Source organism: Macaca fascicularis, chromosome 6, assembly GCF_037993035.2.
Source record: "Macaca fascicularis isolate 582-1 chromosome 6, T2T-MFA8v1.1".
NCBI classification, from domain to species: Eukaryota; Metazoa; Chordata; class Mammalia; order Primates; family Cercopithecidae; genus Macaca; species Macaca fascicularis.
The window spans coordinates 8,799,211-8,871,299 of NC_088380.1; the positions used below are offsets into that span (position 1 = coordinate 8,799,211).

The 72,089-nt window shown below is 38.2% G+C and overlaps 1 long non-coding RNA gene across 1 annotated transcript; it reads left to right on the top strand.

Annotated features, from left to right (window-relative positions):
* Window positions 1-13,818: 13,818 nt before the first annotated feature.
* On the top strand, window positions 13,819-45,944 carry LOC107129908 (uncharacterized). Its single transcript, XR_006698644.3, has 3 exons — window positions 13,819-13,873; window positions 38,099-38,172; window positions 45,107-45,944. It is a non-coding gene; the product is annotated as an uncharacterized lncRNA (long non-coding RNA).
* The last annotated feature ends 26,145 nt before the right edge of the window (window positions 45,945-72,089 follow it).

The following is a 72,089-nucleotide window of genomic DNA, read 5'->3' on the forward strand; positions in this document are numbered from 1 at the left end:
CTATGATTTCTATAGTTTGAACACAAACTACACAGCAGTATAGTTTGTATTCTTTATATGAAAAAGCCATGTGGTACCCTGCCAGACATAATTTCTCAGGATTAAGTATGTATAATTTTGACTTGGGACCTCATGTGACCTCATATGATAAGTTAGAGTTAAAATGCAGATGCACAAAACAGTTTATTCAGCATCTCCAAGGGAAAAAAAGACACTTCCAGTCCCCTTCAGCTGCAATATATCTTTTCTGAAAATGCCCATATCTCTCCACTTAAGCATGCCCACCAAAGGTAATTAAATGGCAAGTGTGCAGGACAGAGGCACCATCAGCAGCTCCCCATGATATCCTACACGGAACCAAGGTCTACACACATATCCCCCTGGGTATTTTTACTTATTTTCTGATCTGTGGTGTAAAGGTATTGTTAGAAATGTCAAAACAGCCTGCCAATAACCCTATGGGTAACAGTGATATGAAAAAGAGGAGGCATTTGTATTTGTCTGTACCATAGAATGTTAAGCTGTTGAAGAAACTGGGCAGCAGTGTAAATGTGAAACATCTTATGGAAGAGTTCCGTGTTAGAATGACCATTATATATGTTATATATGACCCTAAGAAACAGAAAGATAAACTGTGGAAGTTCTCTGCTGAAAATACTCAACAGAAGTTAATTTAAAAAATAGGGAAACGCTGCATAGATCTAAAAATGAAGAAGATCTTAATCGTGTATTGAAAAGAAAGAGTGGATCTATCAGTGTTACAGTAAACATGTAACACTCAGTGGTATGTTGATCACAAAACAAGTGAATATTTATCATGATGAACTGAAAATTGAAGAAAATGTAAGTGTTCAATAGGCTGGTTACAGAAATTTAAGAAAAGATACAGCATTAAATTTTTAAATATTTATGGTGATAAAGCATCTGCTAATCACAAAGCAGTGGAGAAATTCATGGATGACGTTCCCAAGGTCATCAGTGATGAAAATCTGATGCCAGAATAAGTCAATAATGCTGATGAAACATCATTGTTCTGGTTTTAATGCCCCAGAAAGACACTGGCTACAGCTGATGAGAGAGCCCCTACAGGAATGATGGATGCCAAGGACAGAACAGCTATTCTGGGATGAGCTTACGCTGCAGGCGTGCATACATGTAAACTTGTTGTGATAGGCAAAACTTGTATCCTTGCTGTTTTCAGGAGTGACTTTCTTACCAGTCCATTATTATGCTAATAAAAGGCATGGATCACCAGCATCATCTTTTCTTACTTTTACAAACATTTTGTACCAGTGGCTCATGCTCACTGCAGGGAACCTGGACTGGATGGCAACTGCAATATTTTGTTGTTCCTTGACAATTGTACTCCTCTTTTTCCAGCTGAAATTCTGATGAAAAATATTTATGCCATGTACTTTCTCCCAAATGTGACTTCATTAATTCAACCATGGGACCGGGGTATCCTTTGTAAACCAAAACTATCTGAGACAGGTCTCAATGAATTTAGAATGTTTATTTTGCCAAGGTTAAATATGTGCACCGAGCAAGCATGTCTGTGCCTTTCTCCAAAGATTATTTTGAGGGCTTCAATATTTAAAGAGAAAGGCTGGATATTGGGGAAAAAGGAATAAATTTTTTAAAGTTGTGGGTAGATAAGACACAAATTGTTGCATTCTTTTTTGTGTTTGATCAGCCTTTCACTGAATAGATAGTTTACATGATGGCAGGGACAGGGGGTCAGGGGGGTGGTGGGTAGAGGAATGATAGTCACTCATGCCTTCATGTAGCTCAGTGAATCACATTTTTACATCAGAGGAAGCAATCAGATATGCATTTGTCTCAAGTGAGCAGAGGGATGACTTACAGTTGTGTCCTTTGTCCTGCAACTGTTTAGATAAGCTATCAATTTACTTTGTAAGGATAAAATTCAACAGAACCATTTTAGGGTAAAGATCTTGAGCCCATAAGGAATTTCCAAGTGGGCAAATTGTGAGAGAGGTATGTAGCTTGCTTTCTTCTTTCTTTCTTTCTTTCTTTCTTTCTTTCTTTCTTTCTTTCTTTCTTTCTTTCTTTCTTTCTTTCTTTCTTTCTTTCTTTCTTTCTTCTTTCTCTTTGTAGCTATCTTATTTAGGAATAAAATGTGAGGCAAATTATCTGATGCAATTCCCACCTTGACTTTTTCATTTGACTTACTGATTTGGGGGTCCTGAGATTTATTTTCCTTTCGCACCTTATATAGAAGAAGAATAAATATAAAAACACTTTCTTGAACAGCATGCTAGTAGCAGCATACAGGGGCATGGGTGTGGAAAGTTTTCAAAAAGAGTTTGGCAAGAAAGATGCCATATATACTGTTCCAACACTTGGAACACAATGACTAGAGACACAATTGTGCCTGCCTGATGCAATATCTGGCTTGCAAGTATGCTCCGTGATCATGATGAACAAGGTGGTGACCTTGAAGGATTCTGTATGTCAGTTGAAAAAAAAAAGTCTGACCTCCCACCATATGTGATATATATACACCTTCCTAGTCTGTCAGTAGCCTGAAAGAAGTGGATATGGGAGAACCTTTTACTACCCATGATGACACTTCAGTTGTTCATTCATTGACTGATAGTGAGTGGGTCAAAATGATTCTGAATCAAGGTGAACATTGTAAGAGTGATGATGAAGATGATGTTTACACTGGAGAAAAAGCACCTATAGATGACATGGTGAAAATGTGTAATGGACTTATTGAAGGACTGGAGCATTGTGTATGCGTAACAGACCAAGAAGTCACATCAGTTTATAAAATAAAAGACAGACTTCTTCCACAAAAACCGTTGTTAATGAGGCAGACGACTCTGGAAGAAACTTTAAGAACCACCCGGCAGAATGACTTTCACCTCTGGAGTTCCCACTTCCTGGTCCCTGAACTGCTTCTGATGTTCTCACCTAAAAATAAAGAAAATGCAGTGTACAGTGACATTTTAAACAAAATGCCACATCATAACTGGAAATCGAATGCCTGCTGCTTGTTGCTGCTGTTAACAGCTGATACAAGTGTTCTGGGGACGCTACTGTGCTGCTTACTTACCCTGAACACATTTATCTTTCACTGTACTAACAGTATGTCATGTTTTTTACTGTTAATTGCTTATGTGTGAATAAGTGTAAAGAAATGATTGCTTACTGACGGCACGTAAATTCAAAGTCAGGAATGATGGGGATGACAAACAACCACAGATTGTCCATGTGGATGGCTGAGATTGTGACACCATTGCTTTCTGATGGTTCAGTGTGCACACATTTTATTTCATGCACAAAATTATTTAAAATATTTAAAATTACCTTCAGGCTAGGTATATAACATACCTACAAAACACAAATAGATTTTACCTGTAGACTTTGGTCCTATCCCTAATATACCTCAACATGCCTATGAAAATATTTCAGTATCTGCCCCCCAAAATATACAAAATCCTGGACACTTCTGTGTCCTAAGCATTTCAAATAAGGGATACTCAATCTAGAATGCTGAGATTAGTTGAGTAATCAGGAAATTAACAAGTACATTTCTTCATTATATTTATTAAAGAAAAATCGACTGGTACTATTAAGTTACTTTGGTAGGGCTGTTACAACAAAGTACCACAAACTGGGTGGCTTAAATCACAGAAATGTATTGTGTCATAGCTACGAATCCAAGTTTATGGTACCTTCAGAGTTGAAGTAGAATCTGGCCCAAGATTCTCCCTGGCTCCTGGTGGTTTGTTGGCAATGTTTTGTATTCCTTGGCTTTCTTGAAGAATCTTATCTCTGCTTTCATCTTTACATGGCATTCTCCCTACACTGGGATTTGTCTCCAAATTTCTCATTTTATAAAGAAATAATCTCCAAATAAAGTTAAATTCTGAGGTACTAGGGTTTAGGACTTGATCATGTGAATTTTTAGGGGACACTATTCAACTTATAAACGTAAATTTGTGCATTTATATTTTTTGCTATGATAACAATACTGCCTTATTTTTCCAATATGTATATTCCATGTTAAATTTTATTTGTTTGTCTTCAAATTGATTTATGTACAGATGGGGTCTCACCATGTTGCCCAGGCTGGTCCTGAATTCCATGCCTCAAGCAACTCTCCCACCTCAGCCTCCCAAAGCGTTGAGATTACAGATGTGAACCAATGCATCGGTTATTTTGTTTAATTTTAGATCTCTTATCCAGTGCTTATCATCAACTTGGAGATGATATTTTCTTCCCTTTTATTTCAATATTTTTGCCATTTCAATAGTTATTTGTAGCCCTATAATAATATCAAATAGGGAAAAAAATCTATTCATTTTAGAGTCAATTGATTCATTGGTAAATGGTTTGAAAATTGCTGGTAAAAATTGAATCTGGAGATCATGTTTAAACTCAATTATGCATGCCAATATTGTTCCCAACACTATAAATAACCCAGTCTTGATTATAAGTTATCAGTGATTTATTCCAATTCACAATTCTTTTAAAAAATTAAACAGCAACTTCTTTGTGCACAAAAAATGCTTTTAAACTTGATGTTTTAAAACAATGTTTGGTTTATTTTTGTACTAGTCAGTTATCTCCAGAGAAACAGACATGTGTATATAGAGAGATAAATTTTATTTTAAAGAATTGGCTTACACAATTTTGGAAGCTGACAAGCATAAAATCTGCAGGTTAAACTGGCAGGCTGAAGACCCAGGAAAGAATTGATGTTACATCCTCAAGCCTGAAGGCAGTCTGGACACAGAATTCTTTCTTCCTTGGGGAACCTGAGTCATATATCTTAATGCCTTCAACCGGCAGGATGAGGCCTACTCACATTATGGTTTGTAATCTGCTTTACTCAAGGTCGACTGATTGAAATGTTAATATCACCTAAAAAAAAACCAGTCTTCATAGCAACAATTTGAGCGGTGTTTGATCCACAACTGGCCAAACTGGGTACTATGTCCTACCTATGATGACATATAACACAACACATCACAATCCTGTGTTATTAAATCCTGTTAGGCCTCAAGGTGAAGGCCTACTCTGTGGTTCACATAGACAGAAGTGAAAGCATTTCACATGTTAATAACTGATCACCATTCACACAGACACACACACAAATCCATATCTAGTTTTAATATTCTTCCTGAAAAAAAAAAAAGAAAAAATATCTAATCAGAAAAATAAAAGAAAAAGAAAGTTGTTCAAATAGTTAAAACACTATTTGACCAGTTATATTATGGTTTGGGAAAAGGTAACTGAATTAAAGTAAACTGCTGCAATGTGTCCTATGAACTTAATCAATGCAAAATAGGGAATCAATGTTCAATTAAACTCTCAATGTGTGTGTCCTATTTTGATGAGTGTAGGTAAATTTTAACCAGCCTAAATTATCTTTATAAAATGCATGCATAATTGCTGGGCTAGAGATTGTTTTTCAAACCATGCCAGAAAAAGTCAGATCTAGCCTCAGCTCAAGTATCTACCCTGCGTGCAATGCATCGCATATTCCAGGTATGGTAATCTATCCATCATTGGCCAATGTTGTATCTGGAATGCTGCCGGAAATGCTCTTCCATCACTCCCGTCACCTACATTCCTTCAAAATTCAGCCCACAAATCACTCCATGTATCATTTTCTGACTTTCTTTAAATCCTAAATTCTAGTATAATACCATAGTGTTTTGTTGAATTTCAATGTGAGTGTGCACATCATATTAAACTGTGATCAACCATGCACCTATTTTTTGCTGGACTGTGCTGCATCAACTTGGCTAAAGTTATAAACTATATTTCCCAGTTCCTTGAGAAGCTCAAATATTTTTATTTTATTTATTTTTTAGAGATGGGTTCTCACTCTTTTGCACAGGCTGGAAGGCAGTACATATTTATAGCTCACTGCAGCCTCAAACTCCTCGGTTCAAGCAATCCTCCTGCTTCAGCCTCTCAAGCTGGGACCAGAGGCACACACCATCGCAGTTGGCTAAAAATCAAGTTTACAGTTCAAAGAAAGAATCTGAGAAAGATTTGGAAAATGGAAACCTTTTAAATTATTTATTTGTATAATCAAACAGAAAGGTTTCATGTCTAGTGAACAAATGGATGTCTCACTTGAATCACCACAATAGAGTTTATAGCCCTATTCACAGGCCAAGAGCCTTTTGAATGAAATGGAAGCCTGATCTCTTTAGGGAAGGAACAATACTACACCGTCAGAAATTAAGAATTTAAATCTTCCTCTTATTCATTTCCAAAGTACCTGAAACTCTTTACTAGGTCACTGTGCTTTGTGGAAGAAAAACAAATGCTCTTCATAGGCTCTAAAGTGATACTTATTCTTAGGAACCCAAAGTGTTGTTATGGTTCATTAGTCAAAGTAGGAGTTTACAGAATTGATTAACGTAGTTTTAGCACAGTTCTATCTCACATGGGGCCAGAAGGTCCCCAAATCTATTCTGTGGTATTTTTTTTTTCCTCCAATTTCAAAATGCAAAGTTGGAATCAAAATACTCAGCCCTGGAAATATTTCTATATGGGTTTCTTGATTTGTGGACTGAGGACTATTACAGAAGAAATATGAAGTTGAACTGTCTCTACTACCGAAGTAATAAAAGCAATACCACACTCACGGAAGAGATGTGGAGATTAGAGCCTCCATCAGGAACGTACAGGATGCAGGGGCTGTGCAGGAGACTTGGATCTTGGAAAACAGCAATAGAATATCATAAACTTAATCATATGGCGACTCCAAAGGTAACTGTTGTTCAGTTGTGTGTGTGTGTTTATTTCATTGAAAAAAATGAAGACAGTCAATTACCAGGTATGGGGCTATAAATCTGGTGAATGCTTTTATGGCTATATTTTTTAATAAAGGGTACTGAAATAGTTTGCTTTCAGCTGGCAAAATGGTCTAACTTCTAGACTATATCAACTCTCTAGTCCTATGTAATAATATAATCCATGAGAATCTTGGTGACCTCTGCATTGCACAGGCCCTCTACAGTGCTGAGCAGACCCGGTGAGCACAAAGTCGCAAATATCCCAGACACCCTGACCAGAGACATACATGTATACCACGGACAGGAATAAATACCTAAAAATGCAAGACGCTGCCACCTTCTTCGATGTCTTGGTGAGAGGTCCAGTGTTCAGAAGGCACATTGAGATATAAGGAGAAGGCCTCTTTGGATCTGTAGTGTGCTACTTCTTGAATGAGAAATCTTAGAAGCTATCAGTATTGAATGGTGACCAGAGGAAAATACGGCTGTACATATAGGCCTGGGCTGTCGTACAAACTGATCTGCTACTGGGGCCTCATGACCTAGCAGATCGAAAAGTATTCGACGTATTTGTGGCAGATGCAAATGCTGTTTAGAACCTTTGGGAGGTCACTGTAGAAGCATAATGCAAAACTTCAGGATTTTGGAGCAAAGCTTTGTCATCATTTGCATACACAGTGTTCTCTTTTGATAGCTCCTGGTGTGCTACAGGAGCTATCAAAAGAAGAAGAAGTAGAGACAGAATGTGTGACTCTGAGCCACTAAGTAAACATTCAACCTCTTCTGCCCTTCAAGAACTGGGAAATGTCTGAAAAAACAAGCAATGAATTATGTAGATAGCAGCACTCCATTACAAGTTGTAGTTTCATATATGAGACTGGTCTCAAGCAAGACCTAAAGGTAAAAGTAAGAGGCTCAGATTTGCATGGCTCCTCCTCTTGCTGAATTAACCATTGTTTCTCAATGCAAGCATATTGTAACATTTTGATGGAAGAGGAAAATACTGAGTCTTGCTTATGGATAATTCTATGTAACATGCTGGCATCACCTAAAAGTGGAGAACTGCAAGATTACTGCCCCATCCAAAAAAAACCCTTCAGCAGCCCCATTCTTCAGGAACCGTGAAGGACTATGACAAGGTAAACACTTTCTGTGGGTAGAACTCCAAAAAATGCCCCCAAGTGTTCTTTTTCCTGGAAGGAAATTATCAGGGTTGTATATCTATGTACATAAGCTAATAGATTGTGCAGATAATCCAAATTCTCAAAGGACCAGAACTGGAAAATGGGTAACAAAGAGGTATGGGGAAGAGATGTGTCACAGTATAAAGATATTTTTGTCCTACTGTAAGTGCTATGAAAGAAATTCTGGGGTATAGAATGGGGTATGTAGAAGGGATTAAATCAGTAATTATTAGGATTTAGAAGTGAAGTCACCATACTTTTAAAAACAATGTAATGTAGAGCTTATCTCCAGAAAAAATACAAGTATATGGTACATACTTTACATTTTCTGAAGGTTTATGAACCTTCTAACCAAAACGATGTCTACAAATATCTTAGACTAAAGGTTCAAAACATCATTTTCAATAGCACAGATCTGATAAGAATTGGAAATCCTTTTCAAATCTGATTTCAAAGTGAACAAAACATGCTTTAAAGCCTAGCCTCCAAGTAGACAGACTACTTAACTGGGTCCTTTAACATATTAGAATCTATCCAGTCTCTTTCCCATTCAGTCTGTTTTATTCTCTTTGCCTTCATCACTCTCTAAAACACAAGAACCAGAACATTTTATGAATAATCTTAGAGATCAACTAACCTAACCCCCCTCTCCCTGAGTTTTACTGATGAATAAACAGACCCCAAAGGTAAAGTGAGGCACCAGCATAGTGTGACAAAATCAGACATAATCATTATAATTAATAGTTACAGTATACTTTCTTTGTGCTACCATGTTTGTTTTACACGTACTAAATAACATGTGCTACCATGTTTGTGTTTTACATGTATTGAATAACTTAATTCTCACACAATTCTACTAGTATCATCTCCAAGGAAACTATGACTTGAGAATTAACTTGTCCCAAGTCACATGGTTGGCATGTAATGAAAGTACCTGGTACGTGGCCTGACATGGGTGGGCATTAAGGGAGAAAATAATAGCAGTTTCTTTCCTTCTTCTTGTTCCTTCTTGATGGAACCATCTGACAATGAAAGGACCCAGACTCAATTTTCTCAACTTCAGAGCCTTTTCTACCTCTGATCCCTCATTCCTGCCTTTCTTGCCATTCCTGTTCTGTGTCTCAACCTGACAATGAAAGATTTATGTCAGATCAAATGAAACTCACATACTTTCTATGATTTAAAGTCAGAAGTTTCCCTTGTCAATTTCCCTTGCCACCTCAAAGAAAAGCTTATCTACATTAAGTTCCTTTTTACTGATTTGTATTTTTATGTTCCCCCCAAATTTTACATTGATATACAAGAATCTTCTGTTGCTCATTTAAATAATTTTCTGCTTGACTCAATGATTATAAATATTTATCTCCAAAATAATATCTATTTTTCTTTATTTATCCTCACTGTATATTTCCTTTAACTGAGATCCAGCCATCTGACATATCTAGGTAGACTTGATTTGATATAAAATTATAAACTAACCCTCTTAAGAAAATGTCCAAAGTGACTAACATTGGTTAGGTCGGTAAATATCCTGCTTTTCTGGAAACTGCCTGCTTCTCTTTCCATAAAATGGTTACATTTCTTTAACTATTTTCTTCTGGTTCAAATGCTTTACCACATGACTTCTGTTTTAGATGATTATGGAAAAGAAAGTCAAAACATTGCTGAGTATAAAGCATTCCTGGACTCTGAAACATCAAAATTTCAAATATTAATTATTCTAGTCTAAGTTATAACCAGTTTATCTTGAAACTAATGAAAAAAAAATGAGAGCTAAATGTGTTTAGCATAAGTCAGATAGATTATATTTAATCAGTGAACATGAATTAAGAGTTTAACAATATTATGCATGAAAAGAATAAAAATGAGTGAATAGCATATTTTCTAGTTTTCTAAACAAAATGCAGCTTTTCATGGCAAGTAATTGACTTTCCCAAGTGGTTTTATTAATTGAAAAGCTGAGGGACTAAAAGTTTATTCAGTCATACTTATTTTATTGTACACTTTGCTTTATTGTGCTTCACAGATACTGTCTTTTATATACATATATATACATAAATTGAATGGCTGTGGCAGCCTTGCATTGAGCAAGTCTATCAGCGCCATTTTTCCAACAGCATGTGCTTAGTTCATGTATCTGTGTCAAATTTTGGTAATCCTCACAATATTTCAAACTTTTTGTTATTATATCTGTTATGATGATATGTGGTGAGTGATCTTTGATGTTACTATTATAATTGTTTGGGGGTGCCAAAAGCCACACCCATATAAGACTTTAAACTGAATTGGTAAATATGTGTGTTCTGACAGCACCACCAATCATCTGTTCCCCATCTCTCTCCCTCCCATTAAGTCTCCCTGTTCCCTGAGACACAATGTTAAAACTAGGCCAATGAATAACCCTACAGTGGCCTCTAGGCACTCAAGTGAAAGGGAGACTTGCAAGTCTCTCACTTTAAATCAAAAGCTTGCAATGATTAAGCTTCGCAAGGAAGGCATGTCAAAAGCTGGATAGGTTGAAAGCTAGGCCTCTTGTTCCAAAGGGTTAGCCAAGTTTTGAATGCAAAGGAAACGTTCTTGAAAAAAAATTAAAAGTGCAACCTCAGTGAATATAGGGATAAGAAGAAAGTGAAACAGTCTTTTTGCTCATCTGGGGAAAGTTTTAGCGGTCTGGATAGGTCAAATCAGACATATCATTCCCTTAAGCCAATGTTTAATCCAGAACAAAGCCCCAGTTCTCTTCTTTTCTATGATGACTGAGAGACATAAGAAAGCTGCAGAAAAGTTTAAAGCTGGCAGACACTGGCTGATGAGGATTAAGGAAAGAAGCTGTCTCCATACATAAAAGTGCAACGTGAAGCAGCAAGTGCCAATGTAGACACTGCCACAAGTTATCCAGAAGATCATTGATAAAGGTGGCTACACTGAACAACAGTTTTTCAGTGTAGACAAAATAGCCTTATGTGGAATGAGATGCTGTCTAGGACTTCATCTGACATGCTTTATTGTGATAATCACTTTATTGAGGTGGTCTGGAACTGAATCCCCAATATCTCTGACATATGCCTGTAATTTGCAAGGGGGGAAAACAACTTTCTGCTATTACATTCAAAATGGATTTTGAAGGGGTCAGTTTTCCTTTTTCTTCCTTTTTTTTTTTTTTGAGACGCAGTCTTGCTCTATCACTCAGGCTGGAGTATAATGGCACAATCTCTGCTCACTGCAACCTCCACCTCCTGGGCTCAAGCAATTCTGCTACCTCAGCCTCCCAAGTAGCTGGGACTATAGGCACATGTCACCGTGCCTGGCTAATTTTTGTATTTTAATAGAGATGGATTTCACCATATTTGGTCAGGTTGGTCTTGAACTCCTGATGTCGTGATCTGCCCATCTTGGCCTCCCAAAGTGCTGGGATTACAGGTGTGAGCCACTGCCTCTGGCTCAGGAATCAGTTTTCTATATCACTTGACTTTCTTTGCTCAGAAAGTTCAGCAACATGTTGCTCTAGGTCTTTGTTTAAAAAAATGCTATTGTGCCCAAATTATTAGAAACTTTCTAAGACTTAGTATCTGTTTCTTTATTAGAACTAAGAAAAAGATCACAGGTAGTGTCTGATCAAAAACCACAAGTATGCTGCACACTTGGCCCATTTAGGATTCAAGTTAGAAACTGTTAACCGAGAGATGTTAATTATCTTCTTTTTAAAGTTGCTTGTAGATCCCCTTTTTCAGCCCAGAATATTTCATAAAATGACACTGATATGTTTTGAATATATGTCCCCACCAAATCTCACGCTAAATTTTAATCCCCAATGTTGGAGGCAGGGGCCAGTGGGAGGTGTTTGGGTCATGGAGGCAGATCCCTCAGGCTTGGTGCTGACTTCCTGACTTGCAAATTGTGTCACCTCCCCACTGTTTTTCTCTCTCGCTCCTGCTGGCCTTCCACCATGAATAAAAGCTCCCTGAGGCCTCTCCCAGAAGCCTAACAGATGCCAGCACCATGTTTGTACAGCCTGCAGAACTGTGAGCCATTTAAACCTCTTTTCTTTATAAACTACCCAGTCTCAGGTATTGTACTGTATTTCTTTATAGCAATACAAGAACGGACTAATACAGACATACCATTTTTTTGTGTGTGGTAAATTCTTCCAATTTCTCACCTTGTATTCCCAGCGCTGCCCTAACCGGACCTGGGGAGTTTCATCTTACTTCTTTCAATACAAAGATTGTGAATATCTATGAACTCTTTTAAGACAATTTGTATTCTGCCATCAGGCATCCTAAGCCTCCTTGTGGATCCACATGCAACAGAATTAGAACTTTCAAGGCAGTCACCAAACATGTAATTGACAGCTTTTTAAAAAAAATTCAAAATGAGACTGACAAGCACCAAAGGTGTTATTCTCTTGTATTTCTTTTAGCAGCATTCCATCACTATGTTTCTTCCATTTCAGAAATCTGCAAAACTGCTGTAGAATATCAAGCAATTGTTCTTGTAAAGTGAATTGTTGTTTTTTAGCTCACTGCAAAACATCTATTCACCCATGTTTTAGTCTTTTGTTCATTCTCTTCCAAGTATGTACTTGGGAAAACAACAGGACACCAACCAGACAAGCTCATTACCATTGTCTGCAGATAATCTTTTACAGTCGGTGTGAAAAATCTCACCCTGAACTATGGTGGCTATAGTGAAAAGAACCATGGACACAAGTATGACTTGTGAACATGATTCATAAAGCACCCAGAGCCCCAGTGTGGCAACACCAGATGAATGAAAAAGGTTCTTCTACCAACTTATCAAAATCATGTTATTCTCACTTTCCCTCAACAGTACCCAAATTTTAAAAAGAATATAAGTATAATGATGAAATACTACAAAAGTATCATGAGATCACACTGCACTCAATGAAAATTATCCATGTTTATGAAAATAAAGATCTGTATCCAAAAAAGATAGCGAAATGTCCACAATAAATTATAAACACCAGAACATCAAGGACTTTGATCCCTATATCCGAAGGCTTAGAAAACTGCCCAGCACCTAATAACAATATTAACTTTTGAACATTTCACCACGTGCCAGGCACAGTTCTGATAGGCTCCATGTTTTAACTTAAGGCTTACAGGCCACCAGTGAGTCTATAAAGTTTCAGTTTATATATGAGAACTGAAGCACGGGGTTAGATAATCTTCTGAGACAACACAAGTTAGTAGCAGATGGGTTAAACTCAGCCCTCGCATGTCTAAAATATGCACACTTACATGCTTGTTGAAAAAAACTGTGTTGATTAGGATCAGACTAGCTTTAGAAAATACAAGTTAAAAAAGGCAATAGACTTTGGCCAATTATTTGGGTAAAACGTCAAATGTCAGATATGTCGAGGCATGGGTAGCCTTCTAAGGAGCCATGGCTATGGAAGGAAAAAGTTTGACTTAACAAATAGTAAAGTGAGAGAAATAATGAAACAGTAAAATAACAGGATCGTGATGGGGCAGAGGTGGCCTGCCCAGACCTAAATGCCTCGCGGGAGACGAGGGGACGACTCAGCAGGACAGAAGGGAGGGAAGCTCCAGACGCCAGGGCCCTCTTCCAGATGAAAGAACCTCCCATCCTAAGTGTCTGACGTTCCAGGAACACCTTCGCTGGCTGAGCCGGCTCAGTGAGGCGGACCGGACAAGCCTTCAGCCCACCTCAGGACCGCGCAACGCAGCAGCTCCGCGCACGCGTAACAGGAGGAGACACCGCCCACACGCTAGACGCGCTGTGATTGGCCCCAGCTACCCCCCGATCGAGATTCCTATTGGTCCCCGGTGCCGAGCATGCGCACTTTGGACGTGGGCGCGTGTGTGGATTGGGAGGAGGTCGCGCTGTCCGTGGGCGTCCCTGGCCTGCGCCGCCCGGGTGAGCGCTCCAGAGGCTGCGATCCCCGGGTCCCGACCGCCCGCCTAGCACTGGCCCGATGGGGAAGCGTCCCGGGGCTGGAAGGGCAGCCGGCTTGCCCGCGTGGTTCCCACGCCCCTCGGGCTCGGGGGCTCGCTGCGGGTGCTGGCTGCGCGCTGGGTCGTAGGGGGGACCCCAGGAGCGTGTCCCTGGGCCCCGCGTCGGCCTCTACCCAGGGAAGCCCCTGGGCGGTGTGAGGCCTCTCCGCTGCCGCGCCTTTGGCTCTAGACGCTTCCCAGGCCCGGGGAAACCGCAGGCGTGGACGCGGCGAACGGGGGACGTGACGGGGAGGGGCGCGCCCCGGGGATCCGGGGAACTGCCGAGCGTCCACCTGGCCGGAAGCCCCGCCCGCCGTCGCGTAGTCCCTGGGCCTGCCTGGGCTGGGGCCTCCGCTGACAGGCGTGGGAAGCTGGTGCTGGGTTGTGGCTCTGTCGCAGGGATGAGGGGTTGATCTGGGAAGCCCTCAGGATGTATGTGGCTCCTGGTAGGTGACCACATAGTTAGCTTCAGTACGGTTTTCAACACCATGTTTCCGCAGAACTTGGTTATAATAACTATATCGCCTTCCACGTAGTACTTTTGGGGAGTTACTCATTTTAACAGATACTACGTGTTGAATGCCCTCTTGTTTGCCAGGTGCAGTTCTCATCGCTAGGGATGGAGACTTGAAGAAGATATATTCCGTTATTTTCTTTTTTAATGTGTGAGCTAACAATGATTTTATCCTTTGCCACCTTTTTTTTTTCCTTTCAAATTTATTTATTTATTTATTTTTTATTATTATACTTTTAAGTTCTAGGGTACATGTGCACAACGTGCAGGTTTGTTACATATGTATAAATGTGCTGTGTTGGTGTGCTGCACCCGTTAACTCGTCATTTACATTAGGTATATCTCCTAATGCTATCCCTCCCACTTCTCCCCACCCCACGACAGGCCCCGGTGTGTGATGTTCCCCACCCTGTGTCCAAGTGTTCTCATTGTTCAATTCCCATCTATAGGTGAGAACATGCGGTGTTTGATTTTCTGTCCTTGGGATAGTTTGCTCAGAATGATGGTTTCCAGCTTCATCCATGTCCCTACAAAGGACATGACCTAATCCTTTTTTATAGCTGCATAGTATTCCCTGGTGTATATGTGCCACTTTTTCTTAATCCAGTCTGTCACTGACGGACATTGGGGTCGATTCCACGTATTTGCTATTGTGAATAGTGCTGCAATAAACATGTATGTGCATGTGTCTTTGTAGCAGCATGATTTATAATTCTTTGAGTGTATGCCCAGTAATGGGATGGCTGGGTCAAATGGTATTTCTGGTTCTAAATCCTGGAGGAATTGCCACACTGTCTTCAACAATGGTTGAACTAGTTTACAGTCCCACCAACAGTGTAAAAGCATTCCTATTTCTCCACATCCTCTCCAGCACCTGTTGTTTCCTGACTTTTTAATGATTGCCATTCTAACTGGTGTGAGATGGTATCTCATTGTGGTTTTGATTTGCATTTATCTGATGGCCAGTGATGATGAGCATTTTTTCATGTGTCTGTTGGCTGTATGAATGTCTTCTTTTAAGAGTGTCTGTTCATATCCTTTGCCCACTTTTTGATGGAGTTGTTTGATTTTTTCTTGTAAATTTGTTTAAGTTCTTTGTAGATTCTGGATATCAGATCTTTGTCAGATGGATAGATTGTAAAAACTTTCTCCCATTCTATAGGTTGCCTGTTCACTCTGATGGTAGTTTCTTTTGCTGTGCACAAGCTCTTTAGTTTAATTAGATCCCATTTTTCAATTTTGACTTTTGTTGCCATTGCTTTTGGTGTTTTAGTCATAAAGTCCTTGCCCATGCCTATGGCCTGAATGGTATTGCTTAGGTTTTCTTCTAAGCAATGGTATTGCTTAGGTTTTAGGTATAACATTTAAGTATTTAATCCATCTTGAATTAATTTTTGTATAAGGTGTAAGGAAGGGATCCAGTTTCAGCTTTCTACATATGACTAGCCAATTTTCCCAGCACCATTTATTAAATAGGGAATCCTGTCCCCATTTGTTGTTGTTTTCAGCTTTCTCAAATATCAGGTGGTTGTAGATGTGTGGTATTATTTCTGGGGGCTCTATTCTGTTCCAATGTTCTACATCTCTGTTTTGGTACCAGTACCACACTGTTTTGGTTACTGTAGCCTTGTAGTACAATTTGAAGTCAGGTAGCGTGATGCTTCCAGCTTTATTCTTTTGGCTTAGGATTGTCTTGGCAATGTGGGCTCTTTTTTGGTTCCATATGAACTTTAAAGTAGTTTTTTCCAATTCTGTGAAGAAAGTCATTGGTAGCTTGATGGGGATGGCATTGAATCTGTAAATTACCTTGGGCAGTATGGCCATTTTCACAGTATTGATTCTTCCTATCCATGAGCATGGAATGTTCTTCCATTTGTGTCCCATTTTATTTCGTTGAGCGGTGGTTTGTAGTTCTCCTTGAAGAGGTCCTTCATATCCCTTGTAAGTTGGATTCCTAGGTATTTTTATTCTCGTTGAAGCAATTGTGAATGGGAGTTCACTCCTGATTTGGCTCTGTTTGTCTGTTATTGTTGTATAAGAATGCTTGTGATTTTTGCACATTGATTCTGTATCCTGAGACTTTGCTGAAGTTGCTTATCAGCTTAAGGAGATTTTGGGCTGAAACGATGGGGTTTCCTAAATATTATAATCATGTTATCTACAAACAGGGACAATTTGACTTCCTCTTTTCCTAATTGAATACCCTTTATTTCTTTCTCTTGCCTGATTGCCCTGGCCAGAACTTCCAACACTATGTTGAATAGGAGTGGTGAGAGAGGGCATCCCTGTCTTGTGCCAGTTTTCAAAGGGAATGCTTCCAGTTTTTGCCCATTCAGTATGATATTAGCTGTGGGTTTGTCATAAATAGCTCTTATTATTTTGAGATACATCCCATCAATACCTAGTTTGTTGAGAGTTTTCAGCCTTTGCCTTCTTAAAGGTTTAATTTGCCCTTAGGTGGACAGAGAAGCATAAAGTTAATTTTAACTACTAGTTGGTCGCAGTTCAAAAGCCTTATGTGTGGTTTGAGTTTCAGCTTAGATCTTTCCTTACATGTCTTTCCTGACAGCTCCTCAGATTTAGATAGTGTGAGGATCAAAACTGTATGAAGGTGCTTTACTCTTGATAATCTGTGAATGTCCACTAGGATAATTTTGAGTGTATTTGAAATGTTTTTTGAACTCTTTGAGAGTCTAGGCAATTTCACTTGGGTTCTATCATTAATTTGCTAAGTATTAGGATGAAATCAAGAAACCTGCAGTTTGAATTGCCTTTGATTTTGTTTCTCAAAAAATGGGACAACAAAAATACCCACTTAGGACTACTGTTTCAGGCACTGTCTAATTGCATTTATCAGATCTTCTTGTATTCATTCCATGAGGAATCGAAGACCTGTTCAGTCAAGCAGCTGCCAAGGTTACATGTATAATAAAGGGCACATTCCCAGATCAAGCCCATGTAGACTGATTCTAGATTCTGATTTTGAACTGCTCTATTTCTGAATTGGAGTTTAACTTCTCTGTTACCCCTAGATTAATGGTGAGTGTTTTCTCTCTCTCACCCGAGTTAGTTCCACTAACTCTAATCAGAACCCTAATTTAGCATATTTCCAGTAGAGTTATCCTACTCTAGAGTTTTTGTACTATGTCTTAACTGTATTTTATAAATGAAGGGACATATTCCTCTGTAACATATGGGTGTATTGTATAATCTTTGAACAGGCAAAGGCATTCCAGAGAAAAGATAGATGAATTTCATATATTTGTATTAAAGCAATTCATTTTATTAAAACATAGATAAATAGTGGATTATTTAGGCAAGTTGCAGTCTATGTAGGTTAACCACTAAGCTATGCTTCCTGTCTTTGCATGCGTGTGTGTATATGTGTGTTTTTCCTAAAGATGTATTGAGGCTTAGTACTTTCAGGATGAGTTTAGTCCTGCACTGTGCCTTGAAAGATGAAGGGAGGGAGTTAGAGACAAAGATAAATTAGCTGGTTAGCAGGATCCAGGTCCAAGTCCTTAGATGCCTATTAAAGAGTTCAGGCTTCACCCTGGCGGGAAGTAGGAAGATTTTTGAAAGACTGAGTACTAGAAGGACGTGATCAGGTTTGCAACTTAGAACTATCACTGTGGCTGCAGATATAAGAGTAGATTAGAAGCGTGGGTAGAAAGGTTAGGAAACTACATTTTCCAAAGAAAAACATGGAAAGAACTGAAAGGGTGATCCTTGGAGTCAGAGCCAGGTAGAGAGTTTAGGGACTTAAGGAGGATTTGGTAAGAGATTTATTGTGAATCCTACATCCTAAAATTTTAATTTTTTTTTCTTTTCTAGAGATGATAAATAGCCAAAGATGTCAGTGGCACTCATGGACATAGTAAGCATAGTAGGAGCTGAAAAACTAGAAGCAATGAAAATGTCAACTATTTTGACCTAAAAGAAGCAGTGTCTTCGGAACATTTGGTCATAAAACCAGAAATTAAAGGATGAGAAAAACATTTTTCTGAAGCTTATACTTTCACATTTACTAGAGAGCATATTTGTATGGATGGGGTTGGGTAAACACTCAACAAAAGTTTCTTTAAAAAGAAGAAACCATCCTGGTTTGATGTTACATAATCACCAGTTAGCCACTGCTCCCTTCCCTCCCCAAACTGCCCTGTTGCTTGCAGGCTCACCTGAGCTGAGAGGCAGCCCTCACTCCCCATTGGCACCTCACTGGGGCCTTCTTTATACCCTGGAGAACTTCACAGGGAATCTGTATCTGTAACACAAAGGCTTCCTGGTCCAGATGTAGATACTAGGTCTGACTGGATATTTAAGTCCTGCGGACTTACTCTGCCACAATTATTTAATCATGTAAAAATAATTTATAATTCTTATAAAGTATCCCATTCATAAAATAATGAATGTTGGGGTTATTGCATTTACTTGCACATGTACAGTATACAAGATTATACATTAATAATAATGTTTTCAAATAGTTATTGTCAAAGCTGTTTTTCTTATGTTTATGAAAGTGCTTATGAAATTAATGTTTTATGAGGCTAGAGATGTATATTTTATAATTTCATTCTGGTATTTGTTAATACTCACTTCCACTGCTGGGTTTGGTTGATGAGATTGGCATTGTCTAATTTCAAGCTTTTTGAGTGTGTACTCTTTCATGGCAAGTATGAAATAACTAGTAAAAAATATACAAATATGCTTAACAATCAGTAGACTTTCTCACATTGATTACTTACAACAGCTTTAGGTGGGGTGAATCAGATGCCTGTATTACAGAAGCATCTAATGCAAAGCAAAATCAAATGACTTGTATGAGCGCACAGAGGTAGGTGTGGAAGAAAGTGAAACACTATTTTAGGTTTTAGTTATACTGTGCTGTGGTGTGCTGCCTCATATTTGCATTAACCTGCAAATACTAGGGGTTATGAATTGTTTCTAAGTCTATTATTAAAAATAGCCTTGCTTCATTTCTTCCTAAAATGGAGACAAACGTGTATAGTGTCTGTCTTACCAGTATGTGTAAGAATAATATCTTAATGTGTGTAACATGTTTATAGGAACCTGTATTTCAAAGAGCTATTTTTGCAAGTGAGACTAACCTTCTAAGAAACTTTTTTATTCAAACTTTTTTCTCCATTTATAACTGTTCTATTATTTCTTAATGTTCAGAACCCTTTTCATTATCTATAAGGCTAAGTTTTAGGTAAGTAATGAGAAAATAATAACATATGGAAAAGAAATGAATGAGGACTCAAGATGTCTGTCAATCAAGAATGAGTATGTCAGCCTTTGTATTATGATTTTACCTGGGAGGTGATAATTATTGGATGATGTAATGTAAGGGCAGTGATACTACCTGGTATGTAAGACTGTTAAAATCACTGAGGTAAGATATTACTTGAACTAAGCACAGAAATAGAGACAGATTTTTAATGCATTTAATTATCAAAATATCTAAATTAAAGATTTAGTGTGGCTGTTCACTGGAAACAAATGGCAGACAAACAGAATATTTCTTGGAGTCATAAATGACTTCATACTGTTTCCAACTTTCTGTGTAGCTTCTTTCTTCAGTTGGTCTTTGCTTAGATTTCCCTGTGTCAGAGAAGACTTCCCTGGACACCAGTGACGTTATTGATTGCTCATGCTATGAGCTCTTCCCATTTCTCAGCCCGCTTGCAGTAGGTGAGGCCATGATACTAGTTATAGCTGATTGCTTAAAGACTTTAAGGCGCCATATGTGACTTTCCAGCTCTTGTCCACTGCTACTGCAGCTCTGGCAGGACTACGGAGGTGCCCCGTGTTTCAGATAGGGCAGCCTCCATCCGCCTGTGTCCCTGAATGACTAGAGCACAACCACTGGTGACCTGTGGTGGACACAGAATGTGGGTAAGAAATAAACTTATGCTACACCACTGGGGTTCAGGGGCTAACTTGTTACCACAGCATAGTCAACCTTTTCTAGCACCCCATTCTGTCTAAATTTTGCAGTCCTACCCCACTCCATGCCTCCCCAACCCTTCACTCTGCTTAGTTTCTTTGTAGCACTGGTTACCGCATGACCTGTCTTTTACTTTCTCACATCACTTCTCCCTGCCTCCATGCACATGCACAAAAATTTAAACTCCATGCCTGGCCAAAATAAATGTTTGTTAAATAAATTCTGCCAGTTCTGTTTGCAATTTATCAGAAGCAAGGAAAGAAATCCTATATAAAGTGGATCTGTGCTTTGGCAATTTTCATTTAGGGTAATTGCCCTTTTTAAAAATGGCTGTGCATTTTTTATGATGAATATAAAGTATTTAGCGGAAATATTTTTTATTAAAATTGTTGAGCTTGTGGAATGACTCCAGCAGCCTGTGTGAAAGAAACACTATGCTAGAGAGTCATCTTTCTGCCACGTGTAACCGTTACATTTAGCTCTAGTTCTCCATGGAGATCCATGCAGAGATGTGAAAATGGGACGTGTCTTCCTTCTTGAAAGTTGCTCCAGGTTTTGGCTTCAGGTGCCTCCTGTTTTCTGCCCTCCCTTTTCCCTGGGAGTTCCTTCTGTTTACTTTCATGAGGACTCTGGGCATAAAACGTATTTGTATACCTGGGTGTGTGGGAAGGAATTGAAGGCAAAGGTAGCAGTCATTTCAGGCTGAAGATGTTAAGTAGTCATCTAGCACTTGATTTTTGTAGAACCTCCTGTGGCCATCTCCACAGTGTCGTACTGGAAAGAAATCTTGTGTAAGAACTGGTCTAAGGGCCACTGACCGCGAATGATGGATGTGGTGACAGCATGGCCATTTTAGAGACAGGCAGACCAGATATTGGTTACTTTGATTTTAGTTGACAAAGTTTACTTGCTTTTAAGTTTTAAAACAATACAGCAGTGTGAACTTTAAGTTGTAAACTTTCATTTAGAAAGTTCAAAATTTAGTTCAAATATAAAATATTCTGAATTTGAATAAAAACTTTAAAACTCATTCTTCCTTTTCAGTTGTTTTAAACACAAATGAATCAATAATATGATTATCACCAATTATTACATATTTATATTTCTGTTGTATACTGAAGGGAGTGGTAAAATGAATGCTGGAGGAGGATTTTGGTTGAGAAATTGGGAAGAGGAGGAAGTAGCAGCTAAGACTGAGACCAATGGCCAGTTAGGAAACTCAAGAATATTAAACAGTAAGAACAATAAAGTGTTTCAAGAAGAACTTAAGGGGCAACTGTGTCTATTACAATTGATAGGTCAAGTAGGAGGAGAACTGAGAAGTATCCATAGGATTTGACAGCATTCAGGTTATGGAGACTGAGGAGCGATTTTTGTGGAGTGATAGGCACAAAAACTTGACATGGGTGGTTGTAAGAGGAATCAAGGAGAATGAGAATCCATGATTATTAGGGGTGTTTCAGTTCAAGACATATTGAGGCTGAGCGTGGTGGCTTACACCTGTAATCTCAGCATTTTGGGTGGCCAAGGAGAGCAGATCACTCCAGCCCAGGAGTCAAGTCTAACCTAGGCAACGTGGTGAAACCTGGTCTCCACAGAAAGTTCAAAAATTAGCCAGGTGTGTAATGTAGTCCCAGCTACTTGGGAGGCTGAGGTGGGAGGATTGTTGGAACCCAGGAGGTCGAGCAAGCATGCAGTCAGCCATGATCTTGCCACGTACTCCAGCCTAGAAGATAAAGCGAGACCCTGTATTAAAAAAAAGAAAAAAGACATTGAAAAGTAAAGTAAAAAATCTGTTTAGAGAGCTAGATAAGAGAATAATGAAATAAAGCCAGTAGAAGGAAATTAATGAGAAAAAAAGAGGCAATGACATAATAGAAAAATTTTTAAAAATTATAAACCTAAATCTATTATTGAAATGACTAGTAAAAACTGAGGAAAAAGAGCAGAAATAGACATCATGATAAAAAAAAAAGGGGGACATAACTATAGGTACAATAATTTTTAAAGAATCTGAAATAACATGCACTGCTTTCTGTGAACTCTTGGCCCTCGGCATCTATTTCTACATCATCGTGATGGGGGGAAAATCAGGGTCTAGAGTCACAAAATAGGAACTGTGGCTTCTCAGAGGGGCGGTAGAGCATAGTGGTTTAAAAGCATAGACTCTTCCTTTTTTATGGCTGCATAGTATTCCATGGTGTATATGTGCCACATTTTCTTAATCCAGTCTGTCACTGATGGACATTTGGGTTGATTCCAAGTCTTTGCTATTGTGAATAGTGCCGCAATGAACATACGTGTGCGTGTGTCTTTATAGCAGCATGATTTATAATCCTTTGGGAATATCCCCAGTAATGGGATGGCTGGGTCATATGGTACATCTGGTTCTAGATCCTTGAGGAATCGCCATACTGTTTTCCATAATGGTTGAACTAGTTTACAATCCCACCAACAGTGTAAAAGTGTTCCTATTTCTCCACATCCTCTCCAGCACCTGTTGTTTCCTGACTTTTTAATGATTGCCATTCTAACTGGTGTGAGATGGTATCTCATTGTGGTTTTGATTTGGAAACCATCATTCTTAGCAAACTATCACAAGAACAGAAAACCAAACACCGCATGTTCTCACTCATAGGTGGGAACTGAACAATGAGATCGCTTGGACTCGGGAAGGGGGACATCACACACCGGGGCCTATCATGGGGAGGGGGGAAGGGGGAGGGGATTGCATTGGGAGTTATACCTGATGTAAATGACGAGTTGTTGGGTGCTGACGAGTTGATGGGTGCAGCACAGCAACATGGCACAAGTATACATATGTAACAAACCTGCACGTTATGCACATGTACCCTAGAACTTAAAGTATAATAATAAAATAAATAAATTAATTAATTAATAAAAAAAAAAAAGCATAGACTCTGGTGTCAGACCACGTGAGTTTGAAAACGTCCTGACCCTTATTGGTTGTGACTTGGCTAGTGCCTCAGTTTCTCTTCTTTAAATGAGGATGATGGGAGTCCTTATGGCGTTATGTGAAAAAACAAGTCAGTTTGTGAAGAAGCACTTAGAATAGCTCCTAACATAAAGTGAACACTGTCTCGTGTGGGTATAATTGAGTACAAAAATTTGTTTTATATATATGTATATGTGTATATATATACTTTTTTTTTTTTGAGACGGAGTCTTGCTCTGTCACCCAGGCTGAGTGCAGTGGTGCAATCTCAGCTCACTGCAAGCTCTGCCTTTGGGGTTCACGCCATTCTCCTGCCTCAGCCTCGTGAGTAGCTAGGACTACAGGTGCCCGCCACCACGCCTGGCTAATTTTTTTTTGTATTTTTAGTAGAGATGGGATTTCACCATGTTAGCCAGCATGGTCTCGATTTCCTGACCTCGTAATCCGCCCACCTCAGCCTCCCAAAGTGCTGGGATTACAGGCATGAGCCACCGCAACTGGCCTGTTACATAATTTTTAACTCTACTGACTGAAATGTATTATACCCCCTTCTTTAAAATGCAGCCAAGATAAATTAGGATCATTAGTGGCAACTTTATTTTGATTCTGAGGTATTAGTAAATCCCTTATTTTATAATTGAAGCATTAAGTGAGCATTCGTAAACTTGAAAGGTTTAAGCTAGATCTACTCCTATCCAGAGCTAAATGAGTAGAAAATCAATACCCCAAGTTACCTGCCGACAGCCTAGTCACTGCCTTGTGTCCAGGGCCAGGTGTTCCTAAGTGCCTTCTGTTCTGAGTGATCCAGATTAGTCTAGGAAGCCTGTAAGTTGTTCTGTTGGTGCAATTTTGCTTAGAGTACCTACATATCAAAGTGGCTTATTACCTCGAAACCCTAAAAACCTAATTAAGTATGTTTAAAATACCTCAGCTGACATGATAAACTTTCCCCATCTGCAGAGGACATTAACTCAATTGCTAATAAAAGACTTACATATGATGTTTTAAAATTATTTTTCCACATTTTTATCTCTGTTAAATGCTGACATTTTTCATTTTAAAGATTACTGGCTGATACTTAAAGGAAATCCAAATACTGTCTTTGACAACCCTTAGATATTCATGGCTAGAGCTTATGAATCATGGTTTTCTTGAGTTAGGAAACATGTTACTATTAAAATAATTTTTCAGAGTGAGAGAATGCTAACGTAGATTAATTTATTTATGTCTAAACAACCTAACTTTAGCATTTATTGTTTTCTGTTTGTGTGTGTATAATCTATCATTGTTATCAGAGACATAGCCGAAGAGGTGAAGATCCAGCTCAGATGCTGTAAGGTGGTACAGCTACTCATGTGTGCTTGATCTGCAGAGTTTAGCAGAGGTCCTTATTAAGCGAGCTAAAAGTACTCACACAGGTGCTAAACACTGTGCCCAATATTTGTGTTGAAAGCAAACAAAAACAGCCCCTGACATCCAGAACTGATCTGACATTCACATTTAAACCTCAGTACAAGCTAGTCTGATGTTCATGGCCAGACCCTTGTGTTCTGCCCTTGGGCATGTACAGTCTCACAGAATGTCAGAAGTGCAGTCTGGAATCATAATAAAATGAGACAATAACAAGATCACTCTGCAACACAAAATTCTAAACATTCCCGTCACCAAATGAGTGCCTGCTGCCGTACCAGTTATAGCTGTATCTTCATGCTAGTCTGTCCTCCCTATGGATAAGATTTATTGAGACACCCAATTATAGGTTCACTTAGAAATCTGTAATTTCTGACACCCTCCAATCTAGAGCAAGCCCCCACTTCCTTAGATGCTCTGCCAATTCGCCCAACCAAAGCCCAGTTCCTGTAAGAAGCTCTTAATAACACTGTCTTATTGAGACATCTCTTGGTTCCCTATGCTGTGTCTTCTCACTAATTGCAAGGAGGAATAAACCCAACCTGTTTATAGGTCTGTTCCAGTGGGCTTTGGGTAAAGGGTGTTGATGATGTATATTGTCTATTGAATCCTCAAGGCAATTCCATGACTTAGTTCTGTCAATTGAGAAAAATGATGACACAAATCTCAGTCATTTTAGGAGATTTATTTGCCAAAGTTAAGGATACGTCTGCGAGACAGGTCTATGCCCTTCTCCACAGATGATTTTGAGGGCTCCAAATTTAAAAAGGAAAGGGTGGGAAATTGAGATGTACACAATTTTCATGTAAGAAGGGCATAGAGAAAAATAGTTAATCATGCCTTTGGCTCAGTGAATCTGCATTTTTACATAAGATGACATAAACAAATGGGGCAGAGAAAAATATAGGGAATCTGCATTTTACATAAGATAAACAGACAAAATGGGGAAGGGGAATAATCAGATAGGCATTTATGTCTGGTGGGCCAGGGTAACTGCACTTGTAAAGATAAGCTGTCAATTAACATTCTCGTGAAATTTTAACAGGCCACTAAGAATTTCCTTGTGGGCAAAATATGAGGAGGCATGTAGCTTTTCATCTTGTAGCCATCTTATTTAAAACCAAAACGGGGAGGTGGGTTTGTGTGACCCAATTCCCAGCTTGACTTTTCCCTTTGGCTAAATGAGTTTAGGGTCCCAACATTTAATTTCCTTTCACGGTTCTCATTATTCTCATTCTCCAGGTGAGGAAGCTGAAATTCAGAAAGCTTAAGTATCTTGCCCATGTTGATGTGGATAATAAATGGCACATCCAGGCTTCAGAATTAGGTCTGTTGTGCTCCCAATCCTATGCTCTTTAAAATTCAAGTTTTCAAATCACCATAATATTTTATACAGGTGGAAAATGAAATGTAACATACATTTCAGTTATGATACATATTAAAATGAACACACATGAATTTGCTACCCAACTTAGGAACAGGCAGGAGTTTTAGATCTATCGTTGTATATTTCTTAAGGCTTTAAAAAATCCTATCCTATCTTTTTTATCTTATTTCCCAGAGCAAATCAGTTACCTATGTATTATGGTTATCATTGCCTTCCTTTTTTTTCTTGATTTTGTAAAATTTTGAAGGCAACTCAAATTTACAGAACAAAAATGCAGGTATAAAGTAACTTTTTCTTTTGTTTTTTTTTTTCTTCTCTTTTATCTCTTCATAAATAACTTTTTCCTGACCATTTTCAAGTAAGTTGCAAACCTGATGCCCTGATCACCCCCAAATATTTAGTATTTTCTACTAATAAGAACATTCTTCTGCTTAACGGCAATGCACAATCAAAATCATGAAATTAATGTTGATGCATAATTACCATACAATCCTTGATCTCCATTCATGTTTTACAGATTGTGCTCATAATGCCCTTCATATAAAGTAGAAGAGATCAGTTTAGAATCATACGTTAGTTGTCAACTAATCAATCAGCTAATCATCATAGAATCAATACTTAGTTGTCATATCTCTTCCAGTGCTTGTGGTGTACATTTTGATCACTTGATTAAGGTGGTGTCCTCCAGATTACTCTGCTATAAGGTTGTTTTATTTTCCTTTGTAATGAACAGGTATTTTGTGGAGAAGGTCTTTAAAACTATGCATGTAGTATGTTCCTCATGAAACTTTACATTAGTTGTTCATATCAATAAGATTCATGGTGGTTTATTTCATTCATTGGATTATAACCCATCACTATCATATATTTTGATGCTCAAATTCTTCCAGATTTAGCCCATGGGAGACTATTCATGTACCCTTGTTTCTTTTAGTGAAGAATATTTTAAATCAAAATCTTGGCTGTAAGTGTGCTTACAGTTATTGGAGTGCCCTTGCTCTCATCTGAATGCATAGAGCAAGAGAATGTAGAAAACCCTCTTTTTGATGCTCAGGCTCTGATACACCAACCCCCATCCATGCCCACATCCATCTTGGGTTCTGACATTCCACACCAACTGATCATGGTCAAGCTTCTGACTTTGCTCAATCTTTGACAGTCATCCTTCCTTTGCATGGACATCTTCCCACCCACCTCAAGCTTTGACCCAAGTACAGCTGCTCCTTCTCATGGACATGCTCCTCACACCCTGTGGGCCCTGTCCTCCTATTGCCAGCTTAGATGATTTTCAGGAACGGACTTCTTACACTGGGCTTACCTATGAGATCATGCTTCTCTCCACAGGAATCCTCCATGCTTGTGCGAGTAATAGTTACCTAATTTGTTTTTACTGATGAATATTTTTCGAGGTATAAGTATGTCCAAATTTAAATGTCCATTTTTTGAAGATGCATATTCAGCTTGTTTCCAATGCATCCCTTTATGGACAACACCTCTTCATATGTACATTTGTATACATGTCTTCAGTATTCATATATATTCCTGTAGTGTGTCTCTAAGGACAGAATTGCTGGACCATAAGGTGTACTGATGTTTCATTTATATTGCAAGATAACATTATAATTTTTAAAAGCACATCTATTAACTTACTTCAGCCAGCATAAGCATATTGATACCTATGGTCACTAATATCTTGACATTTTCAGATGTTTTGTTTTCCAAACTAATGGTGGTAAGGTATCTAACTGTGGGTTTAATTAGCATTCTTGGTTACTAAAGTTACTTGGTTGTAAGTTTTAGCATTTTTTTCTACATTATGATAGGAAAATCATTTTTATCTCTTCAAAAATATCTTACCCATTATTGGTTCTTTGTTCTTCAATATACAACAAAAAAGTAGCTCATCAAGTTGTTCAAAAACCGGTTTTGGGATTTTGATTGGTGTTTTATTGAACCAATGAATCTTTTTTCCTTTTTTTTTTTTTGAAATGAAAGCTTTATCATTTTTCAGCTTTCTATCCTTAAGCAAGTTATAGCTTCCCATTTATATAGATCTTTCTAAATACCTTTCAGTACAATTTTACATGTTTTTACATAGGCTATATATATATTTGTTAATTTATTCCTAGATATAACATCTCTTCCTGTTTTAAAATTATATCTTTTGAAAAGTTCCATGTTCTAAATTATATTTACTAATGTATATAAATGTGATTGGCTTTTCTGTATTGCTATTGTATATTTATTAAATTTGAAACACTTGCTCATGAATTCTAATACTTTATCTGCAGATTACTTAGATTTGATCTATAGAAAATCATACTGTCTGAAAATATGAGTTGTATTTCTTGATTTCCAATCTTCATGTATACATTGTCTTTATTTTTTTAAATTTTACAACACTGTGTAGTACCTCTGGTATAACATTGACTGTAAGTGCTAACAGTAATTATGTAAATCTTATTTCTGATTTAAAGGATATTTATAATGCTATACTCATTGTATTATATCATTTTCACACTGCTATAAAGAACTGCCAGGGACTGTGTAATGTATAAAGGAAAGAGGATTAATTGACTCACAGTTCCACAGGGATAGGGAGGCTTCGGGAAACTATAATAACGCTGGAAGGGAAGCAAACAGATCCTTCTTCACATGGTGGCAGGAAGGAGAAGTGCCAAGCAAATGGGGGAAAAGTCTCTTATAAAACCATCAGATCTCATGAGAACTCACTATCACAAGAACAGAATGGGGGTAAACACTCCCACAATTTAATTACCTCCCACTGAGTCCCTTCCACAAATGTGGGGATTATGGGAACTGTAATTCAAGATTAAATTTGGGTGGGCACATAGCTGAACCACATTTGACCCCTGACCACTCCCCAACCTCATGTCCTCACATTTGAAAACACAATCATGCATTTCCACAGTCCCACCAAGGTTTTAAATCCTTCCAGCAGTAACCCAAGAGTCCAAGTCCAAAGTCTCATCTGAGACAAGGCAAGTCCCTTTTGCCTATGAACCTGTAAAGTCGAAAGCAAGTTAGTCACCTCCTAGATACAGTGGGGATACAGGCATTGGGTAAATGCACCCATTCCAAATGAGAGAAATTTGCCAAAACAAAGAAGCTACAGGCCACATGCAAGTCAGAAATCCAGTAGGGCTGTCATTAAACCTTAATGTTCCAAAATGATCTCCTTTAACTCCATATCTCACATCCAGGTTATGTTGATACAAGAGGGAATCACGTATCCTTGGGCAACTCCAACTCTGTATCTTTGCATGGTACAGCCCTGCTCTTGGCTGCTTTCACTGGCTGGCCTTGAGTGCCTGCGGCTTTTTCAGGTGCATGGTGCAAGCTGTTGGTTGATCTACCATTATGGGGTATGGAGGATAGTGGCTGTCTTCTCACAGCTCTACTGAGTATGCCCCAGTGGGGACTGTGTGGCTCCAACTACACATTTCTCTTCTGCACTGCCTTAGCAGATGTTCTCCATGAGGGCTCCACCACTGCAACAAACTTCTGTCTGGACATCCAAGCATTTCCATACATCATCTAAAATCTAGGCAGAGGTTCCCAAACATCAGTTCTTGACTTCTGTGCACCTGTAGGCCCAAAATCACCTAAAAGCTGCCAAGGCTTGGGGCTTGCACCCTCTGAAGCAATGGCCTGAGTTGTACATTGACTGCTTTTAACCATGGCTGGAGTTGAAGCAGGGCACCATGTCCCAAGGCTAGGCCTGGAAGGGGCCCTGGGCCCAGCCGATGAAACCAATTTTTCTTCCTAGGCTTCCTGGCCTGTGATGGGAGTGACTGCTGTGAAGGTCTCTGACATGCCCTGGAGACATTTTACCCATCGTTTTGATGATTAACATTTGACTCCTCATTACTTATGCAAATTTCTGCAGTGAGCTTGAATTTCTTCTCAGAAAATGAGTGTTTCTTTTCTATTGCATTGTCAGGCTGGAATTATCCAAACTTTTTTGTTCTGCTACCTTTTGAATGCTTTGCCACTTAGTGATTTCTTCTGCCAGATACACTAAATCATCTCTCTGAAGTTCAAAATTCCACAGATCTCTAGGTCAGGAGCAAAATACTGCCAGTCTCTTTGCTAAAGCATAGCAAGAATCACCTATATGCTAGTTCCCAACAAGTTCCTCATCTCCAACTGAGACCACCTCAGCCTGGACTTCATTATTTGTATCCCTATCAGCATTTTGTTCAAAGCCATTCAACAAGTCTCTAGGAAGTTCCAAACTTTCCCACATCTTTCTGTCTTCTGAGCACTCCAAGACTCTAGAAAATTTCAAACTTTCCCACATTTTCCTGTCTTCTTCAGAGTCCCCCAAACTGTTTCGATTTCTAACTCTTATGCAGTTCCAAAGTCAGATACCCACATTTTTGGGTATCTGTATAGCAGCACCCCACTCTCTGAGGTATCAATTTACTGTATTAAGCTGTTCTCACACTCCTATTAAAAAAAACTGCCAGAGACTGGGTAATTTACAAAGGAAAGAGATTTAGCTGACTCAGTTCCACAGGGCTGATGCAGTCTCAGGAACTTACAATTATGGTGGAAGGGGAAGTAAACATGTCCTTCACATGGCAACAGGAAGGAGAAATGCCGAGCAAGGGAGGAAATGCCCCCTTGTAAAACCTGCCGAGCAAGGGAGGAAATGCCCCTTGTAAAACCTGCCGAGCAAGGGAGGAAATGCCCCTTGTAAAACCATCAGACCTCATGAGAACTCACTCACTACTAGGAGAACAGCTTGGGAATAACTGCCCCGTGATTCAATTGCCTTCCACCATGTCCCTCCATGAAATGTGAGGATTAGGAGAACTACAATTCAAGATGAGACTTGGGTGGGAAATTTCTCAGTTTTGTTATTGTAAGCTTTTAAAAAAATACACTGTATTTTTAATGTTCATAATTTTGAGAATAAGATTTACCCGTATATTTTTTCTATAATTTTCTTGCCTAACATTAAGCATATTTATGCCTCATGAGCTGAGTTGGGGAGTAAAACAACTTATTTAAATTTTTGGAAGAGTTTGTAAGATATTTTAATGATTCATACTTTGAAATTTTGGTAGAACTCAGTGTAGAAATTTCTTTATGGAAATCAGGAAGACAGCACTTCTCTGGTATGTAGTGCTTCATACGTGCTATCACAACTTATTCCTAGAGGAATCAAATGTGTCATCCTGTGTGACTCCACAGGGAGAGAACTCTAGGAAGCTTGCTCCTGCTTTCCTCTGGACTTCACTTCATGTGCCTTTTCTCTCTGCTGAATTTGCTTTGTATCCTCTTGCTATAATAAACTGTAGGCAGAAGTATGCCTATATGCTCAGTCCTGTGAATATACTTAGCAAGTCATCAAACCTGGGGTGATCTTGGTGACCAACACAGTGACATTTTCCCAGAAAATTTTTCATTTAATTTCAATTTTCTAAATTATTGTCATGTGTGTTCATACTACTTGTGTTATATTTTAGAATTTAAAAACTATTGTTCCTTTTTAAATTTAATATTTCAGGTTAAATGTTTTTTATTTAGATTTTTTTTCTTATTAGCCTATATTATTTTGTCCATTTCTTTAGTATTTTAAAATAAACTTCTTTTAGATATGTTGATTTTCTCTACTGTATCTTTGTTTTCTATTTCATTGTATTTAATTTTATCTTTATTATCTTTCATTCTCTTTGGTCTCATTTATTTGATTTGTGATCTAACTTAATATGTATATGTAACTCCTTAGTTATCAGCTTTTTCTTTTCTAACATAAATATTTAAAACCATGTATTCCCTTCTTAGTGTTTATTTTAACATGTTCCACTAATTTTGATTTGTGATAAATTTTTTACTATTAAGTTCTAATTTTTTGACTACTAAATTAGTCAATTATCAAAATACATATGGTACATTTCTCACTATGGTTGACACAGGATTCCTTCTGTGCCACTTCACCAGATGGAAATCTCCGTGGCAATGGCACCCCTGCCTGGGCCTCTCTTGGCTCCATGCTCGCTGCTGGGCTTGCTTCACCTACTCTGCCTGGCAGCCTGCACTCAGCTCATGCTACCGGCCTGGATTCTGTGCTCAGCCTGTGGGTGGGCTGGGCATGCAGCAGCCTGCTTCCACCTTGGGTACTGGCATCTGGATGAGGGAATGTGGTGGAACCTGTAAACTAGTAGATGACAGAAACTGCAGAGCCCAAGTGGTGGTGTGGCTCTTGCCCACAGAGTCCCAAGGTGTGAGCCCCCAAGCACTTTTACTGTTCTCTCTCCTTCCCACCACCCACAGATAAGCAAATGGGGCTGTTGGGGGGGGGCGTGGGGGGGGGTTACAGATTGTTCATGTTACAGCTCCCATTTGTTCCTCCCAATTGGTGGGTTTTGGGTTCTTGTCCTGCATCCAAGAAAAATTAGGCTAGTGGACACTAGAGAGTGAGGGATGTAGAAAAGGGTTTTGTTAAGTGACAAAACATCTCTTGTCATGAGAGGGTACCTCTCATACACCACATGAGTGGGTGGCCCTCTGTGTGAGAGGGGCCCCAAAAGTGAATAGCCCCACATGTGGCTGAGTCTGGGGTAATTATGGGCTCAAAATGGGGGAATGTGAGGTGATTGGTCCATGAACAGGCCAGGGAAAAGCCCTATTTGATTGGCTAAAAGGCATCGAGGAAGTTCTCACTCTAATCACGGACTCTACCTGAACTGCCAGCCCTGTTTTCAGGCTTTAAATTGTCCTTGGTTTGAAGGTTGGGTTTTACTGGGGACCTTTCCCTGTCTGCCTAGGAATTTTTCTCCCTCCTGCTGCTATCAGTCTCCCCTCTGAAAAGGTACATCTAACTGACGTTCGGATAAGGACAGTTACTGCTCTTACTGCTTCATGTTGACGGGGGGCATTGTTTTGGGAAAATGCAGTCAGATTACTCTCAGAGGTTTATCTAAGGGTCCCCAGTGAAAGCCATTACCCAAGACTCCATTTGCATAACCATTTGGAGTTTGATGGTCTCTAGGTGAGAAGAAACGAATTTTACAGGAAGATTAAGTATGAATGGGCCAAGTATTAGTATTATAAAAAGAGGAGCTAAGACGAAAATTCTAGTGCCAAAGATAACAGAAATAAGAAGTAAAAGAGACTAATCATTCTAAAAACAATGTTGTGGCCAGAACTGTTTCACTCTGGTGAAAAATAATTAAATCTTTATGAGGGGCAGTTAAACTTTAGAGGAGAAATAACTGTTTATGGAAGTAGATAATCCCATGGGAATTCGGGATTAAGGGGTCCTTGGCAAACATGCCTGATGGTGAGGAACAGAACAAAGGTGATAACAGCAAGCATAGGGGAGGCCATAAAGAGGATATTCATGGAAAGTTAATTATTGACACTTACCTTTGTGATTGTTTGCCTGAGGCCTCCAATTTCTTCACACTGATATTTTGGGTGCTCTTCTAGGTCTATAGAGGTAATTCTGTCAGTTTCCCAGGCCTTTACTTGAGAATAGTGAATCCAGGAATATATTTCAGTGATCTTACTGTCATAGGAGTAGAAAGAAGAACAGTGTAAGGTCCCTCCCACTCTGGGCCTAGAGAGGGAGAAAGGGAAAGAAGTGCCTTTACCAGTACTAAGTCCCCTGGGTTGAATAGACATGGCCCTAGTTCACAGGGTTAGGCCTCCAACAATTGTTTCAGTTCCTGTTGTAAATGGGCCAACATAGTTACATGTTTAATTAAATCAGAGGTTTCCTGGTCTAGCAAGAAATCATTAGCGGGAAAAGACCATCCATACATCATTTCAAAGAGACTTAAACCCAGCTTCAAAGGGGTGTTTCTAACACATAGTAGGGCTATGGGAAGAAGAGTAATCCAGGGAAGATGAGTCTCTTGAGACACTTTTCTGAGGTGTCTTTTGATAATATCATTTGTCTTTCCTCCCTCTCCTGAGGACTGTGGTCTCCAATCACAATAAAGATGATATTGTGTGCATAGTGCATTTGAGACACCCTGGGTGACAGCCACCTTGAACAAGGGGCCATTATCACTCTGGAAGTACTCAGGGAGTCTAAAGTGAGAAATTATTTCATTAATTCATACTTTTATTACCTCAGAAGCTTTCTCTGACATAGAAAGGCTCCTACCTAGTTAGTGAAGGTGTCTACCCATATTAGGAAGTACTGGATGTCCTTTGTCTTTGGCATATTGGTGAAACCAGTCTTCCCCTGGGTAGCCTGTCATTCTTTGGTTTCCAGCAGGAATAAGTCAATAATTTAAGAGATTGCATTAGAGTAAGGGAGTAAGGTTGTCAAGATCATAAGAGGATTGTAGAGATACTCTGAGTTGTACTGAGTGCTTCCTCGCAGCGAATATGATTACATAATTACAGATATTTTTTGAACTTTCATTGCCTAGACTACTACCATATATTCTAATTAGCCACCATTTTTTATACAGCTGGCTATCGCACACAGCTTTCCTTCAGTGCACTGTCAGTGCATGGGGCTTTGAAAGCTACCACGGCTTTTGGCAGGAAAAGTCTGAGGTGTGCTTGAAGCACTCTCCACACCATTTGATTCAAAATATGAAACTAATGCTGAGGGGGACAAAAGCACATTCACACAAATTTTTATTCATGTTCCAGGTCCCCTGCTAAACAATGTTTTTAAAAAAATAATGTATCATTTATTCCTCACAATTACCCTATGAAGCGGTTGCTACAAAGACCCTTCAGCTGTGGCTATTTCTGCTCATTCCGAGCCAGGGTTCTGATTGTACAGTCGTCATTAAAAGGCTGCCCCTTTTGGAGGATGTTTCTCTTTCACTGCTCATGTCGACTCTCCATGGGTCTTAGCAAAGGCTGGCATATTTGTCACGTGGGTGTACTGTAGAATGTGAAATTAAAATGAGACTTGCCTGAGAGAGGTTTTTGTTCTGAAGGGAGAACAGTCTTTTAGTACTTATTTCCATCACTCTTAGGATAGATGGACAGAAAATGTCTGCCTGAAAGAATTTGTCAAATGAAGCTGCCAAGGTTACAAGAAACATGGTGGTAGGAGAAAGAAGGCCAGGAAGCATTGCTTTTTAGGTCTTTATACAGAACACGAGGCTTGGAAAAAGCCATTCTTCCAGCAGCTTTTCTTCCTTGTGTTGCTTCTGTGGTCCAGAGGATTCAATTCGGGAAGGATATTGGTATTCTTTTTACCACATGCAATGCTTTCTGCATAAAGAATGTTTTTTTCTATATTTCCTTAAAACCATATCATTTTCTCTAACATTCTTTAATTTCTGCCAGTTACTTTCTCAGTGAGTTTTGCAATATCACACTTGTTTTTTTCTTTTCCTTACCTAAGATTTTTTTTTCTAAAGATTTCTTTCTCATCCATGTTTACATTTTTGGGTATGTTCTTTTTATCATCATCATTATCATCACCAGTATTATTCTAGATTGAACACAAAATTAACATATAAATCTTTGACAGTTAAGAAAAATGTGATTTAATTTAGTTTTGTGTAGTGGAAAGAGTACTTGAAATCACACAATCTCTATTTGAATCCTGACTCTGCAGTGCCCTCGCCTTCTGCCACATTGGATGAGAGCTTTGTATTCTCTCTAGTCTTCAATTTTCTCATTTGTGAGATGAAGAAGTTAAATCAAATACTCTCTAGCCCCTCTTCCAGCACTGCTAACACAAGGACCAGCTTTTTCCCAATACGATGCTGCCTCACACAGTGATTTAATTTTTCTGTTTATACCCACCTTCTTCCAAAAATTGTTTGAGGGTATCTGAAGGATACACAAGAAACCAATAACATGGGTTATTTTTGGGTGAGGGAACATCAAGGCTGAGAAACAGAAGTAGAAAAGAAGATTCAAGTCATCTGGATTTTGGCCAGATAAACCCGCTTTCAATTCCAACAAATAAACAAAATGTAAAGCTGTAATTAAGAGAAGTTATCTGAGCAGAATTTTTTAAATTCATTTTGGTCTATTCTGTGATTATAGTGACTCAAAATAATACTTTACTAAAGCTGTAAGGGTAGGAAAAAATCAGTAGAATTTCACTTTTTCTTTACCATTTTATTAGTAGAAAGAAATGCTAATGAACAACAAAATAGCCAGAAAAAATAAAAAATTTGAGTAATGTATTGAGACTTTTAGCACTGGAGACTTGCATTTTTGCAATATTTATTGGGTCTCTGTTTTATATTTCTAGACAAATCTAGAGCTAAGACTTGTGAGTCTAACATTCTCTGCACACACACTTAAGAAAGATGTTGGCCGGGCGTAGTGGCTCACACTTGTAATAACAGCATTTTGGGAAGCCGAGGTGGGCAGATCACGAGGTCAGGAGTTTGAGACCAGCCTGGCCAACATGGTGAAACCCCATTTTTACTAAAGATACAAAAAATTAGCCAGGCGTGGTGGTGTGCACCCATAATCCCAGCTACTTGGGAGACTGAGGCACCAGAGTCACTTGAACCTGGGTGGTTGCAGTGAGCCAAGATCATGCCATTGCACTCCCGCCTAGGCAACGGGAGAGACTCTGTCTCAAAAAAGAAAAAGAAAGGAAGGGAGGGAGGGAGGGAGGGACGGAGGGAGATGTTCCACAAGACCTTTACTCCCCCAGCTGTTATTATAGGCCTCAAACTTTATTAAGCAATTATACTGTTCTACACATGTTGATAAGGACATTTAAATATGGTTATTCATTTTTAGAAAAATTTAATATAGAAAATAAGTTATGTCCAGTTTGTGAAAATAATCCAATTAAACACAAATTTTAAAAGTTACAAAAATTACTCTGAGTAAATAGACACATTCAAAAACATTTTGTATGTCTTCTAACTAATAATCATTACCTTTTTTTCAGGTATGTTGGGGCAAATCAGTGTTTAAACACCTGTTCAGAAGAATTAACAGAATGTAGTATAGCAGAAGTACTATCCCTCTGGTCTTTACTTATTTTGGCACATAGGCATGGAAGCATTTTGTTTGCTCAAGGCTAATTAATCTGTATTGATTCTTCACAGAGAAATGAATATTAAAAAATTACTTTAAAATGTACCTTAATTTTTTAAAAGAGCATCCTTTGCTATATAATATTTGTTAAATCAAACTAAAATTTGGCCTGATAAAGACTTCATACTTGCATTCTGTATTAGCTCCTTCTCCCGCTGCTATGAAGAAATACCAGAGAATGGGTAATTTATAAATGAAAGAGGTTTAATTGACTCACAGTTCCCCAGGGCTGGGGAGGCCTCAGGAAACTTACAATCATGGTGAAAGGGGAAGCAAACACATCCTTCTTCACATGGTGGCAGAATGGAGAAGAGAAGAGCCGAGTGAAAGGGGAAGTCCCTTGTAAAACTATCAGGTCTCTTGAGAACTTACTATCATGAGAATAGCATGGCAGAAACCTCCTCTATGATTCAATTACCTCTCACTGGGTTCTTCCCACAACGTGGGGATTATGGGAACTATAATTCAAGATGAGATTTGGGTGGGGACACAAAGCCTAAGCATATCACATTCTTTAGTTATCCTGTACAAACTGCAATATATGCAAACTGAAAACCTAATTTAGGTGTGTGCTTTTGTGAAATAGCTGAGTTTCAGCCAAACCCAGCAACCAGACTTCATCCACTCAGAGGCAACCAACTGTTTATTGTTGAAATAAGGCTAAAGGTGAGTTGTAACTAATCCAATTGTTTCTGGAGGTTACTTCCATTTTCTGTATGTCACTTTGCTTTTTCTGTCCATAAGTTTTATCCAACCATGCAGCAGCCCTGGAGTCTCTTTGAATGTGTTCTGATGCTGGGAACTGCCCGATTCAAGAATCATTTTTTTCTTGCTTAATTAGATTCTGTTATATCATATTAAATTTAATTTGTTTAAAGGTTTGTTTTGGTTTATTTGATTTAACAGATCTGGTGTCAAAAGTGAGAATCCAAAGTGAAACTCCAGTGAACCTCAGGACTACCAGGTGACCAGGACGCAAGGTACTGTGGAACCCACTGTGCTCCTTACTCTCTTGTTTGTAACTGGAGTTCATGGACAAGTATTATTGTGGATTCTGAGCTCTACCAGTTTGTATTCTGAGCAATTTTTTAAGCAATATTTATCTGGAATGAACTGGAGGATCAGATTGGATTTGATAGTTAACTAGTTCAGGTTTAGAGGCCTGGAACTTCAGATAGTGACCTTTGTGATAATGAGTTTGTCTCAATCAAAGGAGTTTGGAACTATAGCTTCTGGTATTCCAGCTAATTTTTTTTTCTTTTTTTTTGAGATGGAGTCACACTCTGTCGCCCAGGCTGGAGTGCAGTGGTGCGATCTCTGCTCACTGCAAGCTCCGCCTCCCAGGTTCACACCATTCTCCTTCCTCAGCCTCCCGAGTAGCTGGGCCTACAGGCGCCCACCACCACGCCCAGCTAATTTTTTGTATTTTTGGTAGAGACGGGGTTTCACCATGTTAACCAGGATGGTCTCGATCTCCTGACCTTGTGATCCGCCCACCTCAGCCTCCCAAATGCTGGGATTACAGGCGTGAGCAACCGTGCCTGACGATTCTAGCTAATTTTATGTGTAAAATCAGGAACCCAAGAATGTGTGTCATTTTTAAGAGATGGGCTAACCTTACTAAATACAATGTAGAGTTAAGATGGCCACAATAGGGAAGTTTTTTTGTTTTTTTGGTTTTTTTTCCCAAGACAATCTTGCTCTGTTGCCCAGGCTGGAGTGCAATGGTGCTATCTTGGCTCACTGCAAACTCCGCCTCCCGGGTTCAAGTGATTCTCCTGCCTCAGCCTCCCGAGTATCTGGGATTACAGGAGCCAGGCACCACACCTGAATACTTTTTGTCTATTTAGTACAGACGAAGTTTTACCATGTTGGCCAGGCTGGTCTCAAACTCCTGACCTCAAGTTATCTGCCCGACTCAGCCTCCCAAAGTGCTGGGATTACAGGGATGAGCCACCACACCTGGCTGGAAGTTTTAATTTGAACAAAGTTGTGTATTTAAAGGCATATTATAAAAGGGGTGACCAAAAAGCCTGCAAAAAACAATTTCATGTATTCTTTAATTGGCATGTGAAGGCATCTAAAAGATTAAATGAATGAAAAATTGCTATTGCAAAAAAAGCAAACAAGTTTAAGCCACAGACTAAGGACGTAATAGAAGAGGATTGTACTCTTGATTGAACTAACCCCAACTATTCCTTCTCTTTATCCATCTCTACCTAAATTCTCTGAGTCCACTAACCTTTTTCTAAATGACCTTTTCACCTTGATGATGATGAGAACAGAGAAGTTAGACAGATGCCTTACAAAGTAAGACCTTCTGATCAGCCAGGCCTTCGGGCTGTTACCACCTTTTACTATGTGGTCTAAAACTGAACATAGAGTCATTGTAAAGAACTTCCTTGATTCAAGGGAACATCCTCAAAAATATATTGAGGAATTTAGAGTCATCATAGGAGCTTACGATCCACGGCTTTCTGACCTTTACTGATTTATTCCCATGACATCGGGACTTAGCAAAACTCAGAAATGGATGACAGCCTCTGATTGGGACAGACCTAAGGAGGATATTAAAGATCTTCCCACACCCCCTTATGAGAAGGACCAAACCGAGCTATGAAAATTGCTGAAAACCCTTTAGATTCAATTTCTACATATGTTTCACAGGAAAATAATTGGTTCATCATTCAATTTTGCAGACCAAAAAACAAAAACAAAAACAATAAGTTGACCCAGTTTTAGATTACAGAACTCAGAAATACTGTATTTGAAACGTTCTGGGCTCAACATACAGTAAGCAGTCTTTTCTGCAGGTACTGAAATGGGATTAATTAATCTGTTTATAAATAGATTCTGTCCTTAACTCAACAGTTTAATTTAAAAACATAAACTTAGATGGGTAGTGACAGATGTGACTCAATTGATAGCCTTAGCTGAACATTTTGAGAGGACATCAGAGCAAGAACAAAACCCCAGAAGTGTTACAAGCTTATGTCTGTCCTGTTACAATGGTTATGGAGTCCAAGACCAAAGGGGCTTTCTTGTTTTTATTTTAAATCACAATCAGGAGGTAGAGAATAAGAGATTCTGTACTCCAGGATATCTGCCTTTATTGCAAATAACAAAGACACTGGAAAAGAGATTGTTCAGGTTTATATCAGTCCACTCATAAATCTCCTCCCTTTAGTCCAGACTGTTTCTCCCTGAGAGGCAGCCTAAGAGATCTTAGCCCTGTGGTGATAATGGACATTGTGGAGGCCTTAAGGGATTCTCCTGTAAATTGCCCTTGCCCTGTCCCCAACTTAGTGTCCATTCTGCTCCACAATATCCTTAAGTAAACCTGAAGAAACAGAGTCAAAATAAATGAGCAATCCTGTACAATACTGGTGGATATGAGAGCCACATTATCTACCATAAACTCCACTTAAATCGTCAACAAATCCCTCTGAATAAAAAGGTCATTTCTGTGGTGGGGCTTTTAAATCAAGTTCAGGAGGCTTCCATATCTGAACAAATCCAATTTACTTTGCAGATATTTTCAGAAAAATGTACCTTTCTGCTATGTGATACTGCCCCAGTAAATTTGCTAGGGTGAGAATCATTTTCATTGCTAACAGGGCATATGAAATTCTTCTATGAGGGAGAAGTAATCTTAGCGTTTTTGACTCTCCTCAATGAGAACGGTTATGCTCTCTACCGGCAGAAATTGGTAAGATCAAAAGTCAGGCCTATAAACCTGTGTCCTTTCTAAAATACCTGAAGGTTTGTGGGCCTCTTCCTTAACCAATATAGAAAGAATTAAAAGTGTGGAACTTGTAAAAGTCCAAATAGATCGTTCCAAATCCTTGCCTAAATTACCTCAGTATCCACTAAAACTCAAATTAGTTCAAATGCTCTCACCAGTGGTAGAAGAGTCAATTAAACAAGCACTTATAATTCTGTGTACCAGTCTTTGTAACACTCAAATCCTACCAGTTAACAAACCAGATGGACAAGCTTAGAGATTTACTCAAGATTTACAGGCGATTAATAAAATTGTAATACCAAGGTTTCCTGAGTCCCAGATACTGATATCTTAGTGTCTAATATGCCCACTGATTCAGTAGCAAACCTCTGCTCAGCCTTTTTTTAGCATTCCAGTTCATAATTAGAGTTAATACTTATTTGCTTTACTTGGAAAAATCAGCAGTACACCTGGATAGTAATGCCACAAGGATTAATGTAGTTTTCCCAGGCATTGCATCAGGACTTAACCCTATAGAGTGCTGGAAATTCTACTCATATTCAATATATAGATGACCTGTAGTTATGCACTCTGCCACTAAAGAGTGCTCTGAAATTTACTCAATTTACCTTTTATAGCAAGTTGCATGTAAAGGTCACAAGACTTTGACCGTAAAACTTTAGTTTTCAAGAGAAAAAGTCGACTGTTTTTGACACAATTTGACCGTTGAAGGGATTTCCTTCTCACCTGAAATAATACAGACTACCTAAAGTTTTCCTTGCCCTGCAACCCAACACAAGGGCTTTTCTTACGCTTATAGAATATTACAGATACTGAGTCCTGAATTTTTCCTTTATGGCCTCACCATTCTATGAACTCACTAGAACATAGTACCAGGGTCTTAACCTTGGAAAGACAGTCATGCACCAACTTTTAACCAAATGAAATTGGCCTTAAAACCGCCCTTAGCTTTAGAAATTCCAAGTTACAGTACATCTTTACCTTGTTCCCTTCATGAATGTAATGATCGGGTACTAGGATTTCTTACCCAAGAACATGGGGGAAACAGGGCCATGGCATAATATAGCCTGCAATTAGAACCAATAACTGAAGCATATCCTAATTGTTTAAAAGCAGGAGCAGCAGCAACTACTTGATAGAAGCAATTGCCTGGCTTTAAGAAATGAACTTAATTTGCCCCATAAGGTGGAAAGTCTATTAAATTCCAGCCAGACTCAGCATTTTTTACCAAGTAGACTAACATCTTAGGAAATTCTTCTCTTGTCTCCTAACCTTTCATCAAAAATGCTGAAACCCACCGAAGCCTGTTGCTCTATTCCCTCTGCCTGATCATGTGAAGACCACATTTGTATAAATGTAATATCAGAAATAGTGTCCCCTCCAGTAGATTTATGAGCTGCTCCACTGTATAATCCTAAATTAATACTTTTTGTTGATGGGTTCTATGCCAAAAACTCAGAAGAAAAATATCAGTTGAGGTATGATGTTACCACCAACAATGAGTTAATAGACAAGGAAACTCTTACCTAACTTAAGCCATCTCAACCTGTGAAGCTTATTGCTCTCACCCAAGCTTGTCATACAGCTAAGAACAAGTCAGTATATGTTTATACAGACAGCAAATATGCTTCCTGGATCTTACATGATTTTGGCATGTTATGCAAACAATGGGGGTTTATCACCTCTACTACTACCACAGGATAGCTGTAAAACAGATGTTACAGCTATCGTGTTACAATTACAGATTGATGTTGTTAAGATTGAAGCTCACATGTGTAGAACTGAACCAGAATATCAAGGGAATGCCTTAGAAGATTTTTGTGTTAAATGAGCTAGTGTTGAAATTGCTAGAGTATGCAATTTGAATGAACTCCATCAGATTGATCCAAGTCAACTCTCTTATGATGACTTATTTAATAAACCGTGCAATGACCCTGATTTTTAAAAAAAGAACAAAATAGGTATCTGACAGGATATAAATTCAATGTTAGATGTGGACCCACAAAGGGTCTGGATGGTTGTATGGCCTTTCTTCAGTCTTTGAAGCTTCCATTGTTAAAAGTTCTGCACTCCAAAAATCATCACAGAACAGATAAAAGATTCAAATTATGAAAAAATTTTGGTGTGGTGACTTCCAAAATTACTAAAACAGTTTATAATCAATGTTTGGTTTTTCAAATTTATAATCCCTGGAAAATAATAAAAACCTTAGGTAGTATATTTCCACTACCTGATTTGAACATTTATAGATGGACTTCATTTAGACATGACCCTCAGTGGAGTATTAGTATGTTTTTGTAATATTTTTCATGTTATCTAGTTGGGTAGAGGCTCTTTCATGAAGGAAAACTGACATTGTGACAATAGCTAAACAATCATTAGAAAATGTGTTTCTTTCATGGGACATCCCTGGAAAAATCTCCAGCAACAGTGAAACTTATTTTACTGGGCAAGTTATAAAGAAGTTAAATAAAATGTTAGGGACACAGTGACATTACCACTGTCCTTATTAATTTCAATTTTTGGAATGGCTGAAAGAACAAATAGTTTTTTACAACTGAAATTGGCAAAATTAACTGAGTCAATTGGGTTGCCATGGCCCAAGGTACTACTACTGGCTTTATTGGCAATCAGATCCATTGTCTTTGAAAAGCATTAAGTTTACCCGTCACGAAATAGTTACTGGAAGGCCTATGTCCCTAATAGTGGAACCTCCTGCATCTCTCACTCTTGTAAACTCTGATATGACTACATACTCTAAGGTTTTAATGCATTATGTCAAAGTGTATTTTCACCAGATAAAGGATGCTTTTCCTGATCCACCAACTGAGGAAAATCAAATATTTTATGGTCTAGAAATTAGAGATTGGGTCTTCTGGAAATGACATTCGAGGAAGACCACCATTGATCCTCCTTGGAAAGAACCATATGTGAACCCCAAAATCTGAGACAGGCCTTGGTTAATTTAGAAAGTTTATTTTGCCAAGGCCGAGAATGCACGCCCATGACACAGCTTCAGGAGGTCCTGATGACATGTGTCCAAGGTGATCAGAGCACAGTTTAGTTTTATACATTCTAGGGGGACAAGAGACATCAATCAACATATACAAGATGAACATTGGTTTGGTCTGGAAAGGCGAGATGACTCGAAGCAAAGGCAGGAACACTTGAAGTGAGGAGAGGGCTTCTAGGTCATAGGTAGATAAGAGACAAATGGTTGTATCCTTGAGTTTCTGATTAGCCTCTCCAATGGAGACAATCAGATATGTATTTATCTCAGTAAGCAGAGGGGTGACTTTGAATAGAATGGGAGACAGGTTGGCCCTAACAGTTCCCAGTTTGACTTTTCTCTTTAGCTTAGTAATTTGGTGGCCTCAAGATTTAGTTTCCTTTCACACATATCAAGTCATCTCACCAGCCACACTACAGTAAAGCTTCAGGGCCTCGAAACTTGGGTCCACATTTCACAATTCAAAAGTGCCCCTTCAAACGTTTGGAACTGCACACCTGTTGGAGACTTTAAGGTAAAGCTAAATAGAAACATTTATCCCCAGAAGCAGACAGCATCCTAGCTGTAGACAGCTTTCAAGACTTTTGTCTTGACCAAAGACTTTTTAAAAAATTAACCTTTTTAAAAATTAGTGTTCATTTTATTCAGAGGGGCCTAACAGTTGGCACTAGTGGGCTACCAGTTCCATGGAATTTAATGCTAATTCATAAATTGGGAAAAATCTTAAATAATGTATCCAATTAAACCTCCCGGGGATTTAGATAGGTAGAAGCCACTCTCCAAAAGGCAGATGATAACACATGGATTTGACAAAATCAAACAAACATACAAAAGAAACAATGAAACATAGTGCAGCTTTAGATCTCTTTTATGCTCAACGTTTGGGATTATGTTCCTTATGTTTAGTTTTGAACAAAACTGAATGTTTTACCTATCTGTCACCTGATTTTATTAGTGCAGAAAGCTTAACTTAAAAGTTGAGTGCTAACTACTGTTTTCTTAAATATTGCCACCAAGTACATTAAGGAAATCTCTCCAGAGAAAGAAGCACATCATACATTTAAGGGAGCAACTAACAGTTGGTTTTCAGGCATCTTAAATAATGGATGGCAAGCTTAGGTTTTCCCAAGTTTTCTAATTTTTGTATTTCTTCTAGTAGGTCTATAAGGACACTTAAAGCTCATTACATGTGGTACTCTATGGAAGGAAGTGTCAATGCTATGGAAAGCAACCCTGATAGAGAGAACATCATGAGAGCTTGGAATGACTACATTATTGGCAATGCCATCATTGTTATGGAAAAGCCATCAAGCCTGAAACAACAAATTCCTGCTGGAGAATTCTGTGTCTAGAAGTGCATGGCTTCACAGGATTTATGACTGAGCCAATCAACGAAATCGTAAAAGAGGTTGTGCATATGGCAAAAAAAAAAAAAAAAAAAGGTGGGGGTAAAAGGTTTCAAGACATGGGTCTTGGATTAATTCAGGACCTAATAAATGCTACACCAGAGAAATTCACAGTAGGTGACTTGATGGAGATGAGTGCTTTCAAACCAGTGCCAGATGATGAGGAAGAAGTCATAGAAGATGCAGGGCCAGGAAACAAGGTGACTTTAGACACTCTGGGAGGAGGGTTCCAGTTATTCAAGAATGCTTTTGACTTCTTTTATGACAAGGGCCCTTCTATGATACAGGCAATAAGATTAAAACAAATGATAAAGAAATATTCGTACTGTATAAAAACGTTTTTAGAGAAATGAGAAGACAGGAATTCAGATAGAAATTATGGTGTATGTCTGTAAAGTTACACCAAGTGTGGCTGTTTCTTCTGACTACTCTTCCACTTCCTCCCTATCTTCCACCTCTATCACCCCGAGACAACAAAACCAACCCCTCGTCTTCCTTCTCCTCGGCTTACTCAATGCGAAGGCAACAAGGATGAAGATCTTTATGATAATCCGCTTCCACTTACTGAATAACAAATGTATTTTTATAACTTATTTTTGTAATAAGATTTTCTCTTCTGTAGCTTACTTTATTGTAAGAATACATTATATATATATATATATATATATATATATATATATATATAAATAACATAAAATATGTGTTACTCAACTATTTATGTTATCAGTAAGGCTTTCGGTCAACAGTAGGCTATTAGTAGGTTAAGTTACCGGGGAATCAAAAGTTATATGAGGCTTTTTGACTGCAAGAGGGCCCAGTGTCTCTAACCCCAGCATTGCTCAAGAGTCAACTGTATATTTCATGACAATTTCTTAACTACTTATATTTAGATTTAGTATAAACAGCAAAAACAACCAAAGAGAACCTTATTACAGCAAAAAAGTTTCACTGTGTTGCTTCCACCCAGACCCTCTGCAACCTCAGTACCTCCCACTGATTTCTGAGAGCCCTCATCACTCTCTGGAAGAAACAAAGTATTGACTTTTTGTTCAGGCTCAGGTAAGATAAAGTGAAGAGGATCATTATTTGGCTTTTGAAGAATAGATGATTATGAGTTTATATTTTAGGTTAAGATTGTTAAGAGATTGACTTAAATATGAGATTTTAGTATAAAAAAAGGTAATGAATGCTCACCCTTCTTTTTTGACCTTGGCTAATGCCTCTGCTCAGCTAGGGACCCTTATGTTAATGAGACAATATTATATTCTGAGCAGCAGGCCCTGCTTTGAAGTAGTTCCATTCTCTTGTGAAAGCTCAAAGCTGCTTTCATGCAAGTACTATTGATTAAAAAATTATTTCTTCACATGAAGCAAAAAAAAAAAAAAATTTCATAAGTATCAGCATTAAGAATGTTCAATTTTAAGAAAGTCCCCCATCCTGGATTTTCTAACTTTGAGGGTATTACTAATAACAGTAACCATTGGTTTTTTGCTTTATTTTTAATCACTATCTTATTTTTTCTGACTTCGTAATTTCCATTTCATAAGGATAACAGGTAAAGGGCATTTTTGGCCTCTAAATAATTAATCATAACTCTCTAGTGACAGATTTCAAAAGGCCAGGAGCAAATCAGTATTCACAATAAAAGCTGAAGAGTCGGGATTTGCCTTTCTAAATTCTCTGTTGTTTAGAAATATTTATGCATTGCCTGAACTTGGAAATTTAGCATAGAATTTGGCTTTATGATTTAGAGCTTTAGTTCCAGATGTTTTTTGTGCCTATTTAACAGTGGTATTGCTTATGAGTGTTTAAGAATGATTTTTGCAGTATAATATCTCATTGATTAAGTACTACTATTGTCTGACTTCAAGAATGGTCCCCACAAAAATGGCTTGGACCTATTCAAGTTCTACTCTACACTTGAATTACCCTTATAATTATTTTTGACTCCTGTACCAAGTGAACTGTATGCTGTTTATTTTTAAAACCCTTACAGGAGCAAATGATTGATCTTAAATATATTTGCATGGGTCAAGGGAAAGCTTCTCTTTGCCCTCTGAAGGTTTGCTTGAAAAATCAACTCCAAAAAGGAGATTAATATGACATACAGATTTATTAATATGCATATGAGGAAGAAAGAATGGGAACTTGGATCATGGTAAAACAGATTATCATGGTAAACAGATTCTGGGAGAAGGAGAGGAGGAAGCGTGGCTGGCCAAGGTGGTCTTGCTATGCAGATGAAACCTCACAGATTGCAGCTGTTAGACCAAATAGATGGTAAGTGTGTCTTTTAGACCTTTCTAGGTGTCAGACTGTCAGTTAACCTTCCCTACATCCAGACAAGAAAAGGCCTGGCTGCATCACTGCAGATTCTGCACAGAGCCAAATCTCCCCCACCAAAGACAGCTTTGCAAGGCCACTTCTGTTGGCTGGTTCTCTGAACATTCATCTCAAAATATGTCTACAAAGTATATTTTGTGGTACAGTATTTTGATTTCTTTCATATTACATGAATAAAGGGTTAAGTTCCAATTTAACTTTTAAATATCTTTATTGAACTTAATTGAATTCAGTACTCGACATTGTCTTTTGTTGTCCCCACCACTCAATGTAAGAGCAAATGCAAATTAAACATAAGAGGGCTAATTAATTCTCCCTATAAAACATAAAGGGAGAAACAGCTCCTTCTTCTATTTCTTAGAGCATTCATTTTAGAAAACTCAAGATTATAGGTTCCTTCTCTGTCTCTTTGAAATGCATGTAAATTTTTTACAAGCTAAATAAATCTTTTTGTTAGTTTTATATTCTAGTAACATCTCTCTCAAAAAACTGGGAGCCATCCCTTTTAAATATAATTATCAAAGATAACACTCTTATCTCCATTTATCTGTGTGAGGGTAGGAGCCTAACTTCTGTGGACACCTGGCTCCCAGTTGTATAACTACTTCCTGTCATAAATATATGAATAGTTTATTTTTCCTTTGAATAAAGCCAATTAGCTAACACAGATGGTGACCACAATTACCAGGTGAATCTAGGATAAATTAAGTGTAACAAATGGTAGTGTCAAGTCCTCCTCCTTGAGGATTGGTTATTGTTTATCTTGAAAACATGTTTGTAATGAGTTATGTCTGTTTAGCTATAAAAACGGTAAGATTTCTTTGTCTTTGCCATCTCTCAGTATACTACTTCTGATATGCATCACATTCTGGTTTAATGCTTATCAATAATAAACCATTTTCTTTCTCTGCTACATTTGTATAGAGTTTTTTCTGAATTGGAAGAAATTTTGCTTTTAATTATATTTTCTCCATATCAGCAATATTACTCCCCTCATTTCCCATGTCCACACACACAATTCACACAATTCCTACGAAATAGCCTGCAACAAAACTGGGAAAAGCAGAAAGGAAAGTTTTGGATCCCTAATTACTGCAATAGTAACTTTTATTATTCCTCATGTTCATTTATAAAAGAAAGATAAGGACAATAGCTAAAAATCACATGTAAAATGACATAACTGTCCAATGAGTTCGTTTTGCCTGCTGCCTAAATAAAGCCAATTTATCAAGACAGGGGAATTGCAATAGAGAAAAGAGTTTAATATGTGTAGAATCAGCTAAGCAGACTTAAGCTGTATTAATGCTCAAATCATCCTCCCCCAAAATTTGGAGGCTGTGGTTTTTTAAAGATAGTTTGGCATGCAGCAGGCTTGGTAAGAGGGAATGCTGATTGATTGGGTTAGGGATACAAATCACAGAGAGTCAAGGCTGTTTTCTTGCGCTGAGTCAGTTCCTGGGTAGAAGCCATAAGACGAGATGAGCCAGTTTACTGATGTAAATGGCACCAACTGATCTGTTTGAATGCAGGGCCTGAAAAATATCTCAGATAGCAATCTTAGGTTTTATGATAGTAATGTTATCAACAGAAGCAATTGGGGAGGTTAGTGATCTTGTGGCCTATGACTGCATATGACTCCTGAGCCATAATTTTTAATCTTTTGGATAATATGTTAGTTTTACAAAGGCAGTCTTGTTCCTAGGCAAGGAGGGGATTGGTTTTGTGGAGGAGCTGTTATCATCTTTGTTTAAACCATAAACTAAATCCCTCCTAATGTTAATTTGACCTACGTCCAGGAAAAAAATTAGGGCAGCTTGGAGGTTAAAGGTAAAATGGAGTCAGTCAGGTCAGATCGCTCACCATCATAATTTTCTCACTGTTATAATTTTTGCAAAGGTAGGTTCATTTACATACAGTGAGAATATGCATATATGGTTATCATACAAAGTAGAAGATAACTTCCAGTTTTCTGAAAATCACTGAATACTTATCAAATATGGTAGTTATGACCTATTGAAAACCTGAAGAGAAATAGAAAGCAGTACTTAGTCTACTGTAAAATGACTCAAACCAACATAATCCTTCATGATTTGTAGGTTTTTGTTTTGTTTTGTTTTGTTTGAGATAGGGTCTCACTTTGTCACCCAGTCTAGAGTAAAGTGACGTGATCTTGGCTCACTGCAGTCTCTACCTCCTGGGCTCACGAGTTCCTCCCACCTCAGCCTCCCAAGTAGCTTGGAATACAGGCGAATGCCACCACATCTAAAATTTTTGTTTATATTTTTTATAGAGACAGAGTTTTGCTATGTTGTCCAGGCTGGTCTCTAACTCCTGAGCTCAAGTGATCTACCTGCCTCGGCCTCCCAAAGTGTTAGTATTACAGGTGTGAGCAACTGTGCCTAGTGGATTTGTAGGTTCTTTCTGATATAAATTACCCCCTACCTTTAAACCACAGGGCTAGTCTCCTCCCCCACAACAAATTGTCTTGGCTCAATCTATTATAAGAGTCAATCAAAGATTCATTCTGGCCTCTGGAGACATCATGAGCTAGCAGACACACAAGCCTGTAGCCCATTCTGAAAGCATACCGAGTCCTTTCATTCTGCCTTTAAGGTCATGGACTACATCTGGCATGAAAGGTTCCATGTGTACAGCCTGAAGGTAACATAATTATTATCAGGGGTATTCATGACCACTTTCCTCTGCTTCAGAGACAGAGAAGGAGTATTTGAGAAGTTGTAAAAGCTTAGATTTGAAGTCATTCAGGGAGTCCTCTTGCTCTTTCTTTTCACTAAGTTGTGTTGTGTGCATACAATGACTTGGCAATAACTATCATGACTCACATTACTTGACAATTGGCCCTATGCTATGAGCTTCTAAGGAATTATTTTCTGCAATCTCACAATAACTTTCTGAAGGGATCCCAACTGAAGGTGAGGAATCTGTGGTATGGGGAGGTAGAGAGGCTGATCCAGAGCCACAGAATTGGTAGAATAAGACTGTAAGGAGGGCTTTGAGCTGACTGCAAACCCAGCTTAGTGACCACTGAGCCAAAGGCCTTGGTACAGGGAGCCCATATGTGAATGTCTGGGCAGAGTAGTTGAGGGCTCTTCAGGTTTTATCAGGGCCTTTCCAGGTTGTACCTCATCTGAGTGCCAAGTTTCAGGTTGTCAAACTTGTGGATGGAGCTTTCCTTTCAGGATTCTTAAGGCCATGTAGATCCACCCCAATAAGAGTGGGGGTATTAAAAAAAAAAAAAAAAAAAAAAAACACAGAGCACATTCCTTGCTGCTATGGGGAAACACAGCTAGTGTCACAGCAGATGCATTCCTGTGTTAGGTCTTGTTGCACAGGTACTTAGGCATTGCAAGTGGGCCCAGCAGTATCCTGACATTCTTCAAAGTGAATGGGCTTTCTTTAGTGCCAAGTGCATCTTAGAGAGAAGGAGTTAATTTTTCAAAAGGCAAACTTGGAATAAGGATTTATTGTGGACATTCACTGGAAATTGGTGGTGAGATTTATTCTTTTTCTTTTTTTCTGGGACACCTAAAAGGAAGCACAACCTCTCACTGCCACAAGAAATGAATTGAATATATGTGATTTTATATGCCTGTTTTTTCTTAAACTCGCTGACCTTTTTCTTCCATATAATATTGTTAACAATAAAAGTCAAGCTCTGTAAAATATTTGAAGAGATTTATTCTGAGCCAAATGTGAGAACCATGACCCACGGCAGAGACTCAAGAGGTCCTGAGAAGATGTGCCCAAGATAGTGGAGTTACAGCTTGATTTCATAGGTTTTAGGGAGACCTAGGGTATCAGTCAATACATGTGAGGTATACTTGGGTTCAGTATGGAAAGATGGGACAATTTGACTCAAGGGACTTACAGGTCAAATGTGGATTCAAAGATTTTCTGATTGGCTAGTTATTGCAAGATTTAAGTTATTATTTAAAGACCTGGAATCAATAGAAAAGAATATCTGGGTTAAAATAAGGGGTTGTGGAGACCAATGTTCTTATTATGTAGATGAGGTCTTATAGATGGCCATCCTTAGAGGCAATAGATGGCAAATGTTTTCTATTCAGAGTTTGAAAAGGTGTGAGACTCTCAGTTAATCTCTTCAGGATCAGAAAAAGACCCGGAAATGGAATAGGATTCTCTAAATAATGTAAATTTCCCCTACAAGAGACAACTTTGCGGGTCATTTCAACAGATGTCAAAGAAATATATTTTGGGATAAAATACTTTGATTTTTTTCAGGCCTGCTATCTCTCGTGCAATGCTATACAAGAGTCAGATTGCAATTTGATATCTTACTGCTACAATGAGTCTGTTATGTCAGTCTTAAGATCTCTATTTTAATGTCCATGTTGGTAAACTGTGCCTGAATTCCAAAGGGAAGAGAGTATAATGACTCATGTCTGACTCCCCTTCCCATGATGGGCTGAGCTAGTTTTTCAGATTTATTTGGAATCCCCAAGGCCAAGAGGAGGGGTTCATTCAATTGGTTGGGGGGCTTAAAATTTTATTTTTGGTTTGCAACATAATGTGCCCATCACTTTATAATAAAAAAAGAAAAATGAGCCCAACTGCATTTTCTTCCTGTTATTTCGGCAAATGTTTCTCATTTTGGCATGTATTTTTATAAAATTCTAATAAAAATATTCTGTGTGCACCCCAAGGATAAGAGTGATACCTGATCTCCACGTGGAAACTGCAATGTTTCTTGCCAATAACCTGAGTGTGCTAGGATTTGTGCGGCCGAAGTCTGTCTCACTAAGAATAGAAAGGGGGAAATATTACAACAAGCTGTTAATATGGGAAGTGTTGGGAAAGCAAGCGTAGTCACTGAGCAGAGTGAGCAACTGTTTCCCTTTACTGTGTACCTCGTAGGCTTGCTTTCTTTCTGTTTCTTTTCATGGAAGTCCATAGCCTTGATAGTTTCTCTTTTGGATTCAGTTTCAAATTGCATCTGCTGTTGTTAAACATTTTAAGGAAGACGTAATGATCAAAGCAGGTACTGACTAGTCTATGAAATTTTGAAATGGAACCTATTTAATAAATCACCTTACCCCATGATGAGCTCATCTCCTCCAGAGATGAAAATTTTCTGGAATAATGCCTGGCACTAGCTGCTAATGTATATTGTTAAAATAGTAAATAAAAGTTAAATATTTGTTTTACATTTAAGTTTCTCTTGTCTTCAATTTCCATATGAGGGTCATTCTGAAATGTGTGGTCAGGTAGGGACATATACTTTGAAATACTTTATTCAGAGAAGCCAATTAACTGTCATTTGGCTTTTAAAATATCACTATCACAATTAATTCTAGTATATATACTGTTCAAAAAATAAGGATGTTTGGAAATTTTTTACCTTTACTAAGCCATCTGGTTCTTATTTCCCAATAGAATTTCTATAGAAAAAGGAGTAGGAACACTATTAAATCTGAGCAACTCAGCTTACTCAAACTTTGAAGTCATGTTATCAAGAGATTTCAGCTCTTAAAAGTAATAGAAAAATGGTTACATACCATTCCAACTCAAAAATAATCTTTCATGAATATTTCATATAAATCACTGTCCTTAATTTAAGCCATAGCTTAATGTAGTGATTTCACTTTATAATAAATTTATCAGAGATTATTTCTGACAAAATGATGAACTTTAATTTAAACTTTGTAATTATAAGTTCAAAATTAGATTTATTGCCAGAGTTTTGACTCTGTTCTATTTTAATTAAAAAATAAAGGAATAAGCTCTGATACAAATGTCTCTATTTTTTTCCCAAATGCCAGAGTTATTGTGGTAGAAACAACATTACATATGAAGAGCTGTGCGTCCTTTAATTAATAGCTGTATATTTATTTGTTAATTCCAAATAACTAAAGTGACTAAAAGTCATTAACCACAAAGAACTTGCATTCTGTGTACTGTAATAATCCAGGAACTGCTGATATAGCGATGGCATATTGATCCTTAACCTTGAGAGTCTAGTGAAGGACAGACAAGCAGAGTGCTATGGAAGCCCAGAGGAAGGGTATATGAGAGGGGCTGCCCAGAGTCAGGGAGGGAAAAACAGTTAAGGTGAATGATGCAGGGCAGCTAGTCAGGCAAAGAGGAGAGGAGTGGAATCAGAGAGCAAGGAATTGCACAGAAAGGGAAATTGACAGATTCAATAGACAGCAAGGACTCCACAGAGAGAACTAGGGCTGCAGGAGGGCTGAAGGCAGAAAATAATAATGGAGGCATAGGCAATGGCCAGATTAAAATAGCTTTTCATGACATGCTAAATATCTATCCCCAGATTATGAAGGTTCATTTAACAGGTGTCTTAGGAATAATCATTTATTAACTCAAGTAACTTGTTTATAGTTGTTAATACATCATGATAATATAATATTTTAGAGTTTTTTACCATTTTAAGATGCTGTGTGTATTTGTGTATGTATTTTACACACACACAAGCACATCTTTTAATCTTCAGAGTCAGTGATTTACACAATCTTTTAAGATATGTTGCAAACACTGAAAAGAAGTGTTGCAAATACTGAAAATACGTAAGTTGTTTTTGTTTTGTTTAAAACAGATGTAAGAAATTTCCATTTTGTATATACAACAAAGCTCTTTTTATCTTCTGCCTTTTAAAAAATATTTACCTAAGACTGAATCATAAATGGAAAACATTTTTATATCATCTGAGAGCTTTCAAATCTTCTCAAACTATACTTGTCACAATTACTGTTATTTTTTAAATAATGCATTAAACCAGGCTTAAGTAAAATGATAATGACTATTCAATAAGTCTGACTTGTGCTTCTCCAGCAACAACTGGGCTTATTCGAGGCAATGTTTGATGGCAAATGCTATTCCTTGCTTCCAGCACTGTCTACTGTGTGCCCATTTGAGTCAGCTGGAGGGCTTTTAACATAGCATGTAGAGCAAGCAAGAAAATAACTTTTTTTGGGGGGGGGGGATTGATGTTCTGAGAACAGAAATATAATTACAAAGTTGAAAGATCATATTAGCAAACTTAAGCTCTACTACTTGCCATTTCTGGCCTGTAGAATCAACTTTACTTTAGAAAACCTAAGGATCTAGAACTAGAAATACCATTTGACCCAGCCATCCCATTACTGGGTATATACCCAAAGGATTATGAATCGTGCTGCTATAAAGGCACATGGACACATATGTTTATTGCGGCACTATTCACAACAGCAAAGTCTTGGAACCAACCCAAATGTCCATCAATGATAGACTGGATTAAGAAAATGTGGCACATACACATCATGGAATACTATGCAACCATAAAAAGGATGAGTTCATGTCCTTTTTAGGGACATGGATGAAGCTGGAAACCATCATTCTCAGTAAACTATCTGAAGATCTTAAAACCAAACACCGCATGTTCTCACTCATAGGTGGGAATTGAACAATGAGAACACTTGGACACAGGAAGGGGAACATCACACACCGGGGCCTATTGTGGGGAGGGAGGAGCGGGGAGGGATAGCATTAGGAGATACGTAAATGAGTTAATGGGTGCAGCACACCAATATGGCACATGTATACATATGTAACAAACCTGCACATTGTGCACATGTAGCCTAGAACTTAAAGTATAATAAAAAAAAAAGAAAGAAAACCTAACAGATGAGTTGCTTGAATTATGATTTATTTACGCCAAGAACTAAAAGAAACTTTTAAAACCCCAGAAGCTAATAGCTCATATATTGATCTGTAGGATACTGAATCAACGGAATTCAAAGAAAATTTACAATTTAGCTGCGAAACCACATTTTACCTAACAAGGTAAATTTATCTCAAAGGCTCGCCAGGTGTAGGCAGCATAAGAATGAGGAACTGGCAGCTAGGCGTGATGGCTCATACCTGTAATCCTAGCAGTTTGGGAGGCCGAGGCAGGCAGATCACGAGCTCAGGAGATTGAGACCATCCTGGCTAACACAGTGAAACCCATCTCTACTAAAAATTCAGAAAAATAGCTGGGTGTGGTGGCACGTGCCTGTAGTTCCAGCTACTTGGGAGGCTGAGGCAGGAGAATCGCTTGAACCTGGGAGGCGGAGGTTGCAGTGAGCCGAGATCCAAGAGATGCAGAGAGCCAAGTGGGCTTTGCCTACAAGTAAAAATCTCATAGCTTGTGGTTCTGTAAGGGCTGGACGAATAGTAAATCCTAAAATACTTTTTGTGTTGCTTTGGTCTATCTAGAAAATATTTAATAATAATTGACAACGCTTATGATGCAGCATTGAGTAAATAAGGCATTGCTCAAAAGTGTATAATCTGTTTGAAATGCATTTTAAAAGTAGGCATGCATATCTGTCGAAGACTGTATTTGAAGCTCTCCACAATTCCTCTCTTAATTGTTTCTGGGGAGTTCAGGGATGTTAGTTATGCATTTGCCAACACTTGAAGAGTCTGTGGGTTGCAAAAACACTTAGAGTCCAAGGCACTATTTAAATATAAGTTTATTAATGTTTAAAGATGCAGTACAGCTAACTGCATTTTTACTACCAAGTGTACTGCATGTTAAGAGGGAGATTAGGAATAAAAAGAGCCCACATCGATGAAAAAGAAGTTTTCTGTTACCTGCTGAATCTTGCCTCTTCATATATTATCAGGCTGAACTCCTGAATTTTTTCTCATTAATTTTTTATTTGTGCACCGTATATCACCCATTGCTCCTTTTATGAGTTCATAAGAAAGAGTATAAAACCGTGTTTCCTCGGGCACAATTTCCTTGAACAAGTTTTAATAAAACATTCATTCAGGTCTGCGAGTTGCACCTGGTGCTGTCAGCACTTCCAGCAGCAGGTGCTTCTTGCCTGTGTTACTGATGTTACAACAGGAAGCATTAAGAGCAAAGTCTGGACATCGTGTCCTAACCCTGGAAACACCTTCAAAGACATTTTAAGCCTGATTCCCTGAATGTTCATATGTAAAATCACACAGTACAAGTAAATACCCATTCTCTTGATGATATTGACACACAGAAAATAAACAACCTCTCTCTGTCATCACTTCCAGACTCACAGTCTTCTTAAAATAGCAGTATGTTTTTCTGGACCTCGCTTGTAGGGTATCTGGATAATAAATGATTTAAGTAAATATTCTTCATCTCAGATCCATTTCTTTTTTTTGTCATCTCCTGCCCTCTTGTCTATTGGTGGAAATAGGTCTGGTAAGTTTCCCAGACATTCACAGGCAAAACAATAGTATAAAAAACAAACAAACAAAGAAAAAACTACTCTGGGTGATAAAGTTGTAACAGATTGAGTACGAGTCATATGTCAGACATCATTCTAGTCATTTTCCATGTCCTTATTTTCACAATAGAGCAAATAAGTATGAGTGTCTCCGTTTTACAGAAGAGAAAACAGAGACTGAGACAAGTTGAAATAATTGGCAAAGAGACTTTCTGATTTAATCTGCTTTCACCCATATGGCACTGAATCTAATCGATCTTTATTTTGGAGACTGAGGATGAGGTAGTGAGATGGATATTGAATTTTATGTAAATATGGGTTTAATTGACCATCTTTCTACTGAGTTAGGCTACACAAAGGCAGGGATTGTGAATGACTGTTTTTCCACCGCATCCTCAACATAGGTAGGAGTTCTGGGACTTCACAGAGGCTTGCTCCATATTGAAGAATGAATGAGTGTATTGAGCTTTCAATTCTAGTAACATCTCTACTGAGAAGAGTGTCTTTAATAGGAATGTTTATCCCCAAAGGCATCGAAGATCTGCTTACTCTTCTGTCTTGCCTGGTTATTCTTATTTCCCAATTCCCTGACATAGTTGATCACTCCATCTCTATTTCAAAGAGTTCTGTTCTCCCATCTTGACCTAAAACTTGCTATAACAAGTTTTAGATAAACAGGAGGGTTTATCTTGCATTTGTTTTAAGTAAACCCCCTTGTTTGAAGCTCATTGGGTGTTGGTTTCATGACAAAGCCCACCCTTCCTTAAAAGCCTGTGGGCCACCCCCTTCACCACAATGGGGCCAGTCATAGGCTCCTCAGACCTCAGTCTCTGTCACACAATACTGCTCACTTGAAAACAGACACTGAGGCCCCCCCGACATCCTAGGCGGGCTCGCATGAGGTCCCATCACGCTCTTCTTACCCAAGGATGTAGCAGGCATGCCCCGTTTTGGGCCCAGGGTCCAGAGAGTCCCTAGTAGATAATGCACAAACGTTATCTATGGACAAACTTGAATACAGCAAGAGAACTGACCATGGTGAGAAAAAAGGACAACTCCACAGGAGTCCTGAGTGGGGTAGGGAGACCACCCTCACAAGGTGAGGACCCATCCAACTCCACAGGAATCTTAAGCGGGGCAGGGAGGCTACCCTCACAAGGTGAGGACGCATCCAGAGACAGACCAACCTTTGCTTCCTTTATTCCCCCTTCACCTTCAGATTCTACCCATGGCCTCTGGGGAAGACAGCAATGCCACCGTCCTCTGAAAACGAGTGTCACGTGTCTGTGAAAAAAAGCAAGGCCAACTTGAATGTAAAATTGAGTGGCATTAGTTCCGGATTCAGATGTATGATTGCCTGTACCATTTTATTGATCTTTCAGTGGAGAAATATGCTCAGCCAAGCATCTTTGCCAATGTTACTGGAAAACAGAGAGTGCTTTGTAAGGTTAAAGAGAATAAATAATGCCAAACCAAAATCATAATTTTCATTTTATACACAAAATAATGTGACATTGTAATTGTCCATTCTTGCATTGCTGTAAAGAAATGCCCAAGACTGTGTAATTTATAAAGAAAAGAGGTTTAATTGGCTCACAGTTCCACAGGCTATACTGGAAACATGGCTGGGGAGGCCTCAGAGAGCTTTTACTCATGGGGGAAGGTAGAGCTGGAGCAGGCATCTCACGGCAGGAGCAGGAAGAAGAGAGGGAGCGGGGAGTTGTTACACACTTTTAAGCAACCAGATCTTGTGAGAACTCACTCACTATAAAGTGCCAAGGCGAGATGATGCTAAAGCACGAGATACCGCCCCCATGATCCAATCACCTCCCATTGGGCCCCACCTTCAACACTGGGGATTACAGTTGAACATGAGATTTGGGTGGGGACACAGATCGAAATTATATCAGACGTTGCCCTGATGACTAATTTTAATCTATTTTCTTAAGTTTTATTACATAATGAGCAAGGGACTTATTCACCAAATTGCTTTATAAGCCGTTTGAGCCCAACAGCAGTGGAGGGAAGAGGTGTCACAGAGTTACACTGGGAGAAGTTGAAATGATTGAATTACGTAATTATAGTATTTGCAGTGATGATATTTGACATTTTTGATTTGGAAGTAATTTTTTTGCTTCAGTTTTGCATCTTTTTAAAAAATATTGTCTAGGGGATGACATTTGTTATTTGGCTTGCTCCTCTTGGTTAGAAACTCTCCCCTTCTGTGTAGCTGTTCTGTTGAAGGACTATGTGTCCTGCTGTATCTCTTGTGGCTTATTAAATCCAGGTGCTAATAAGCATAGTTATTGAATTTCTTAATTTTCCTGCCCCTCTCCTGAAGTGCTCCTGTAGTTTACCATGCTTAAACTAAGTCAGGTTAATGAGGTACTTGCCCTTTGAGATAGCTGTTATCACAAGGAGCAATTATCTCACTGTGGTAGGGTTTAATCTCCAGGTCATCTTTCACACCAAGGTAGGAAAGGCAATGTTGCTACTGAAGAGCTCCTTAGAGGGACCTCTCTACATTCCAGTAGAAAATTAAAGCAACGTGTCAGGCTTTTAGTGCACATACTTCCTGTGTTACTTCAAACCTGATCCGTCACCATCTATTCTGCTTAAGTATCCCAAGACTCTTCTTAAATGTTTGCAAGGAGGACCTGGAGTCAGGGCAGGCCATGAACCTGCTACTTGAGCAATTGCACAGGGCCCCATGGCAGAAGGATTCCAGGCTTCATTTAATGCTCTGCTATTGTTACGTTGAGTCTTAACAATTTTTAAAGAAGGGACTCTGCATTTTCATTTTGCTCTAGGGCCTACAAATCCTATGGTTGGTTCTGTCTAGTTGAGGCCCAGGTAAGGGTAACCTTCTAAAGCAGGCTTAGACTTGGTCCTAATTATTCCTTCCCCTCTGACTTTGCAGGAATCTTCATTTCTCCATAATTCCTTCTCTGGAACTCGTGCCTTGCTTCCTTGGAGCCCTGCCTTCTTTGGGTGGCAGTGAGCTGGCAGGGGTGGGGGCGGGGGCGGGGGTTGCAGGGACAGAATCATCTAGGGAACGGGCCTTTGAGCAAATGTGCTATGCACTCGGGCTGTATGACGCTTTAGTCTGGAAAGAGCAACGACTAATGATAGCTAAATATAGATTTTCAGGTGTCGCACATGAATTAGCTGAGGTTTTTGTCTAGAGGAAAACTCGGGAGCCCCTAGTGGTGACTATCAACGACACCTCGCAAGGACCCACGTGCAGTAAATACTGTTTCCTCATTGCGTCCTTCCCTCCTCCTTACTCCACTTCCATCCTCAATCCAATGGGACCTTTTAGTGAGCCCCTGGACTATTTTTTTTTAAATAAATAAACGAGATACAAGTTGTCCAGGGTCTTCTGCAGAGTGTGGAAAGAGGGTTTTAGACTTCACTGCACAGATCTTGGTGGAGAAATCAGACAAGCAGCTCTGGCTTCTCCAAGGGCTGGCGTTTACTCATCTCCATCTTCTGTTTCCTGCTGCTCTGAAGTCTTTCCTTTCTTGTAACCACCTGCTTTTGTTCCTCCTTCCTGTCAGCCCCTCTCCCCAGTATCCCCTTCTGGGACATCATTTTATTCCTCTCTAATTTCATCTATTCGCAAAATGTGGCTTTGGGCACCTCACTGACATGCTGGGCTGGAATCTTCACCTTCTGTGTGTGTTCCCATACAAGCACTCACGAATGCCCTTGCCTTGGAACTCCCATCAAGGACTAAAAATTGTTTTAAATTTGCCTCCTGTAACATCTGTGTGACTGCGGCAGCTTGGTCAGGACATAGTTCCCTGTTAGCTCAGGCCTACCGGGGAGATAGCGCTCATATCCGGGCCTGGTTTCGGTATTTATTACTACTTACATGGACCCACGAGGAAGCATCCCTTGCTCCAGATTATTTTGGTGGTTCATTAAGGGATTTTTGAACAAAACAATGTACATTTTTGTAAGTTGATATTATAATATTTAAAGTGAAAAAACAGTCTCTATGATCTTGCATTTAAACATAGGGTTGGAAGTGAGCACCTCCCAAACAAACTGCACTTTCTTTCCTTCTGTTTAAAATTCTGTGTAATCATCTGAGATTGGTGACTTTCTGATAAAACAGTCTACTTCAGCTCCAGTAATAAGTCCTTCATTTATCCTGATTAATTTTTAACGCTAAAGATTAATGTAAAATCTTGTTTAAACATTTGCCATGAGGTAAGAAAAATAATTTATTTAAAAGTCCATGGAGAAATTCATTTGAGGGCCAAATTCTCTGGCAAGTATTTGGCTTCTTCACTGATGCTGCGATTCTAGTCCTGAACACATGGAATCAATTGTCACAGTGAGGTGTGTTTTAAATGGGGGTGATATGGTTTGGCCATGTCCCCACCCAAATCTCATTTTGAATTGTATCTCCCATAATCCCCACATGATTGAATAATGTGGAGGTAATTCAATCATGAAGGCGGGTCTTTGCTGTGCTATTCTCATGATAGTCAATAAGTGTCATGAGATCTGATGGTTTTATAAAGGGCAGGTCCCCTGCACATGCTCTTTTGCCTGACGCAATGTAAGATGTGACTTTGCTCCTCCTTCACCTTCCACCATGATTGGGAGGTCTCCCGAGCCATGTGGGACTGTGAGTCCATTCAACCTCTTTTTAAAAATGAATTACCCAATCTCGGGTATTTCTTCATAACAGTAAAGAAAATGGACTAGGCTGGGTGCAATGGCTCACACCTGTAATCCCAGCACTTTGGGAGGCCAAGCAGGAGGATCAACTGAGGTTGGGAGTTCGAGACCAGCCTGACCAACATGGAGAAACCCCGTCTCTATTAAAAATACAAAAATTAGCCAGGCGTGGTGCACATGCCTGTAACCCCAGCTACTTGGGAGAGTGAGGCAGGAGAAAGGCTTGGACCTGGGAGGCAGAGGTTGTGGTGAGCTGAGATCACACCATTGCACTCCAGCCTGGGCAACAAAAGTGAAACTCCGTCTCAAAAAAAAAAAAAAAAAAAAAAACACAAACAAACAAACAAACAAACAAACAAAAAGGACTAATACAGGGGGTAAAAAGCTACACCCAAAGACCTATTTTACCAGGTTTTATTAACGATTATTTCTCTCCTGTCCTAAAACTCCCACAACTACTTGGTTAACTAGGTTTTATCTATGCAATGCATTTTTTAAAAATGACATATAACTATATAGCCAAGATACATGATTATTTTAAAAAGCATAATAGCAAGGTGTGTGGAGTTTTGGATTCATAAAATTTTTGAGAACTATATATATGTATAAAATATATATTTCCTTTCTCAAAAATATATATTTTCCAAACGTGTGTGTGTGTGTGTGTGTGTGTGTGTGTGTGTGTATATGCTTGCATAAAATGTTTTTTAGAAACATAGTAGTGGTTAATTTTGTGAAGAAGGACTACACTTGGAGCTTCTATTTTATCAATTATTGCTTTCTGAACTGGTTGAATTTGTAATCATTAGCACAGGTGACTTTTTTATTTTGACATCAATATGGGCTACCTCATATATTTGTCCAGGTTAAATTAGGCCAAAATAGCCCCAGCAGCTCAGGGGCTTCATATAATATACATTTATTTCTCACTCACAGAACATATTCACATGCAGTGGCAGGAGGCCTAATTCCTCACAATGGAGGTGCTGCCTCTGTATGGCATGAACTTCTCATTCCGGGGGCAGAGGTAGAGAGACAGGAGAACCAGAGTGCGCTGCTGCCGACTTCAGCCAGGAAGCGGGAAGGAGACATGGTACTCCTGCTCAGTTTCTTTTTTTTTTTTTTTTTTTTTTTTGAGACGGAGTCTGGCTCTGTCGCCCAGGCTGCAGTACAGTGGCCAGATCTCAGCTCACTGCAAGCTCCGCCTCCCGGGTTCGGGCCATTCTCCTGCCTCAGCCTCCCGAGTAGCTGGGACTACAGGCGCCGCCACCTCGCCCGGCTAGTTTTTTGTATTTTTTAGTAGAGACGGGGTTTCACCGTGTTAGCCAGGATGGTCTCGATCTCCTGACCTCGTGATCCACCCGCCTCGGCCTCCCGAAGTGCTGGGATTACAGGCTTGAGCCACCGCGCCCCGCCTCCTGCTCAGTTTCTATGACCCAGGACAGTTCCAAGGTCTTGCCCAACTGTAAAGAGGACTGGGAATGATAAACATTCCATTCCAGTGGGAGAGGTAGAGAGACAGGACTTTAGAGACGTTACTATGTTCAACACACAAAAGGGAACACTATTGATAAGAATGCAACGGCAACATAAAAATGTGTCTTGGGAGCACCTCTCCTAGCCAGCACTTGACTGTTTCTTTTTGCTATGTAACTGTTTTGGGTGCTGTGTCCTATTTGACATATGTCAGTGAGGATCCCTCCGTCTCTCACGGTTGGCTCCTCATGGTTGCAAGGTGGTTGCCACCTTCCTTTGGTATCATATCCTCATGCAACTACATGAAAAGTCAGGAAGAAAAGATATTTTATTTACTGGTTTCTCTTTATGAGTATATTAATAAAGGTTAGGCTCAGAAGTATGCATTCACAATCTAAATTGCACAGTGGCTTAAATGCACAAGAAATAGTGTTAGCAGGTTGAGGGACGCACAGATGTTATTAGACTATTATGAATCAATTTATTATGGTTTTATGTTTCTTCCATTATTATACTCTTTAATCCCTAGGGTTTGGTCTTCATTGCATGGTCCATAGTGGTCACTGGAGGCCCAGTAATTATACTTTCATACAAGCAGGGAGAAGAAAATAAACAAGTAAGAAGAAAAAAAGGTCTCTGTCTTGAGGAAGATTCTCAGGAGCTGCTGCTGACTCTTTGTTTACTTACCATTGTCCAGAACTCAGTGGTGTCATCTTACCTAGCTGAGAGTTTAACTGGGAAATGTACTCCATATCATGGGACTATTGTCCCAGCTGAAAATCCTGTTACTCTACAAGGAAGGGAGAGTGGGCAAGCAGATGACTCATCATTTTTGTCATAATCATGGAAGAAGATGTTTTCTGAAATCCCTTAGGGAATTTTCCCTCTGTTCCCACAGCCAGAATTGAGTCACATGCCTGTAGAAGGATAGCTAGATAAAATGCAAGAAATTCAATTAAATTAAAACTTCAAAGAATATATATATAATTATGTATAATAATTATGTATAATATATAATTATATTATACATAATTATATAATATGTAAAATATATTATATATTATACATTATGTATAATATATAATTATAATATGTATTATAGAAATTAAATATAATTAATTAAATATAATTATATTTATGTATATATTATAATTATAATATATAATTATATATTATAATTATATATATAAATATATAAAATATATATTAAATATATATATAAATATAATTATAATATATATTTTATTATATATAATATATAATAATTTAATGTATAATAAATATATTTTTATATATAATTTATATATTATAATTATAATACATAATTATATAATATAATTATATATTATACATAATTATATATCATATTATATTATATATTATACATAATTATATATTATATTATATTATATATTATATACATAATTATATATTATATTATATTATATATTATATACATAATTATATATTATATATAATATTATATATAATATATATTATAATTATAAATATATAATAATATATTATAATTATATAATTATATATTATACATATAATATATAATATTTATATATTTATATATAAAATATGTAAATATGTATTTATATATAATTATATATAAATATATATTGTATATTATAATTATATATTATATATAAAAATATATAAATATGTATTTATATATAAATTATATATAATTATATATGTAATTATATATATTATATAATTTAATTATAAATTAAAATTATATATATAAATATATATATGTATTTCTGGCAGAGTCTTACTCTGTTGTCCAGGCTAGAGAGCAGTGGCACAGTCTCAGCTTGCTGCAGCCTCTCCCGGGATCAAGTGATTCTCCTGCCTCAGCCTCCTGAGTAGCCCAGCCAATTTCTGTATTTTCAGAAGAGACAGGGGTCTCACCATGTTGACTAGGCTGGTCTTGAACTCCTGACCTCAGGTGATCCGCCTGTCTTCGCCTCCCAAAGTGCTGGGCTTACAGGCGTGAGCCACCATGCCCAGCCCTCAAAGAATGTTTTTTTAAAACTATTATTAATTTATTATTTTTAGAGAGAGGGTCTCGCCCAGGCTGGAGTGCAGTGGCATAATTATAGCTCACTGCAGTGTTTAACTCTTGGGATCACCTCAGTCTCCCCAGTAGTTGGGATTACAGTCCTGTGCCCCTGCATCTGGCTAATTTTTTAATGTTTTGTAAAGACAAGGTCTCACTCAGTTTCCCAGGCTGGCCTCAAACTCCTAGGCTCAAGAGATCCTCCTGCCTTGGCCTCACAAAGTGCTTGGATTACAGTTGTGAGCCACCATTCCTGGCCAATGAGTAGTTAATTAAAATTAGGTCTCATGTAAAACCCATTGTTCATCTGAAATTCGAATTAATGGCGTGTCTTGCATTTTACGTTGAATCTGACAGCACTGCTGTGTTCTACATGCAAAGGATGTTGGGAAACTGAATGGCCTATTTATACTCTACTATGTTTGAAAGAAAAGGGAAAGAAATGTCTGAGAGAGATTGTGTTATCTTGTTCAAGGTCACACATACAAAGATATTGCAGAGCTTGGCTTCAAAGCCAGGTAGGATGATTTCAGAGCTATTACTCAGCCACGTTATCAAGAAATATGTTTCAAATTATCCACCTCCCAGATGCTGTGGTTCACAGATTAGTATATGTTTGTTTACAGGGCCCATTATAAGGCGTCCAGTCTTTATTTCACCAATTAGGGGTGGCATTTTTGGTTTTCATCAACAGTGTAATTGTGGCTTCTCCAGCTGGTGACCCTGGCAATCTACCAAGCCAACCGCTTCCTGATCTAAATATTCATTTTGAATTAATCAAGACTGAGGGTCTTTTATGTGGGTAGCCTTGCCAGGATGACAAAATATATCTTTATTTTAGAGTCATTACATGATTTAATTTTCAAACCAAGACACTTTGGAGAGTGCATGGGGCATTATAAAAAATTATATTTAAACAATAGTCCAACTGGAATTGTACCAGACCAAGTGAGGTACCTGGGCACCCAGTGGGTTGCCTTGATAGTTGAATCTCTAATCACTTGAGGCATTCTCTAAAATAGACAAATAATGCCTAGGCCTGTCAGTGGTGTGTTATGTTTATATTTTATAAATAAGTTTCTTGTTTATAATAGCCAAAAGTGGAAACAACCCAAATTTTTATAAAATGTGGAATCCATAAACAACATGCAGTATATTTATACAATTTGGGAATAAAATATGGCTTAGGAATAAAAAGGAACAAAGTGCATATTAAACACTACAACATGGATGAACTTCAAAAACATAATGCTAAACAAAGGAAGCCAGGTGCAAAAGGCAATGTATTGTTTTATTTCATTTATATGAAATGTCTAGAAGAGACAAATCTATAGAGATAGAAAGTAGATTAGTGGTTTCCCAGGACTGAGGATAGAAAAGGGGTTTACCTATAAGTGGTCATGAGGGATCTTATTAGAGTGATAAAAATAACCTGAAGATGAATTATGAGGATGATTGCAAAACACAGTAAACTTATTAAAAATCATTTAATTGTATACTTAAGATAGGTAAATTTTGTAAGATGTAAATTATACCTCAATAAGGGGCATACTCAAAAACCTACATCTCTCCAAATATGTATTTGGGTAGGAATTGGGAAGAACTCCATAGTATCTTGAACCAGAACAATCATTCATGTTTCTACTCACTTCCTACCTTCTTACCTGAGCATTCACCTTCATAACAACACAGACGTCACTTAAACAATGAAATTAGAGAGAAACATAAATAGATGTAAACCCAACCATGTTAGAAAAAGTTAAAAAGGAATGAAAAACGTTAAATATCTGCATTAGACATCAACAGATAATAACATTTCATTTATCAAGGGACTAATTTAAAAACATGTCTATATTACCTGTAGAGCAGTTCAGGAATAAAGACAAGAAATGAGACGAAGGGAAGAGAAAAAAGGGAGATAATGCAAATGATGAGGATCGAGCATGGATGGAAAGAACAGAAAGGACAGCAAAGCAAAACAAAAGAAACCAAAAAAAGGAACCATGTAGAAAGAAGCTGAAGAAAGAAAAGGGGCTCAACCGTTAAAAAGAGGATATTTTTTCTCTTTAGTCAACTTAGAGCAGACGTTAGATGAAATGTGTAAGAATTACATTTTCTATTTATGAATATGCAAAAACCAGCAATCATATTTTGATCTGGCTGCATGGCATAGAAGACAACGGAGATAAATATGTGAGGAGCATCTGTTTCAGTAAGATTTCCTTCACTATTTTGATATTAGATTGGCATGATATTGAGTTTTAAGGTCTCTTGGAAGATTTTGTTTTCTCTTTAATGAGGTTTAAAAATGACAATTCAGGGAGGTATTTATGTTTTTAAATATTAAGATAAATGAATAACATAGATTGGTATTGAGTGTGTATTTTCTCTTACCTACTGGAGGAGAGTGAAAAGTAGAAGATGAAAATCATAGCGTGATTAAAAATTTGTGAATATCTACATTATAGTTGTATCCAAAAGTTCGGACATTTCAGCTTAAATAGGATTTTCTTGTAGCCAGATTGCCATTGTGATAGTTGTTGTTATTGTCATTTATTTATTTATTTTAATTTTTAATTGTTATTTTTATTTTATTTTACTTTAAGTTTCAGGATACATGTGTAGAACATGTAGATTTTTACACAGGTATACGTGCACCATGGTGGTTTGCTGCACCTATCAACCCATCATCTAGGTTTTAAGCCCCACATGCATTAGCTGTTTGTCCTAATGCACTCCCTTCCGTTGCTCCCTACCCACTGACAGGCCCAGGTGTGTGATGTTCCCCACCCTGTGTCCTTGTGTTCTCATTATTCAACTCCCACTTATAGAGTGAGAACATGTGGTGTTTGGTTTTCTGTTCCTGTGTTAGTTTGCTGAGAATAATGGCTTCCAGCTTCATCTATGTCCCTGCAAATAATATGACCTCATTCCTTTTCATGGCTGCATAGTATTCTATGGTGTATATGTGCCACATTTTCTTTATCCAGTCTATCATTGATGGGCATTTGGGTTGGTTCCACGTCTTTGCTATTGTCAATAGTTCTGCAATAAACATATGTGTGCAAGTGTCTTTACAGTAGAATGATTAATATTCCCTAGGGTATATGCCCAGTAATGTGATTGCTGGGTCAAATGGTATTTCTGGTTCTAGGTCCTTGAGGAATTACTACACTGTCTTCCATAATGGTTGAACTAATTTGCATAACCACTAACAGTGTAAAGGCATTCCTATTTCTCCATAGCCTTGCCAGCATCTCTCGTTTCTTGACTTTTTAATAATTGCCATTCTGACGGTGGTGAGATAGTATCTCATTGTGGTTTTGATTTTCATTTCTCTAATGATCAATGATGTTGAGCTTTTTTAAACATGTTTGTTGGCCATGTGACGGTCTTCTTTTGACAAGTGTCTGTTCATATACTTTGCCCACTTTTTGATGGGGTTGTTAGATATTTCTTGTAAATTAGTTTAAGTTCCTTGTAGATTCCGGATACTAGACCTTTGTCAGATGGTTAGATTGCAAAATCTTTCTCCTATTCTGTAGGTTGACTGTTCACTCTGATGATAGTTTCTTTTGCTGCACAGAAGCTCTTTAGTTTAACTAGATCCCATTTGTCAATTTTGGCTTTTGTTATAATTGCTTTTGGCATTTTAATCATGAAGCCTTTGCCCATGCCTATGTCCTGAATGATATTGGTTAGGTTTTCTTCTGTTTTTATGGTTTTATGTCTTACATTTAAGTCTTTAATCCATCTTGAGTTAATTTTTGTGTAAGGTGTAAGGAAGGAGTCCAGTTTCAGTTTTCTTCATTTGGCTAGCCAGTTTTCCCAGCATCATTTATTAAATAAGGAATCCTTTCCCCATTCCTTGTTTCTGTCAGATTTGCTGAAGATCAGATGGTTGTAGATGTATGGTGCTATTTCTGAGGTCTCTGTTATGTTGCATTGGTCTATAGATCTGTTTTGGTACCAGTACCATGCTGTTTTGGTTACTATAGCCCTGTAGTATAATTTGAAGTCAGGTAGCATGATGCCTCCAGCTTTGTTCTTTTTGCTTAGGATTGTCTTGGTTATATGGGCTCTTTTTTGGTTCCATATGAAATTTAAAGTAGTTTTTTCTAATTCTGTGAAGAATGTCAATGGTAGTTTGATGGGAATAGTATTGAATATATAAATTGCTTTGGGCAGGTTGGCCATTTTCATGATATTAATTCTTCCTATCCATGAAAGTGGAATGCTTTTACATTTATTTGTGTACTTCCTTATTTCCTTGAGCAGTGGTTTGCAGTTCTCCTTGAAGAGGTCTTTCTTGTCCCTTGTAAGTTGTATTGCTTTGCATTTTGTTCTCTTTGTAGCAATTGTGAATGGGAGTTCATTCATGATTTGGCTCTCTGCTTGTCTTTTGTTGGCATATAGGAATGCTTGTGAGTTTTTCACACTGATTTTGTATCCTGAGACTTTGCTGAAGTTGCTTATCAGGTTAAGAAGCTTTTGACCTGAGATGATGGGGTTTTCTAAATATAGAATCATGTCATCTGCAAACAGAGACAATTTGACTTCCTCTCTTCCTATTCGAATAACCCTTTATTTCTTTCTCTGGCCAGATTGCCCTGGCCAGAACTTCCAATACTAGTTCAATAGGAGTGATGAGAGAGGCCATCCTTTTCTTGTGCCAGTTTTCAAAGGGAAAGCTTCCAGCTTTTGCTCATTCAGTATGGTATTGGCTGTGGGTTTGTCATAAATAGCTCTTATTATTTTGAGATATGTTCTGTCAATACCTAGTTTATTGATAATTTTTAACATGAAGGGATATTGAATTTTATTGAAGGCCTGTTCTGCATATTGTCATTTATTTTTGCTGCCAATTGGCTTCACACTTGTCATGTAACCTTGGGCCTCTGAACAATTTTCTTTCCAGAATATGAAAGTGATATCAATTTTCTTAAATATGGGAATCAAATGAGGTAACATGAAAAGTGTCTTGAAAATTATTAAGTTAAAAAGAAAACATTTATAATATCTGATTATATTTATAAATAAGCATAAGACATCAACTTTCTTGTTTTATCCTTTATTTTTCACATCTATCTCAGTGGTAAACTGGCTCCAGACTAGTAATTTTTTATAGGCTGCATTAATCAGCTCTCACATTGTTATAAAGAACTACCTGAGATCTGGTAATTTATTAAGAAAAGAGGCTTAATTGACTCATAATTCTGCAGGCTGTACAGGAAGCATGACTGTGGAGGCCTCAGGAAACTTACAATCATGGCAAAAGATGAAGAGGAAAAAGGCATGTCTCACATGGCCAGAGCAGCAGGAAGAGAGCGAAGGGGGAAGTGCCACACAGTTTTAAACAACCAGATCTCATGAGAACTCACTGTCTTGAGAACAGCAAGAGGGAAATCCATTCCCATGATCCAATCATCTCCCACCACACCTATCATCTAACACTGGGGATTACAGTTTTGCATGAGATTTGAGTGGGGACACAAATCCAAACCATATCGTAAGTTATGTCTTCCTCTAAAATACACAGAAAAGAACTGGAGTCTAGAGTCATAGGTCCTTAAGAATAGGGACTCTTGTTCATTCTTATATTTTAAGTACTTTAAATAAAGATTAGTTTTATTTAAATAAATTATTTTCAAGTTAATGAATTAATTTTGTCTTTGTGTATTTAATATGACACCTCCCAAAAAATAGTATCATAGTTCATCATATGAGAGAAACCAATGTTTTCAAGCAGTTGTCATTAGAATACACAAGGCTTATAAGACAGGTCCTCTGGAAAACTCTATATGAAATTAATTTGTGTTAATAAATTAGTTTTATCTAGGATTCTGTTCTTACATTATGTGCATTTTTCTTCCAGAATATAGCACTACTAATTATACCTCCTTCTTTTTATATACTTGAAAAAAACTTTTTGTTTTTATTTTATTTTACTTTAAGTTCTGGGTTACATATCCAGAATGTGCAGGTTTGTTGCATATCAACAGGTCATCTAGTTTTTAAGCCCTACATGCATTAGGTATTTGTCCTAATGCTCTCCATCCCCTTGCCCCAACACCCTCTCAGGCCCCAGTGTGTGATGTTCCCCTCCCTGTGTCCATGTGTTCTCAATGTTCAACTCCCACTTATGAGTGAGAAAATGTGGTGTTTGGTTTTCTATTCCCATGATAGTTTGCTGAGAATGATGGCTTCCAGTTTCATCCATGTCGCTGCAAAGAACATGAACCCATTCTTTTTTATGGCTGCATAGTATTCCAGTGTGTATACGTGCCACGTTTTATTTATCCAGTCTATCACTGATGGGCATTTGGGTTGGTTCCAAGTCTTTGTTCTTGTAAATAGTTCTGCAGCACACATATGTGTGCATTTGTCTTTATCTTATAAAACAAAAATACCGCTTGTATGCAACAATCTAGATTTGGTCTTTAGAAATGTGGCCACATTTTTATTTCATCAGACTGAAATAATTGAAATACAATGGAACAAAATAACTTCAATCACATAAAGTTCATAAAATTAAATGGGCTCATCCTGTTCACATTCAGAGGAGAATCACTTGTGGGAATGGAGAAAGCAAAAAGACAGAATGAAATTCAGTTCAATATCCACTGTAAGCTGGCATGTCCAATTTTAATACTAATAACTAAATGTACAACCCACTGAAGTATATTTATACTTTTAGCAAAAATATTGCCGTTTCTTATAAGGAATGGCACATCCAATAGCAAAAGCACTGAAAATGTTCTCCTCATGGCCAGGAGAGTTTATAGACAGGTGAAGCATTCTTCCTACTCTGGTGTTCAGGTGAAGGTGCTTACACTGCAGCCTGGAGCTAAGACATCGTTGTGATCAGCTGGGATGAAGATGAGCAGTTGTTATTGGTGGTGGTGGTTGTGTTGCAGTGGT